Raw genomic sequence first — 60948 nt, 5'->3', positions numbered from 1 at the left:
ATTAGCTTATGCTTCAGTATATGATGCAAGGCCAGAAAACTCTGTTAGTTCAGTAAGCCATGGTTAAATTAATAATGGGTGAACACATACTTTCCAAGTAGATAGGAGCAGGATATAGAATTCAACATTGCAGTAATATCCTTATTTTTACAGAACCCTTCCCTTTTGTGATCATACTTATAATCAGAAACAAGTTGCAGCTTTTATTTTGTTACCTCCTCACACCAGGCTTCTGGGCCTTGGCCCTAAGGAAAAGTAATCAAAATGCAAGATAGAAAATGTGCTTCAGGTCTCTGAAATGAAGGCCACATTCACCAGAGAGGAAGGTGCAAACTTAAGGCAGATCTTTCTGTAAAGGATAGCCAGTTCCCCGCATCAACTGATCAGAGCTATAAGCCCATTCTTTGTCTATTTACTCCAAATTAAATCCCATTACATCCAGTGGTGGACTCTTTTGTGCATCGCCGAACATAACAGAAACTTCCGTGAAATAGGAAGTAACTATGACAGTAAGACGACATCAGGGCTGCCGAATCGGTTCGTCGTGTAGGAGGCGGGGGATAGATTTGTGATTTGTTATTTGGACTAATGAAGAAGGGCGTGGGACGAGAAAGCAAAGCACTGCAGAATAACGGCTAGGAGGAAAACTTCCCTTCTGCTTGCCTGCTAGAAGACATGGTGCAAACTCCTGCTGCTATAAATAGAACAGACTTGGACCTCTCTCGTAGGATTGGGACTGACTTTTGACGGAAGCGGCCTGAGAGCGCCTTTTCCCTCCGAGCGGCCGCTAAGGAAGCACGAGAATTCTCCTGCTCCACCTTAAGTCGCCAAGTGTAGGGAAGCTACGGGAGGCAACAGCGCCTCCTTAAGCGGCTGCGGGTCCCGCTCGGGCGGTGTTGGAGGCGGCGGCGCGTGCGGCTGGGGGAAGGGGAGGGAGGAGCTCGCGCTGCCCGGACCAGCCCGCGCGCCGCCGCTTCCAGCAAGCAGCAGCGCCTGCCGGGTGGAGGGTCCAGTTCGCGCCGTGCGGACAAGGACTGAGGCCAAGGCGGAGCGGCGCACGGGGGCAGCAAAGCCCCGGGGGAGGCGGCAACACCATGGCCGGCCCCCCGCCGCCGCCCCCGGGCCAGGAGGCGCCGCGCTACCAAGAGTGGATCTTAGACACCATCGACTCGCTGCGCTCGCGCAAGGCGCGCCCGGACCTGGAGCGCATCTGCCGCATGGTGCGCCGGCGGCACGGCCCGGAGCCGGAGCGCACCCGCGCCGAGCTGGAAAAGCTCATCCAGCAACGCGCCGTGCTCCGAGTCAGCTACAAGGGAAGCATCTCGTACCGCAACGCTGCGCGGGTCCAGCCTCCCCGGCGAGGTGGAGCGCCCGCCGCCAGTCCGGCGGCCCCGCAGCGGCCGGCCCGCACTTCCCCGCCCAGCGCTCCCGCCGCCACCGCGACGCCCCGGTCCTCCCAGCGTGCTGCGCCTCGCGCAGAGCCAGTCGCGCCGCCGCCGCCTCCGCCGCCGCCGCCGCCTCGTCGGACCGGACGGGAGCGACCGCCGCCACCCGCAGCCCAGGAGGAATCCTCCCCCGTTAGTCTGCGAGAGATTGTGCGCTACTTGGGCGGGGACGGCGCCGCGCCGGGGGGCGGCCGAGTGACTCGAGGCCGAGCACAGGGGCTGCTTCAGGAGGAGAGGCTGGAGAGAACCCGCTTGGGTGGCGGCGGCGGCGGCGGCGGCGGCGGCGGCAGCAACAGCGTCGCTTTGCCCAGGGCGGAGAGAGGCGCGCAGGCCCGGGCCCCCAACGCCAGACCATACAGGAACAAGGTGAGGGGACGCCGGGGCGCGCTCTGGGGGATGGGTTGGCAGCAGAGGGTGGCGGCGGCTATGTCTGGCGTGGGGCGAAGGGAACGCACCGACTGAGAACAGGTGAGGCTCTCCAGGAAGGAAACGGACCGATTTGAGTGCGCGCGCAGGGGGTGCCCGAAGGCTGGGGGGGGGAGGGGCGCCAGCGGGCGACAGAAAGCAGCCAGTTTTGGGGCGGGTGGACGGCGCCCAGCTCCCAGATGTTGTCAGTGTGGGCTCTCGGGCAGGTGTGCGTGTGTCTGGAAGGAAGAGTTGAGGGCAGCACCCAATCAAATCGTGTTGCACTGGAGGGGGCGCTAGGATTGGTGCGTGGTTTTAAACGGGGCAATATTCCCCCGTACATTTCTGAAGTATTCCAGGAAGATCAGGAGAGACTCTGGCTGGTTTTTGCCCGCCGGAGAACTTGAAGGTCGACTCTGGGGGCGGTGGGGGGAGGTGGCGGACGAATTCTTCCAACATATGAGGGTCCTTTCTTATCTCACCTGTGTGTGGTCCTTCCATAACATTAGTTTACTGCCATTGGTGTGCATTGGGCCCAGAACAGCGCCCCCTTCTACCCCTACCCCAGTCGTACCAGGCTCCATATAAACACAGAACAAAGAGTCAGTTTGTGCTTGACCTAAAGAATTCAGTAACTTCCAATAAAGTCAAGAGGTGGTGGGAGCAGTAGTGAATGAATGCAAACATGGGTAAGCTAAAGGTGGGGAGGAAAATAACATGTGGTGTGGGTTGGGAAGGTAATCATCTCAGAAATGTTATCCAATTCAGGGAGTAACCTTGTAATTACCAAGGAGGGATTAATATTACAGTTTAGGAAAAAGACCCTACCCCCTTTTGGTTCTTTTTTATTTCTGCAACCTTTAATTGATGAGAATGATCCGGGACTTTCATAAAACCTGGCAGGTGGAAAGATAGAGGAGGTGGTGGTTTAGTAGCACTAAATTCTCTATGGATTAGAAGTTTCCTGCTCCTATTTCAAGGAGTTTTTGAGCACATTACCGGAACACTGGAGACCTTTAAGAAGTTTCTCATCCCAACCTCAGTCTCATTGCATCAACTGCCCTCAGAAGTACTGTAACTGGGTTTATACAAGTGAGGGAAACCGAGACAGGATGGACAAAGAGGCTGTCTGCCAAGATGGCTTGGAAACTGCTTGGGTTTGGGAATGTATTATCAAAAGTAACTAACAGTGCAATGATGTAAGTGTCTCAAAAGTATTTGTACTTGCTCCCAGGTGATAATTCATCCATAGGTAAAGCCCCAACTTGTCATGAGGATGCCAGATTAAAATTTTTGTTTGCTTGTTTGCTGTTCTCATTTACTCTCTGTGGTGTTAATAGAAGGCAGGGGAGGAGGTCAAAGGCGAAGAAGACGAGGACGAAGAAGAAGAAGAGGATGAAGTCTCCACTATGTCTGAAGGCTCAGAAGTGGCACAAGATTATGAGGCCAGCAATTACAGCAGACCTGGGACAGGCCAGGTGAATGGGGACTGTAAGGACAGCAAGCATGGTGGGAAAGAGATCCCACCTGGCAGTGCCGCCCCCAGAGACCTGCGCTCCCTAGAGGAAACATCTTTGAACAAAGGATTGGAGCATTCTCAGCATGAAGGAAGTGAGCAATGTCACACAAAGGCCTCTTGGCCTGGAGAAAGTGCCTGTCACCATCTGGGAGGCAACAAGAAAGATGGCAGTGCCTATCAGCAACCAGACAGAGCAGGTATGGATCAGACAGGAAGAAGTAGCAGAAGATGGGGAAGTAGTCAACTAAGCTTGGCTTTTCTGGGAAACCTAGTAGATACTAAGGCCAAAGATCTGAGATTGGGATCATTTAAGATGCTAATAACTCTGTTATGGATTAAATGGTATTTTATGTAATGCATACGTACATCATATGTCAGTGTACATGTGCAGATCTGCAATAAATATGGAGGTCATTATTTAATTCATTATTAGTAACTATGAATTGGAGTTCTAGAGTAGGTTGGAACTGGAGCTGGGGCAAGTGAAAGGCAGGAATATGGTTAGATGGCATTGGCTATCTTGGGAATTGAAACTGGATAATAGCATTTTTCATGGCTTTTAAAGGGCCCCAAACACAGTTCAGTCCAATTCCAGTTATATTGATACAGAACAAGACCTATTCCTGTTTGTTTCTCTCCTCTGCTTCTCCTCCAGTGTCACCAGCTGTTGCAGGGGCTGATCCCTCTGTGCCCTCATCTCCTGGGAGACCTGGCATCCAGGCAGATGGGAGACCATTCAGTTGTGTGTAAGTTTTGTGCAGAGATCATAAACTGTTTCTTCAATGATACCCAGTTTATTTATGATAAGGAAGAAGCATATGCATTTGAACCCCTCCTTCACTATTACCACTTGTCTCTAGATTCTAGAAAAAGAGCAGACAGGCTTTTCAGCCATGAGTGCAGGTTGAAGATATCTCAAGGAGCTTGAGGACCTTGCTCATCCCTCCCTTGCTGTGTACTTTTGTAATGGTCACTGCTACCATACACTGGCTGGTTTTAGTGGCAGCAGCCCCAGGCATGTTAACATGCCATGCCTTGGAAGGGGAAACTGTTGTTTGAGTAGAAGATGGCCTGAAGAGGAGGAAGACTATATAGACCTCTTCAGCTGTTTTCTCTGTGCTGGTTGCTAGAGGAAGTGAGTCTCCTCCGCCTTTTAGATTGCAAAACAAGGGTTGTGAGGTTGAAATATCCTAATTGGGGTTGTTTTGTATGTTATCCTTAAAGTGTCATGCCATTTTAGTGCCTCTTAATGGGCTGTTTGCTTCCAGATGTTGGGAGAGACTAACCTGGCTTCAGTTCTCTGCACTCTGGTTTAAACTGTTTTACTGACCTCTATACTGGACTGTCTTTGCTGTTCAGAAACAGCATTTAATGCGGAGTCCAGCTGCAAACTTAACAACCATGGCTGGATGTTACAATTGTATTTACACCTGTATTGTGCTAACTGTGCCTTACCTTTTAGATATCATCATAGCTAAGGACCAGAGTATTTGGCCATTCTGCCTCCATATGTGCTTAACTACACATTGCCTCCTGTGGGCATTGTTGATGTGAAATGGGAAGCTGTGAGCAAGGAGGGTCTCCTCAGTCATTCCCAGTTGTGGAACTTTGACCCCAGAGAGATTTGCCTTGCACCTGCTTTCAGCTTCAGGACAATAACTTTTTATATTCCCAATGTTTTTAAGGCTATTACATGTAGTTGTCTGTTCTGTGATGCTGTTACAAATTTCTGATGTGTGGTGTGTAATTTTCTTAATTTTTACAATTTATTTAACTTATAAACTCTTCTGACAATGTGATTGAAAAATAATATAAAATATATGTATTGAATTAAAGAATCCATATCTTATCCATATCTGCAATAAATGCTATAGGATGGATTTAGACACCTACAGAAAGAAGCTGCACAATTGACTTGGGATGAATTCTTTCTCCTCGCCATTTGGATCCATGAGTGTATGTGCATACCCATGCACAAACGGTATCTCTGTATCAATCTGGTGCTGGTGAGGAATCTCTGGCTTCTCCTGAGGGTGGAGAAGAAGCCATGCAGGGCCTCTCACCAATGTTTCACTTTCTCCCCCTCCTCCAGCTCAGTGAAAGAGAAGCCTTCTGACCCAGTGGAATGGACTGTCAGTGACGTGGTGGATTATTTTACAGAAGCTGGGTTTGCTGAGCAAGCATCGGCCTTTCAGGAGCAGGTGAGAACCTGGGGATCCTGAGAAGAGGGTTTGGGGGATTATGTTTAAGCTAAAGTGCTTGTGAAATGGGCCCTAAAAGTCTTGGCCTCTTATTTTTGGTGGAGAAAGTGCTGGAACCATGTCTGGAGTTTAGTTCCCACTTGATTGGGGGAAATTGCTTTAAAAATCTGGGTAAAACTACATCCAAACTGCAGTTGCCCTATGGCTTTCTTTCATGTAGTGATTCTGTTTCCTACCCTTGTGATTCTCAGTGCCATTCCAGCCTCCCAATGCTTCAAGTGAACTACCTGCTTAAAAGTAACTATATACTGCATGAACATTGGTTTATCTCAGTAACAATATATGTCTTATGTTTTATTAAAAAAACCTCTCCTTTTAAAAAATGGTAAAACTGAGGTCAGAAGGAGGTCCCTCATTGGATGGAGGCCCTGCTGTCACTGGTGATCCTCTTTTTCATGACTAGTTTTCCTTGAGCTCATGCTGGGACAAGATCCTGGGGCCCATCACTGAAACAGGATGAAGGTGCTTTCAGAGAGCTTCCCATCCTCTTTTGCACCTCCTGATGACTTCAGCCCCCTAGGGTCATGCTTCCTAATTCTTTGCTATGGCCTAGACATTCCATATTATTTCCTATGCTCTTTGTTTAGACAGCTTTTTGGTGGCTTCAAAAATATAAATTTCAATTTGCATAAAGACTTCGTATTTTCTGAGAGCTTTAGGTCTTACTTCTACTTAACATTTGGTTGCTGGGCAATTAATCCATTTTGATGCTTAGGAATCATACTGATGTCCATCTGAATTCCACAGCAAGAAGACAGCAAGACTGATGATTGAATTTTACTTCCACACTGGCAAAGCCTGCCAGCACACATGGGGTACCTGGTTACTTTAAGAGCGGAGGAATAGGATGGCCAACACTGAGAAACAGCTAGGAAGTGTATGAGTGATTGGGCCTGAGTCAGCTGCCTTACTTTATCTAGTGGTAGGCTGGCCAAGCCAGTGCAGTTGGATAAGTTATTTTTAATTTTGTTATAAACATGTTTGAAATTAGCAAGTGGATAAAATATGAATACAGATAGTCCTCATTTAGCAACTGTTTGCAATTATGACGGTGATGAAAAAGTAACTTTACGACCAATCCTTGCATTTATGATCTTTGCAGTTCTGTAAAGCAAAAGAAAGCTGAAGTAAGATAACAGGCACTGTTGTGGTTTCATTTAGTGACCACTTTGCTTAACAACTGAGTTGCTGGTCCCAGTTGTGGTCACTAAAGGAGGACTACCTGTATATTGAAGGAGTAGTTGCAGGTCGTATCTATTGCTAGAACACATTTTCATTTGTAGTCCTGTACTAAGCAGAGTGATGGACTAGATGGCTTATAAAGTCCCTTCCAACTTAGGCTGTCTGTGATTCTGTATTTCCTCCTCCTGGCCCACAAACCAGTGAGACAGATGCATATGCGTAGCGCATGTGTGTATGCATGCCTGTATGTGTATATATATATATATATATATATGCTTTAATGCTGTTTTAATCAACCAGACTTAGAACTCTGTTCCTGCTTCATAGAAAGGAAGAAAAAACCTCTTCCTGCCACTCTGCTGTGCCTAATACCACTATGTGCTGTTTTTGTGTCCACCCCTCCCCCTCCCTAGGAGATCGATGGAAAGTCTCTGCTGCTGATGCAGCGCACCGATGTGCTTACGGGCCTCTCCATTCGCCTGGGACCTGCCCTCAAGATCTATGAGTATCACATCAAGGTCCTCCAGCAGTGCCACTTCGAAGAAGAGGAAAGTGACTCCTTCATGGGCTGAGGAGAACGGGCAAAGCCAGTGAGGGGAGGGGGAGAACGGGGTCTCTGCCAGCACTACTGTCTCAGCCATTTCAACCTCCCTCTGCCTCTGTGAAAGCAAGACAAGGTGGTGGGGGGATGGCAACGGCTTTGACCGTGTCTGGTGAGAGGAGGGAGGCAGAAATGGTGACCCAGCTTTTGTGGCCTCTCTGTCCCAGTTACCTGGTGATCCAGAAGCCTGAGGTTAGAGGGCTCCAAGCTCACTTTCTTCTCCCATCTTGTCTGTCTTACCTGACCCCAAGCTTTTCACTCACCATGGTGCATTGTCTGTTTGGGGGAAAGATGAGGCAATGTGGTTTTGCTCCTTTTCCTAATCTCACCTTAGCTGAAATAATTTATGCTTCAGCACCCAAACTGCTTCTCCCTCCCGTCTCCCCAACGGTAGCATTTGATAGCCCCAACCGCCCCTCCCTTGTTGCTGTGACCGGCAAGAAAGAGCTTGCTGGAGGTGTCAGGAGGTTTTAATCAAATAGCTTTTTATTCTCTTTTCTGTTCAGGTAGCCTTTTCTTCCAATTTTCATGGTTGTCGCCCAGAGTCAACTGCTTTTTATTATTTTTTCTTCCCCATTTTTTAAAAATATAAATATTTAAACCGAAAAAAACCACGATTTAGTATTCCCAGATATGTTAGCCCTCTAGAAAGGGCAATAGAACAGCTGAAATGACTGTATGTTTAAAGGGCAAAAGTGTGTGAGAGGGTTCCAAGTTTTGGGTTCTGCTCTAGGGAGAAGTGTCATCTGGTAATCAGGTTTTGGAAAGAAGAAAGCTGGTGGAGGTAGATTATATTCTGTCTAGTCCATAGATGGAAATAGACCTTCAGGGTTCCACCTCAATTTTCAGTATTGTAATCCGTGGGCATAAATGCGCGGTAACCTTTACATAATCACCAAAAATAAATGTAGGATTTATAGATGGGCTCTTTCCAGTGGGCAGAGTTATAACTGTATGCGTGTGTGTGCGTGTGTGTGTATTTTCACTAGCAGTGAGTGTTCTTATCTAGGGACTATAGTGGATCTTACCACCAGTGTTAATTAATGCTTTGGGGACATAGGAAAGGACAGGGAATTGAACCGGCCGGAGCTGTTTTTTCTCTTATCAGAACCCAGATGATGGCTTTCTTGTCCTTAGTATTGGCCTCCTCCTGTTTAAGCAGGCTAACCCCCAAAAGATAGCAATGGCAAGAGGAGAGTGTACAACACTAAGAATTATTCTTGGCAAACTTGTAAAATCAGTTGATGGAGGGGTGCTGGTGGGTGCATTATAGAACATTTCAGATTCTTGGTGGCTTTGAAGACACACTGTACTTAATGTTGGCTAGGAAACATCTGTTTTTTGCATTAAAAACAATGGGAACTTTATAGAGGATGCAGACAACTCTTTGGAATAGGGTCTTAAGACCATATACAGAACATCATTTCCTAGCACTCCTCCTTGGAGAATCATGAAAGATCACTTCAAAACTGATCTAAATTACGAATGTAAAGGGGATCTTACTGCGCATGAGAGTAAGTGGGAAAGTTTTATATCTGCTCTGTTCAGTTGTGCCCTAGGAACAGAAAACTACATAACTGCAAAGAGAGAAAAGGAGACTTCCATTTGCATACCAAGAAGAATGCAGATACGAGCACACTGAATTTTATGTTCTCAACATTTTCTTTGGACCCATGAGGGCTAGAAACTTATTGTTTGAACTTTGAAAGCAGAGGTTCTTGATGTTGTAGCACAGAAGTGCCTCAGGGGCTTAATACTGGCTGCACATTGCTCTCTATTGCACTAGGCCCTATTATTTTGTCCAGAGCTGGGAATAAAAAAACAAGATTCTTAAGTTCTAACAAGTCTTACCCCTTGTATTTTGTTTATTAGAAACTTGCTGTGCAAGAAGTAATACGCAATGCAGTGTAGGAAACAGAGTGGGTGACCCAGCAGCAGCTGGGGTGGCTTTTGGTCCTGCTCACTTCTTTTGGTAATAGATGTGGAGCTCTTTTGGTTCACTCTTCCTCATTCCAGACCAAATGAAAGGGGATGGCATTAATCTGCAGTAGGTAAACTGAAAAAAATGAAATGTATAGCTGGCCTGCTGTAGTGATCTGAAAGCTCAGTGAGGCCAAGATAGAATGAGAATTGTACTGGTGTGTCTTAAAAAGTTTAAGGAGCAGTTCAAGGTATAACTTCGCAATGAAAGACTAACAAGCTGATAGTAGCTTTGTGTAGATGCATACATGAATTTTTCTCAGTCCTACTTAAGAATACATAAATATACATGATTATCACATACTGTTTACAACTTAAAAAAAAAAAGATACCTGCATGATGACGTTGTTGTTTCATCATGTGCCCAGATCATAATGTAAAAAATCTTGAAAAATGTGAAGAGAGAGTAGGCTTGACCAAAGATTTGTTGCTGAATTGTGAGTTGGGCATGTGCTGATTTATTCACACCTCATTAAATCCACTTTTTCCACACACGAATTTACCTTATGATGTATGCAAATCTTCATCGTAATGCCTTTGAAGGCATAGTAAGCACCAGTAGCAAAATTTTAATTTTTGAGCGTATCTGCTCAAAAGCCTGGGTAGGTTCCTCTACCACATTGGATAAGTCTCAGGTCAACACAATTGCACCCAAGCTATTTTAAGTCTAGTTTGGGTGTAATGCTGAAAGAAGAATTTGGGGAGTGGTGGTAGGATCGTGGCAATCGTAGATATGTGCATTCTGGCTCTCTGTCCTGGTTGAATGTAACTACTCATTAAAGTGAAACCATGATGTCCTCCAAGCTCACATTCCTACACAAAAGAAAAGCGGATAGTGGATCTTCAGGAACATGAGCCTAACAAGCTGTGCACTTGAGCTTAAGATCAATTTCTGAATAAGCTATTCCATGTGCAAGTAACAGTAGGAGCTGGGACTGCCTGACTTTAGGACCATCCTCCACCTTCCGCATTTTCACCCCAAACTAATCCTTAGATTCAGTAGAATTTATTCCCATATGAGTAGATGCAGGTCCATTCTGTAAATTGATTTATCTCTTGGTTATCTGGATGTTCCCTCCTATCAAGTGTGCACCTTTGGTTCCATCTCTCTAAGAAACCCATTTTTAAAAAACACCACTCTTTCTGGCGATTAAAAAAAAGGTGTGCTGGATGTTAATTATGGGTATCTACAGAAATTCAGCTGCTAGGGCAGAAAGTGTATAAATATAGAACTGGCAGAAGTTATCCCAATTAATATAATAGTGTATTTACTTTTTATTTTAGCAAGAATACTTTGTTTGGATATTCAGTAGTTGGGGGATCTATGAGATGTCCCTGCAGTATGCTATGCCTTGTTACAGAAACAGTAAGGTAGCCAACTTGATCAAAGAGTTGCAGTCTTTTTTTCTGTTGGAAAAGTGAAAGCATTGCAACTGTTTTTATTGAGGTGGGGAAGGACAAAAATTGTTAATTCTATCAGAGATGGAAAAAGTGGGCATTTCCCTCTCATATTACTCAGGGGCATCTAATTGTAGTGATACACAGTAGATACTGTACAAAACACTTTACCATATGCTACAATGAGTTGGTGGAATTTTCTCTCCTAAAACGTGTGTCTTTAGAGAGACTAGGCCTCTCCCTCGTTGTTAGCCCCATGATAACTTTAAAGGAATTCCAAACTCAGAAGAATACTTCTCATTACCAGATGTTGGGGGAGGGTGGGAGGATTGCCTTGCAGCATTTGTCTGCAGAAAATAGGATGCTGAAATGGGCATACTTTTGATATGAGCCAGAACTCTATTATGTTCCTTTTCAGGAGTATATTTTTCAGTGTGGACAATAATAGGGTTGATGCCATCTCTTGCAAAGATGATTTACAATAAAACCAAGCAATTCTGTACCTCCAAAGATACAGTCCACTTCAAACATAAGAATAATTCAATTTGTCTATCTGCCTGGTCCTCCAGGCTTTCAACTTACATTGCATACCTGTTAAGCTTCCAGAGGAGATCAGCTTCGGGTGTAGGGTTGTGCTTCCATCCGGCTTGGGAAATTGCCTTCTACCCTTGCGTTTGAACAGTACTTTGGGCAATATGACTCCTTGCTGGAGCAGAATAGCTAAACTTTTTGGTTATATAATTATTAGTGTCTTACACAGGAAGATTCAGTTTTTAAGCAGCTATAGATGGCAGCGATCTTCCTTAATAGAGCCTGACTTGGACTTCATGGACTAAAGATAAATCTAGTCTTCCCAAACTAAGCTTTCTGTGTATCTCACCTCAGAATTAACAGTGCCCAATCTTGGTTTTAGGGGGGCAGTGGGGGGAGGGAAGGAATGGAAAAACATGGTACAACTTCCCTTTTGTAGTATGGAGGGCTTTTCTCTTGAGAATATCAATTTTCTAAAAGGCTATGTAATAAGCATGCACAGTGTATTACATACTTTAGAGAATACATTTTGGGGATAGAGTAGGAAATTAGTAGAACATGCACCTAAATACCACCAGTTGTATGATTCACTGTAGCAAAAATGGTATTGCTTAGCCCATGTGCAGAAGGCTGCAAACTATTCTAGGTCCCCAGGCAAAGGTTTACTACAATACCGTTTAGCTTGGGAAAGTAAAGATCGCATAGCAGAGTCAATACTGTCCATTCCTCCTGCAGTACAAGATGCTCATCCTATATTAGCAGGCTGAGGATGAGATGCTGTATCAAATTTAGCGTATTTAGTATAAACTTTTAAATTTGCCTTTACACTCTTGTTACGGGCTAATCCCAGTGAAAGAATTAGAACTATCTCAGCTACTTCTGCTCTGCAAGTGACAACTGCTATCCTTTTGTTACGATTATACAGCAGCTTAAGTAAAAAAAAAGAGGCTAGAGAGAGAGAGATTACCCCCAAAGATGACTGATTCTAAAAGTCTATGTGACAATGAGTACCTAGGATTGGCAATTCAGATTGTTAACTTCTTCAGGCCTACCTAGAATTTTTATCAATTTAAAGCAAAGTTACAGCCATGGCAAAAGGAGCTTAGCCATTTGGTTTTCTACACAGAACCAGTCCCTGTATATTGTAACAAGATTCTGGTTCAGCAGCAAAATGTTAGTCTGAGGAATGGCATCTCAAGAGTTAGCCAAGCAACTATCTGCCTTGTTTAGGTAGGACCAAGAGGCCCTGAGCCTTAGGAATGTAACCAATTTTGCACTGCATTCTGAATGTTAAAAACCAAACAATTTTCAAAGAGGGACAACAGAATAACCTCAAATTCATTTTTATTTTTTTTTTAAAAATCTACTAATGATTTATCACAAACAATTTGCTACTTTACAAAAAAAGGTGCACACGTCAATACTTTGTTACAGATAATAAGGCTCTGTACCAACATTAACTATTGGAGCTATACTGTACTTCAAGTGATTTGGGAAGGCAGGTATAGGAAGATGGCAGTTACCGAGATGAATGTTTTTAACATGTTTACGTTATGGAAAAAAGCTTCAGTGTTCAGGAGGGACAGAAGGAGTGTTGCAACAGAAGATTGGCTTAATGAGTACTACTTTTAAATATGGCAATTAGAAAAAGCTCTCTCACAATGTTTTTTCTGGTAGTAGGTTAAAAAGGCAGCCTAACTTTTAGATAGTCATCTCTGCTCTAATTTTAGGCAATTTAATATAGACTCTCAAAGGTGCATATTTGGTAACAACAAAAAATAAAATTATGGCAGGGCTGGAGGGAACCAGTCAGCAGTTGCTGTCATATGATGGAACCAGTTTATCTAATCACACTGCTGAGCACCATCCCATAGCTGCAGTGTAGTTTCATCCCACTCTTGCTAGCAAGTGCCAGAGCAAAACTAGCAGGGTTGCATTACCAAACTATGACTCTCTAGATGCCACTGAACAATGTCTAGTGTTAAAACAGTTACACATATGGTTGCTTGGAACTGTAATTCACAACCTACAGTTGTGCCAGAAGTTTCTCATCCTACCACTGCATTGGCCCACAATCAAGTCAGGAAAGCCCCTAAGCATGACACACGTACACCTGTACTCGGCCAGGCACAACCACTGGCACAAAGAAAAAATGGCAGTTATCTACTGCTATGTCAGCATGGAGGCTTGGGCTAGCACAGAAGTACGAACCTGTTGCATCAAAACAAAACTTGGTCCCTGCATTTTCCAAACTTTTCCACTTCAGATAGCAAAAATTGCACCTTTGAAGAGAATTCCCAAGCAGATTCTTTAGAAGACTATTCTTACCTATTCTTGTTCAGGATGCTAAAGTACATCTCCTTTCAAGTTTAAGGCCTCTTCCAGCCACTGTATAGGTTGCATGTATTGCTGAGTAGTGCATAGAAGTAGACAAGAGGTGTACACTGACCACATTCTAAACAGTAGATACACCACTCATTCAAAAGCACCGAGATGACCTCATTTGCAATTTCTCTTCCACACTGGCTACATTCATAAAACCCACTTAAGTTGCTTTTTGAATTAAGCCATGTTCTTGTACTAAACATACTGTGCAAATCTAGGCTGCTTGATAATTTACAAATTCATCTGTTAGGTGTCTACCTAAGTGTATTGTATGGACATAGCCTTTGAGGTGCTACTTCCTAGATAGCTTCTCAAGGTAAAACACCTTTTCCCAAGAGTAAGAAATTTGGTTTTGAAAGTTTGCTATGACAAAAGTCAAATATTAGCAGGCTTGCAACCAATGATGGCTTTCTGTAAGGAGGTGTCAGGGCCACTAGCATCTTCTGTTACTGATAGCCTTCACTAACGAAGAACAACATTGCTGTACTTATCAAAACATGCGGGAGGGGTGTGTTTTTATCATATTTGACAGATAGTGATATCAATAATTGGCACAATCACATGTTAAGACTGAGTAAAGATGGGCCTTACCCTCTGAAAATAAATTTATTCCCTGGAAGTCCCAAACATGAAGGGTTGGTCACTCCACTGAACCAAAAACAATTCAAGGGCCAGCTTGCATGGGAAAAAAGTAATCATGGCTCATAAGTGCTGAACTATAGGAAGGATGCATTAGCATTCATGCCATTAGCTGCTGAAGAGGGAGGGAGAGCAGTATCTCCAGTCAGCTAATAGTTGACCCTTCCTGGAGATTAATAGAAACACTTGGATCAAAAATAGTGGTACACCCCAAAAATGCCTTCCAAAGAGATTAACTCGGGAGTGGGGAGGGGGAGAAATAATCAGTGGAAGGTTTCTACTTCTACCACAGTCCAGTCTCCATGGGGAGATGACATGTCCTCTGGGGAGAAGCTTGTCACTGAAGTGATGCTGGCCCGGGATTCTTCCAAAGGGGAGATCAGTTCTGTCCATCTGCCAATCTCTGCTTCGCTGCTCATTGCCCCCTTCCCACCGAGAGCCCCAGGAGGTGCTTCTGCTGGGAAGAGCAGTGCTCGGCTGATAAGCTGCTGTACGACTGTGGCCTGGATGTTTCCTAGGTGAAGAGCCTGTTCTCGGGAGGTGGTGCGCAAGCAGCGACTCCCATCCTCTTCATCTGGGCCAGGCGTTTCAGCACCACTTTCTACTTCATAGATAGTGGAGAGGATCTCTGATGGACCTGGTTCCCAGGGGAAGGGCAAGCCAGCCCCACTGTCACCTACAAATAGGGCAAGGAGCTCGGGTTGGAAAGGATGGCCCTCAGGATGGGTGGTGGGCACAACAGACAGAAGGGAAGTGACAGACAAGAACAAAAAAGAGGAGCGGAAAGAGGCTAGGTTTTTAAAGGAAAAAAATGAGATTTCTCAGATTTGCAAGAAACATTCCAGTGCGGTTACAGCTCCAATGCTTGGCTTATAAATGCTGTGTTCCCAACTAATTAATTTTAAAATGGGTTCAGAGATTGTATTGGGCCCATCTACAGTACTAGACAATTTTAGCATGCTTGTATACTGCTAGTTGGCTCCACTGGCCACTTCTTCCACACATGAGAACTGCTAGGGCTGACTTTTTGGAAGCCCTGTAGACTGAGGTTTTTAAAAAAATATCAGCAACTCTCTGCTTCCTGAGCAGCTTCCCTCCTAGTAACTGCTCACATCAACGACCTCAAACTTTCTGAGAGTCAGAGAGATGCAAGAGCTCTTAGGAGTGATTTAAATTTCATTTTATCAGAATCTGCTTTAATTCATCCATAGATTGCTTGGTTATAGTTTCAATCAACCAGCAGTAATGGAGCAAGGAGAAGCTGAAGGACATGAGAATTTAAATTGCTTCTTGGATCCTATTACTCTATTAGCAAACCAAGATTATTTATCTAATTATGAATACTAAAGCAGCTACCAAAGCTGAATCATTTTTGAATCCAGGAATCTTTCAGCATACAAACATGCTAAGACAGGAAATTGCAAAGTGAGTTTTCCCCAATGGCCTTCCTGCTATTTCAATACACCTATGGCTTGAAAAGATCTAGAAGCAATCCATCTCCTGCAGAATACTTCTGATCACTTCTTACTTTTCAAGACTGAAATTTCATTAAAGCAAATCTGCCTTGGTTAGTTAGCAAGGAGCTTTTAAGCTAACCAACCCCTTGCTCTTTCTAGGAAACCAGAGTATCCCTAACCAATGGCTGTCTAGCCTTCCTTTCTTGCTGTGGAAAGGTTTTTCCTAATACTCAATAAAAAATCTACAATCCTGTAAGCCTATTAGACCTAGCCCTGATTTCTAGTGTGTAGACAGTAAGACTGTGCTCTCTATGGCTGGGTTCACATGTTATCCTGGCTTCAGTATGGTTTGTTCGGCTTTGGCTTAGTATGTTAATGAACCCACCGAATGCTAGGATCTTTGACCAATCACAGCAATGTGTGGATCTGGCCTGCATGATTCCTGTTCCCTAGAGAGGAGAGGCAGGTTCAGACTGCAGTACAACTTACATCAGATTAGTTGGGAGCCCCATAAAAGCATCTGCCAGGCCAAGCATTTCAGGGGACTCTAACACCATGCTGCTGAATCCCTGCTCTGCCCTCTAATGTCCTCAGAGCCTGTTGGCCCAGGCATGGCCCAATGCACCAAAGGATGCAAAATCCCATGGCATGAAGAGATTGCAAAAGGCACCCTTGCCAAAGGATTATTAAAGAAGGCATCCCCAAGAGCTCATGACTGCTGAACAGGATGAGGACCTTGGGGTATTCTGGTGGATCATTTTTTCCTGATACGTTCTAAACAAATCTGGTTTGCTTCTCCCATATGCCAGCCATGTTATATGTTCTAAACAAATCTGGTTTGCTTCTCCCATATGCCAGCCATGTTTGTCCAGTTCACATATAGCAAACCCCATGATTTCTGTTTGCATTCTAGAAGCTATTTGTTATTTCTGTTCCTATACCCACAACACCCTAGTGGGATCTCAGAAGCCAATCATTACAGCCGTATTTATTTGGCACCCCTCTTTCCAAGATAAAAACTGCAAGTGGTATGGATGGGTGGGGTGGAGAAGACAGATTCCCTGGAAAAACAATACAGGCCAGGTCAGATAGACAAAGTGATGCTTTATTTTACATATCCAAAGGCTAAGAAGTTTTTTCCCACCATCACCACCACCACTAAGAAAAACACTAAAATATACACAACTTTCCCAAAAGAAGTCTGCAGGAGGTTGAAAGAAAAGATCTTAACACACACAAAAACAAGAAAATGCCCATTTGGCTAAAGACACAGATGGAACAGATACACATGGAGGGAGGAAGCCATCTCCATTCCCTATAGGGTACTATTGCACATCGACATACCACAGGTTGGCCCATCTGACAGAGACAGGGCAGGATCCTCTATACATTACCTGCAGCCAGACTATGAGCAGCAGTGAAAGGCTGGGATAATTCTTCTTCATGCCCTCCAGTCTTCAAGGGAGCTGGGGTGAGGTGCAAGTGTTGCTCCCAATCCATGGGAATCTTGCCGCACGTCTCTTTCGGGAGCTGCTCCTTACTGCCCTCTGTGGAATGCTCTTCACTCTCCAGGGAAGAGAGGCCCGGGCTTTTGCCACAGCTATCAGTTGAATGGAGGTGAAAGGCACCAAAAACATCACATGAAGCTGCAGAGTTGGTCGAGGCTGGGGTTTCTGTGCCAGCATCACCAGAAACTGGTTCATCAGACTCCTCTACTGAATGGGGCAAAGGGGGCTTGGTTGGGGGAGGTGATGTCAAGAGGCATACTGTTTTGGGGAAGCCTGATTCCTTCAGAAGATCTGCATCCAGTTCAGCTTCCTCCTCGGAGGATACAGTGGGCTCAGTAGGTGGATCTCCAAGGACTTCATCTGCTGGTAGGGTCTCTGCCTCATCATCTCCCTTCTCCATATGGATGCCCATATCAAGTTCACCAGGGAGGTCCTCCAAAGGACTCAGGAGCTGATGACAAGTCTGTTCCAGTTTCTCATCTGATTTAGACTCAACTCCAGAGCTACTGTCATACTCCCGCAGCTCCTCAGGTGTGCTGGTTTCACTACTGCTCTTACCTGCCAGATCAGGCCCGCTTAATGTGCTGGATTTGGAAGATGAGCCTCCTTTCTCTGGGGAGAGAGCTTTCAGCCCTGTACTACTTAGCAGCAACTCTGGCATTTCAGTCAACTGAGTGGGGGGTTCTTGTAACAACTCCAGGCTCTTCAAGGGCAGGCTCTGAGGTTTGTGCACTGAGAGTTGAGCAGTACCACTATTTGGTGAGATCTCCCCTGAAGGATGAAGCAAGAAGTCTGGAGTTTCACACTGGGTGACCTCTTCTTGCTTCATGTTACTCATACATTCTTCTGGAATTACTGCATCATCCTCAAGATCTCCAATGGTGGGATATTCATCTAAGTTGCTAGACTGATCATCATGGCCTGCAGAAGGCTCTCCAGTCAATTCTGTAGGAATTGAGGTTGCAGCCACAAACACAGGGAGACGGGTTTGGTACTGAGCAACTGTTCCCATAATTAAATGTTCTGCTACTTGCAGAACTTCCATTAACTCTTCATCTTCAGCATGAATAGGTGCACAATGCACACCCTCCATCTGCTGAGAAGTGACTACCTTCTGTGTAAGCTCATGATCTTCAGTTGCAAGATCTAGGGGGCTCTTCAGTCGTCCATTTCCTACCTCCAAAGATACCACTTCCTTCTGCAGTTCTTCTTCTGGGTTCTGACCCAAATTCAATACCCTGTTCACTATTTCCAACTCATTCCTGCAATCGTGGCCAGCTCCTAGAGATTCTGTTACAGTTTTCAAGGTAAGATCAACCTGGCTAGCTGAGAGAGACTGCTCTGCTGAAAGACTGTGCTCTTCCTGTGCCTCTGCTAGGACTAGCTTTATGGTTTGAGTTTCTTCAAGCAACTCAGCCTCTAAAGTCAAGGACTCAGAAGAAGGAGACCTCTCTAGCATAGGAATGGACTCATTTATTGAAATCTGGGAATCCTCAGTGGGAAGGGATGTTGCTGAAGTATGGTGTATGTCAACACAAGACTTCTCAGCATTGTGCAAGAAATGGGGCTGCTCAATAGTCATTAAAGCATCAAAATGAGATGCTTGTTTTCTGAGATGCTCGGAATCCATGCCTCTTCCATGCCATAAGGTTTCTGCTGGAGAAGTTTGGTGAGAGAGCTCCAGCTGAATGGGAGGAGATGTCTCACAAGGGAGTGCTGGCTCCAAATTGTGTGTTTGATCACCACTATCAGAATGCAGCTCTAGGACTTCAAGAGCGGGCAAGTGAGGCATCTCATTAGGAGAGGATATATTCATATCTTGTGGTTCAGAGCAGACCAAAGGTGCTTCAAAGAGTGCTGGAGACAGCCCTTCTAAAGCATTAATGCTTGTCTGTTCAGCTCTGCCCTCTTCTTTTGAGCCTCTTGGTTCCACTTGCTTTATCCCTACTACTGTTATACAACAGTTTGCAGTCTCTTGGGAGAGTAGCTGGTCAACAGTCTCTTCCTCTGTTGTAGATTCCAGCTTTTCTAGAAGCTTTGTATCCTTGATGGAAGTGCTTTCTCCTTCTTTGATGGTTTTCTTGCAATTTCCTTCCTTGGCACTTGTCTTCTGAAGCTTCTTTTTGGGGGTCACCTGCTCACGACTGGAAACAGTGTCTTTCTTCAGAAGCTTCTTGCCTGAATTCTCCCCCAGAGGCAGAAGCTTGGGAGAAGAGGCAAAGGCTTTGGGGGGAGTGGCCAGATGGAGACTCCCACCAGCTGCCTTGGCAGGAGTTTGGGGCTTACTGGGGTCTGAAAACTTCTTTGCTGGAAACCTGCTGTTCATAGGTGTAGTAACATTCCTCTCTCCAAGATTTTGCTCAGTTTGTGATTTGGAGGCTGAGTGTTTGGGATGCTTGAAGACAGGTGGCATCTTCACAGAGGAACTGGAGCTTGAAACCTTGGCCTTTAGAGCTCTGGAAGCATCTGGAATAATAAAAGACACCTTACATATTTGTTTGGACTGGAAAAGCTAACATGTAATCTGTGCAAAATACCTGAAGGTCCTCTAGCATCCAAAGGCCCATTTCTCAGTACAGCTACCCTTCTGCTTTAAGGCTCATATTCCCTGGCAATTGAACATGATCTTCCATGTAATACCCCCAGTGACTGATACAGTTCCAAGCATCATAAAAATAATATAGTAGTGCTTAAGGCTTTAGTGGGCATTTGTCCTTTACTCAATGGGCTTATTGCTGTTGCAACCTTTCCTTCCTTGTATTTGGCAGACCCCAAGCCTGTTTTGGAATAAGCTACAATGTTAAAAGTATCTAATGCTTAGTGCAGACTTCCCTAATCATTCCAGATGTGGAATATTAAATATTCCAGTCACTGTGGCTTTTGCTGGCCAATTGTTATGGGAGTTGGAGTTCAGCACAATCAATTCAGATGTCCCTCCCATAACAATTGGCCAGCAAAAGCCACTATGACTAGAAATTATGGCAGCGAAGTAAAAAACATGGGAAGGCACCAGGTTACAGAAAGCTGATGAAATGGAAATGCAGGTCTAATTCTCTAAGGGGTGGAAGAGTCCTGCCAAGAACTCACTATGTGTGCTTAGTCAAGTTACCCTTTGCAGCCTTGATACTCCACCTGCAATGTAGATAATTCTGACTGATCTTAAAGAGTAATGATCCTTGAATTATAAAAACGCTCTATGCTTTGAAATCCAAAAACACTGTAAAAATGTTGGAAAACATCTACATGAAGATCGGCCTCTAGCCTTATTACTCCCAGTTATATGCATTATCTAACATTCCTGTGAAATATGGCCTTTCCAATTTAGACACTGCAAAGTTCAGCTTTTGGTAAGGCAGATGGGGCGTTTGTGTCATGACAACGGACTACATACCTCTCTGTGCTGCCAGAGTGTTTTTCTGCTGCTGTGTTGGTCTAGCCTGACCAGCAGGTGGAGCTGTTTGCTTAGGTTTGCCCACACTCTTATCATTTGTAGCAATTTTGTTTAAAGAGGATGAAGCTGAATTCTTAGACCCTGGCAACCAAGTCCTGAAACAGAGAGCAAAAGATTATGCACAGGAGAAAACCTTGTCCAAATCCTTTAGAAAACAGAGAGGGCAGATTTGTCCCTGCAATCTATTGCCTCAATACAAATGCACTTGAAGTCTTCATCAGTTCAGAGTCTATGAGCCAAGTTTGTCCTGACTCTACCAGCATCCAACACTTGCAGTAAAGAGAAAAGGGACTATAGTTTAAAAAAAAAACTACAGAGATCTCAGCCATTAGATCAAGAACCAGACAGGATGTTTCCATTTGGGTTAATGGCTTGAAATGTATTCCTTCTAGCTACCTACCTACCTCTTGTACCTGAAGGCATCTTCCAGTATTCAAACTGGGGCAGGGAAAAAAATCACAAAGAGCAATGGTTTCCTCCAAATATTATCTTCAGTATCGCAACAGGAGCCATTTCAGATTCCCTTTTGAGGGTCTAGCCTGCATTCCTTTACTGTTCACTTAGCACCTCCTCCTTCCAATTTTTGCTGAGACTAAGCATGTGAGATTACAGCAATATAATCAGACTGCATATTCAATTATCTTTAATTTGCAACACATCAAATTTCAGACTGTCTGATCTCTGCCTAAACTTTTGCTTCCAACTGCATCTCTGATTTGGTTAGAGACTGGCATGTAAGACTTGACTGAGATACCACTTTCACATTACCACCTCAGTTGTATATGACCAGCACAGCTCCAAACACAATTCAGGAGATGATTTAATCCAGCCTTTCCCAGCCTGATACCCTCTAGATGTGTTAATTATAACTCCTGTTGACCATATTGGCTGGGAATTCTAAGTCGTAGTTAAACATTGCTGGAGGACATCAAGTTGCAAGGCGGCTGGATTAGCTAATCTGATGTGCTTCCCTAAGGAATTTGAACATGACAAAAATCACATATTCCTTCTTTATCAGAATGACTAATGCTCCAGCCACTAGGAGGCTAAATACTGTACCAGTGAGTGAGTGTTTAGCCATTTATTTATTTATTTCATTTGTATCTCACTTTAATCCAATTAAGAACTCACAGTGATGTACAGATATACACATATACAATTAAAACTTTCACAGTAAAGAAAAAAACATAATGGAAAAACAACCAGAAAATAACAATAACTGGTGTCGGTCCCCAAATGTTTTATGAAAAAGCTGTTTTAAGCTGTTTGTAGAAGGCTGTTAGAGAGGGAGCTAATCTAATTCCAACCAGGATGCCATCTCAAAGGGCTGGTGCTGCCACTGAGAAGCAGTGCCTACTGACCCCAGCCCCGCTCACCACCCAAAAGTAGGGAATCACAAGCTACTCCTCCCTGAAAGAGTGTGTAGTTGGGCCATTCTAGCTGAACAATGCACTCCTGAAGGTAATCTGGTGCCAAGCCATAGAAAACTGTATGAGTTAAAATCAGCACTGTAAATTGCACTTGGAAGCTTACTAGTAGTCAATGCAGGGCCCATAGCGCATGCGTAATGTGCACCCAATGCCAGTTATTAGTAAATGCGTGATCTGCTGCACTTTGGACCACTTGAAGCTTTTGTGTAGTTTTAGAGATAGCCCAAAGTAGAGCATGTTGCAGTAGTTGAGATGGGTAGTGATAAGGGCATGAGCCACTGTACTGAGATCCTTTATCCCAGGTAGGGCTGCAACTGGTGCATCAGCCAAAGCTGTGCAAAGGTGCCCTGGCCTTTCCCTCTCCTCTCAGCAAGAGTCCAGGAGGACCCCAAGTCACAAACCTGCTCCTTGAAAGGTAACCCTTCCCTATCACTGAAGCAAACAAAGAGCCCTAATGGACAAACAGCAACTCTGCCTTGCCTGAGTTGCCTGTTTGTCTGATGCACACACTCAGAGTTTTCAGGCATCAGGGAGGACTTCAACAGTATCTCCAGCATGGTCTGAGGTTGTAATGGGTATCATCAACATGATGAAGACATTGAACCCTGAGCTGTTAAATGATCTCCTCTAGGAGCTTCATGCAGATAGTAAGGAATGAAAGAGAGACCCCCGTGGCATTCCTCAAAGGGGCGACCACTGGGCCAGCATCTCCTTCCCCCACCAACCTGGAACCATATGCTGAGGAAGGAGTGGAAGCACTGCAGCACAGTGCCCCCATTCCCTACTCCACGCAAATAATCTAGCAGTCAATGGTACTGAATGCTGCTGAGAGGTCTAAGAGGATCAGGACATACACATTCCCCCATCCGGGACCCCAAAAAGGTAATCCACTAGAGCAACCAATACCACCTCCATCCTATGTCCAGGCTGAATTCTGATTGGAAAGGATCCAGATAATCCATTTCCTCTGGCACAGTAATTCATAGTGGTACCCCCTCCCCAAATAGGGAAGGTTGGACTGGGCAGCAGCGAACACCTCTGGATCCAAAGAAGTCCTCTTATGGAGGGGGCACACCTCAACCTCTTTCAAGGCTGCTGGCAACCCCCCGCCCCATAATGATGTTGACCGCCTCCTAGATCCAAGTAAGCATCTCTTCCCCAGTCACTCAGATGCAGGAAGGGCAAGGATCCAGCCCCCAAGTGGCAGAAGATATCCCCTAGAAGGCATCCTGTCCACTTTATTGTCACAGGCCAAAAGGAGTCCCAGCTAACATGGCAAGACAACATAATCCAAAAGGGTGATTGTCAATTTCATTTGGACTGGGATGTGGCTAATCATGGCTAAGAGATTATAGAAATTTCCTCTATATCTACATTACAACTGCTTTGAGGTAAAACAAGGGCTATCATCTGTCCTTCTATGTGTGTTGAGCCTGAGATTACCTGGGATAACCCTATGATTGCCATGACCTCCTGGGCACAGAGGTTGATGTTCCTCAGCACCAACAGCTGAAAGTAGTCTCCATCATGAGCCTGACACCAGATCCAGGAGTCCAGGGAAGGATCCTGGTGGGCAGCCTAAATCATAGGCATTCACACCCCACTATCTGAGGAGCAGTGACCCCAGTCACACAGAAGATCAACACTACCCTTCTACTCCAGCCACGGCCCCAAAATCCACCAAGGCAGATTTCAGATAGGGTGACATTGCTGCCTTCGCCCAACCACATCTTGGTTATTTACCAGGTGTGCCTGCTTGTCCACCACCAAGTCAGAAATGGAAGTGGACTTGTTACAGACAGGCAATGCCAGACTTGGCATTGACCAACAGCACCTTGAGGCCAGGAACACCAATACTCTAGCCACCTAGGCCCCAGGACAGAAGTGGAGGTCACCACCAAACTGGAGGCCTCCCTTCCACTGTAACAGCTCATTCAGTACTTTTATCCATGGATTGTATGTATGTTCCTCATTAGATGTACAGAAATTGCATCAGTTGTAGTATGGAATAGTATACTATAGTATAGTACACTTGTATATTAGACAGTTAAGCTATTTGTCTTGTTATAGAGGCATTCCTTAGCTTTAGCTCCAATAAGCTGGCAGCCCTCCATTCTACTAGTATGACTCTTCTTTTATTTATTTATTTATTTATTTTCACATTTCTATTACCGCCCATCTCCCCCCCAAAGGGGGACTCTTCTTATACTACAGATCTAAATACACTTGTGTACTGTTTGCGATGTTTTTTTCTTTCTTTTTAATTGAATTGGGGTCATATCAAATTGCTTTGATGTCAGAGAGAGAGTGGTGAAATGGACAGAGTGCCAGACTGGGACCGCAAAGACCCAGGCTCAAATCTAGATACAGACATTACACTCAAGTGTTGTAAGCAAGACGCTCTCTCAATCAAACCTATCCCACTGTTTTAATAGGATGCACGTGCATGCATTCCATATATGCAGCCTGACCAGTCTGAGAAATATATTAATGTACAACAACTGCTCCCACCATAATTTCACAGCAATTCCCTCTGTCAAGGCACTGCTTTATACCTCAAAAACCTGGCATTTCTGAACAAATCAGCACACACATACAGAGAAAGAGCATTTAAAATCCCAACTCCTTGACTGGTACATCTGGAACAGGTACCAAAAGCTGATACCTGGAAGGTTTAGTCTGCTCAACTCTCCTGGGCTTTGTCGAAGGCATCTTTGATGCTGATGGAAGAAAAAAAAAAGCAACAGCTTAACAATTATCTGACAAATTGCAATGAATGCATGCAAGAGTTATCTGTTGAAGGTAGGACAAGGGGAGATTTCTTTTTCAGGATTAAACAGTATGTCATGGCTTTCAGAGAATCATCAGAGACAAATACAGAAGGTGTAGCATCCTGAGAACTCAGCCTTAAGGCTACCATAAGTAACGCTGGAACACTGCTTGCCTGGTTACAAGTTATGAAAGGCCATCCCAATATCTATGGATTTAGGAGAAGAGAGCCTGCCAATCATCCACACAGTTCCTACATTCTTCTCAACGGCCAGTAGTATTAGATGGCTCTCAATGCAGAATTTAGATTTTTTTCTGAATAAAAGAATAAATCAGTAAGGTCAGAACATGTACGTATTTAGTACACTTAAAAAAGCAGGACTAAAACCATCCTCAAAGATGCCGAAAATGCAGGAAGGAACCGAGTCCAGGATTAATTACTCCATGCTGAAAAACAGGCAAAGCATACCTAATGCTATGGGCTGTGTGGTCACCTTTGTGGGTTTTTGGTGCACCTCCTTCTCCAGAGCCACCTTTTCTGAAGTCTTCAGTCCACTTGGCCAGCAGTCTCCTTCTCCCTTTTTCACCGTCACTCTAGCAGATGAGGTGGCCACGCTACTTGTCTTGGGTGCCGGCTGCTTGGGCTGCAGCCCGTCCGACTTCCTGGCTGTTCCGTCACCAAGCGTTCTGGAAGCCCCACAAGGAACTGAAGGAGGACAAGTGGCAGGGACTGCCGGCTGCTTCCTGTTGGGAACCTTGTTTGCTGGCTGAGAGGTCTTGCTGGCCTTCTGCTTGGGAGTGGGGGGACAGGCAGCTGGCACTCTCTTCCTAGCAGTTACCACACCATTGGCCTGCGAAACTGAGGCTCCACTAGCAGCTCTCCCACCGTCATCCATCTTCACCTTCACAGGCCCCTAGGTGTCCCTCTGAATGGCTTGGCAGGTTGCAGTTCTCACTTCGGTTCTGAAAAAGAGGAGCACTGCCAAGGTGACACAAGCCATAGCTATTGCTGGGCCCCTGAGAAGACACAGCAGAGGCTGCAACTCTGAGTAGTCCAGCCCCTGCTTACTGACGGTGGAAGATGCAAACAGGGCTGCAGTTAGCACTGACAAAATACACAAGGAAATCAGAATATGCTATCATCTGTTCACTGACACTCTCCTTACTTTATTGTCACAGGCTTTTACAACAGTATTCATCACTACAGTAACATCCAGGGTATCACAAAACTCACCTTCTAGGGAGGCCACGTCAGGGCAACGATGACTTTCACCTTGTACAGACCAGTTATTAAGCAGTCTGCCAGGAGCTATGTTCCAAAAAATAGATGGATTCAGGAAAAGTTCAGTTGAAAAGACAATTTAAGTAATATTCATACACACACCCCATCAATTCATTTTTTTCTACACCATACTCACACTTCCACTCTCTGCTAAGCAATCCCAGTATTACTGCCCATAAAAGGAAAATCCCCAAAGAAATCTTTAAACTCAGTTCCTTACTGCACAGATGTCACTAGTTGAAGCCACACATAATGAGAAGCCATGAAGTTTTTGAGCTGATTTTTTTTTTTTTGCGGTACTACATGGCAGGTAAAGGTAAAGGTTTCCCTTGACATTAAGTCCAGTCGTGTCCGACTCTAGGGGGCGGTGCTCATCTCCGTTTCAAAGCCGAAGAGCCGGCGTTTGTCCGTAGACAGTTCCGTGGTCATGTAGTCGGCATGACTACATGGAACACTGTTACCTGCCCGCTGAAGCGGTACCTATTAATCTACTCACATTGGCATGTTTTCTAACTGCTAGGTTGGCAGGAGCTGGGACTAGCAACGCGAGCTCACCCCGTCACGCGGATTCGAACCACCGACCTTCCGATCGGCAAGCTCAGCAGCTCAGCAGTTTAACCCGCAGCGCCACCACGTCCCTTATGGTACATGGTACAACTTGTTTAATCATATTTTCCATAAATCATGAATGCAACGTGCAAATCTAGCCAGTGAACAATGCATTACTGAAGCAGAACGGACTACGAAAAAGAATATCTTAAATTGGCTTGATATTGTCTTTCCAGCCACTAGAACATTTTAAGGCTGCTTTTCCCATCTGATGTCCCACGGGGCAATGCTTCTTGCCGTGGCAAAAGAAAAGCCAGAACCTAGACTAGTGTTTCTCAACCTTGGCAACTTTAAGCTGTGTGGACTTCAACTCCCACAATCGCCAACCAGCATGTGCTGGCTGGGGAATTCTGGGAGTTGAAGTCCACACAGCTTAAAGTTGCCAAGGTTGAGAAACACTGACCCAGACTATCTACCCACCGATTTTTCCAATCTGATTACACACCGATCAATATGCATCAGTGCTTTTTGTGGTAACAAGAAGAAAGAAGAAAAGCTCCTATTTCCCATTCACAATCTCCTTTGTGCCCTCCATCACCAACACTGGAGAATCTGGAAGGGCCAAAGCTGCTGATTCAGAAAGCCAATTGCTCCGGCCCCCCTCCACTCATGTTTGTACACAGGACATCTGGGTGGATGGGCAGCCATACCCTTTTCTTTTCCTTCTTGCTGTTGCACCCTCTCCTTGTTTAGCGACCTCAATCTGTTCCTTAAATTGGAAGCAAAATGGTTGCTAAGTGAACACATGACTGAGAGACAGAGAGAGAGGGTGCGAAGATCACTGGTTGCTGCCAATTCATTCAGGTAAAGTTCTCGTGCAGCTATACCAGTGTTACTTCCACTTTGGTGCGCATTGCTTCAGGTGCAGGAATTTGGTGTGAATGGCCACTAAATGAGGTAGCTGCTCAATGAGGAGTTCAGGCTGCAGCAAAGGAAAGGAGAGTGCTGGGTATCTTGCTTTTTGGTGCTACACTGGGAGGCTGCCCACTGTCCACTTAGCAATTCTGGAGGGCATCCCTCAGGCTGTTATGTTGTGCACCCTTGCGCTACAAATCAGTTAGGACAATGCTACATTAGCTGAACAGGTGGCAACTTTCGGTGGGGACATGTTCCCTAGATTACAGCTGATCCTACTTATGCTCCGTAGCATCTCTGATAATACATGAATTGTGTATCTGTGAAACAAGGCAGGAACATCACTGATTACAGCAATAATGAGAGCCAGCAGCCATTAGATTCAGGCTACCTTGAATGCAGGAAGGAGTCCAAAGGCCACAGCAAAGCAGCTTGCCACCAACAGCACACGCACGTACACTGCTTGGACCAACTACTATTCATACACCAACAGAAGCATCCCTGCAAACTGACAATAATACATCGCATTTATATCCCATCTTTCCATTCCATACAAAGCACTCCAGGTGGGAGTTTAGCAGAACAAGTTTCTCTACTAGCCTTTGATCCACTTCTTTTGCCACCTGGCCTCTTGAAGGAAGGCAGGTTAGAAGTTACTTAGTAAATAAATAAATACCTCAGTTTTGAGTAAATACAGCACCATGGCTCCTCTTAAAGGCTCCAAGCCCTTCCGCAGAACCACAATGAATTTGAGGGCAGAGTACACAGTCTCGCCATCTCATCTGAAAGTGGCATTAGATGGAAAATGGTCTGCCTTGAAATTTGAAGTAGTTCACATCATCACATTGTTTGATATTGGATGCAAGACGAATTTGCTCTTTCACCAAACCCTGTTTCCGACTTCCCCCAAGAGTGAACTTTGGGTTTGGTTCCAAAAGCAGTGAAAAGCAGCTGGGAAAGCCTAAGGTATGCAGTGACAAGCAATAGAGGTTCCCTGCCCCACTCCTATTCTTACCAAGACATCAGGCAAGCAGTTACAGGTAGTCCTCACTTAACAACTATTCATTTAGTGATGGTTCAGACTTACAACGGTGCTGAAAAAATGACATACAAGTCCTCACAACTGTTGCAGTGTCCCTGCAATCACATGAGCACAATTTGGGCGCTTGGCAACTGGTTCACATTTTTGACCGTCACAGTGTCCCATGGTCATGATTACCATTTTCGACCTTGCCAGCTGGCTTCTGGCAAGCAAAATCAATGGGGAACCATGTAATTCACTTAATAACCATGTGGTTCACTTAATACCCGCAGCGATTCACTTAACGATTATCACAAAAGGTCATAAAATCAGATTGGATTTGCTTAATTACTGCTTCACTTAGCAACCAAAATTCCAGTCCCAATTGTGGTCTTTAAGCGAGGACTACCTGTATTTGGTTTGTGAGGATACAATAGATGAAGCTGCAGTTATCACATGCTCATGGAATGTTAGGGTTGGAAGAGACCTTGGGGATCACCTTTATCCCACGCGGCCCCCCACCCAATGCAGAAATAGACCTCCCCAAAAGAAGGTCATCCAGCCCTTGCTGAAACACCCTCCCAAGGTAATCTCTTCCATTGCTGAACAATTTAGGAAGTTCTTCTTGATGTCCAACCAAAATCTATTCCCATATCATTTGAATCATTCTTCTGTGTTCTGTCTTCTGGAGCCACCTTGCCTGTCCCATATTCTATATAACTGCCATTCAGATTGGATACCTCTACTTACCCTGCCATCCTGTACCGTGCTTGGATTTTCCTACCTAAATGTAAGACTTTGCATTTGCATTGTATGACACAGGACCTGGATACTGAGAGGGCCGCTTCTCTCCAGTCATTTGTCTGCCCAGTGCATTCCAGCAGAGTGGGTGTCCACTGGAGTTGGGCAGCCAATTAATTTAAATAAATAAATGTGTCTCTACTGAAATTAATTTTGTGGGTCTTGTCCAATGTTCCACTGCACAAGATCTTGTTCAGTCTTGAAACTGTCCTCCAAGGACTTTGCTTCCCCCTAATTTTTGTGTCATCTGCAAATACAATAATCCAATTTTTAAACCCTCATATAAATAATGAACATGTTCAACAGCACGGGGCCTAAAACAGAGCCCTGTGGTATGCCACCCAGTACTTCCTTTGATGTATAACCTGTTCAACCAGCTCTAGTATCTATTAAATGGTAACATGGTCCAGCTCACATTCTGTCATCTTCTCTACTATCCCATGAGAAATTCTGTTGAATATCGTTGTCTAGTTCTACCAGAATATCTCTGGCCCATTATCCTAGTAAAATGTTTTTCGAGAAGAATAAAAAGGGTTTCTAGCAACCAACATATAATCCAGTAGTTGCCATGCCAAACCAAGTACCCAAATTCAGCCTGGCATCCAAAGGGCAACACATTGCATTTAGACTAACGCATCCAATGCAGCCCCAGGAGAACTGCATCATCCTTGGTTTTGTTTTTTTTATTTTTCCTTTACTCCCATCTCAGTGATCAGCCTCATGATCTCAGCAGCCTGTGTACACAAGCACTTTAAGATAATTCATAGCAACTGTAAGTACACAAGAAGAGAAGACCTCCTGAACCTTGTGCTCTCTAGAGGTGTTGGGACTGCACCTTCCACTGTTCCCAGCCAGTCTGGCTACTTATATAGAGAGGGTGGGCCAGGACTGAAGCAAGCTGCTATATAAGAAGGGGTCTGCAAATGTACCAGGGACTGAAGAAACCAGGTACATAATTGGAAGACAACAACTTAAGGAAGTTCACACGATCGTCGTCTCGGTGTACAGAATGTACATGCAAGAGTTAGAGAACATCACAAGGAAATGCAATTTTAATTAATACAATAAAGGAAGCTTTTTACCCTTATAGTAAACCAGGGTCACAAGATACAATTCAGATAATTCCCTTTAACTGATCAAGGAAGCATTTTATTCCTCTGTGCCCAGCTACTCAATGCCATGAAGGAGCCAAGCAACCGAGTCTCCACTTGCTTTTCTTCAGTGCCTCTACTAAAGAGTCAGCTGAATCATCTCATCCATTCATTTGGTTCTTGCAGTGGCAACAACTCCCAAGCCTTAGCATTGGCTTTTGGGTGGGGAGGGGGAACCGATGCAAAATGGAGCCAACAAAAGGATTGTTTAGTGCAATCAGAGTGCATTTTATGAGATCTCTCTCTGCAACACCATTTCCTTATACTTAAATCACACTCAATAGAAATACCTTTACGTGACCTCCTTGAGATATACTTTACAACCTTCCCCATCTGCTATTGCCAAACATTTCCAGCTGGAAACCATTTTCTCCTTTCTGCCACTATCTAGAATTGATTTTGTTTGAACACTTTGCCTCTTTTGTATCACCCATCTCTTTGGTTTCATCACAGCCTTTTTTATCCATGGAGCCCTTAGTATTCTCTGAGCTTGGTTGTTTGCTTGTAGACATTTCATTACTTCACTAAGTGATATAATCAGTGCTAGTGAGCGTGGGGTTTTGCTCCCTGTTTAGATACAGTAGCTTGCCCTGCCAGTGTTGGTGGGGGTGCAGTTTTCTCCTTGGTAGTTCCTCAATTAGGGTATTATTTTCTGCTTAATTGTTTGTCTGGTGTTAATCCCTGCTTAACTGGGTGTTGGCTGCTGGGAGTGAGATGTGTTCTGGTCTTTTTGTATCCTTCTTAGCTTTCTTATTGTCTCTTTTGAATGGTGTGTAAATATGGTTTATTTCTATGTGTCTACTGATTTGGCTGATGTGTCTGAATGCCAAGCTTCCAGGAATTCCCTAGTATTTTTGGATTTGGCTTGGTTTAGGATGCTCAGAGTTTCCCAGTTGAAAGTATGGTTGAGTCTGTCCATGTGTTGTGAGATTAAGGAGTTTTCATTGTGTCTTCTGACTGCTAGTTGGTGTTTGTGGATGCACTCTGCTAGTCTTCTGCCTGTCTGTCCTACATAGTGGCTGTTGCAGTCCTTACACTGTATGTTGTAGGTAACTCCTGTTTTTCTTCTTGGGCTACTGGGTCTTTTTAGTAAACTTAAAAGATAAACTGGGGTTACAACAGACAAACAATCAAGCAGGAAAAAATACCCCAATCAAGGAACTAAGGAGACAAACCATCAAGAAGACAAGCAGAAAACAATACCCTAATTGAGGAACTACCAAGGAGAAAACCACACTCCCACCAACACTGGCAGGACAAGTTACTGTATATAAACAGAGAGCAAACCTCACTCTCTTTTAGCGCTGATGTTACCTAGTCAGGTAATGAAAGGTCTGCAAGCAAACAACCAAGCTCAGAGAGCACCAAGGACTCCACAGTTCAATCCCGAGCTACAGATATTCTCTTTGATTGGTACCGTTTTTATCCTTCATTCTATTCTTTTTGTAACAAAGTTAGGGCAGCTTTTCCAAACGCAGTGCCCTCTAGAAGTGCCAGCTGGGAAGGATGAGATTTATAGTTTAACACAGAAGCATCCTATTTTTAAAATCCATCCATCTTAACCCCAAGTTTTTTCTTCTTTGGAATAGCTCACATTGGCCCTTAAGCACCATTTTAAGAGCTGCTAATTCATCAAGAACCTCATTTTACTTCAGTTCTACACAGCATGTCACATTGTTGTTGATGCTATAGCTTATTCCAACTCGGAAGAGTAGGAACTCTTTATTTTTAATAGAAAATGTTCACATATCCCCAACTTTAGGGGCAATTTTAAGACTAGAAGGGCCTTTATATCTTTCTCTCCCAGAAGTGAACAATCCCTTTGTTCAGTGGAAGCTGCAAGAGCCCATGTGAAGATAAGAGAGAATTAAGTGGCTGCTGGTGAGTAAGCAAATGAAGAACAATTTAGCTCAGCTTGTATTTGACTGTGGGAATACATTCTCATTTTTAAAAAACGAGATTTACCCAATAAAAAGAAGAGAAAAACAACTCTTCTCTCCAACAAAGCAGCATAGGGTGAGGCTGCCGCCCATTACCACCACAGACCCCTCCCTTAACAAAGAAAAGGGACCGGCGACCGCGCCTCTGACCTACTCTCAATGGAGACTTCTAGAGCTGGGAACCGTTCCCGTCGTCGGGTACAGTTTTATGTCTTCGCCCAGAGTCTTTCAGCGCCCATCCCCTTACAGCACTTACAGTCTGAATTCCGTTTCTAAAAATACCCCAGATCAATCCATCCAACGAAACAGGCACACATGCAAATGGCAAACAGACAACCATCCTTTAAGTTCAGCAGGGTAGCAATCAGGCAGGCAAAGGCGGGGGGGAAACTGATGCGGCTAAAACGCGATTCTTTTTCCGAACAAGGTAACCAAAAGGAAGAGTCCGTGCCCTGAAAAGACTCCGGATCCATTTCCTGAATTTCCTTTCGGCCGGAAGAAAAAGAACCCATTCAAAAACTGCCCAGCTTAACAAAGCCAGCCGGCCCAACCAAGCACGGCGCGCGGTTCGTTCTCTCGCTGCACCTGCCAGCGAGCTGCTCCCGGCGCGCGGCGTCCGCCGCCTGGTTCCCTCCCCCACGCCACCCGTCCCCTGCCTTCCAGAAGCGACCCCCAGCAGCGCCAAGCCGTCGGGGAGGGAGGGAGAGAGCCATCCAGCGTCCCTCCGCCCCGCTGCTTGCAGCTCCCCGCGCGCCGGCCGGGAACCGCCTCGTCAGCCCAGTTGCTCCGGCGCCGTCCCCCAGCCCGGCGCATGCTGACGGCTGTTACCTCGCTTGCGTTGCGCCGGGCAGCCGAGCCAGCCGTTCTTCCAGCGCCGAGCGAGCGAACTCCGGACCGGCTTTGTCTGCTGGAACACCGGCCTGTGCCCCTGCTGCTGCCGGCGGGCGCTTGCACTGGGCGTGTGTAGGACGAGCGCAGCGCCACCACCACAAAGTAGGCATTGGGCGAGGATGGGCGGGGGAACCAGAAATGCCCATCTCAGTTACCTGGCCAGCCAATGGCAGTGCTGGTTGGTATTTGGAAGGAATGATGTCACTCACGCGAAGAGGCTGGAGCTGAGCTGATCGATTGTCTCGGGCTGCAAGAGGCAGCTATTGTACCCCTCGCCCCACCCCCAGCTAATGTGGCAGCTGGTTAATAGATCAATTCAGCCGGGAAAAAGGGAAGGGGAAAAGGGAGGGAGTGCATTAACCCTTTCGCTGCCGCAGTGCTGTTAGCCGACCTTCTAATCTAGAAAATACGTCTGATTCATGCAGCCATGAACATCACGGCAGTCTGAGGCTGGGAGTGTGAACAGGATTCCCTGCAAAGGAAAGGCGGCGAGCGGGGTGGAGTCCCTGTTTCACGAGTCCCAAGGTTAACTGGCTGGCCTCAGTGGACTAAACTGGATCCCCACGCCCTGCAAGGGTAGAGCCGCGTGGGGAGGTTCCACTTTTCCGGAGAGGGAGTTGAGGCTTGACCACATAGCTCATCTAATAGGCCACAAGGCGTCCTAGGTGAATCCATATCCATGCCCTCAGGATGTGCGCACGTGCATCACTCGTAAGCTTTGCTTTTCTAGTATTTATCCAAGCTAATTCTCTAATTAAAAATTCCATCATAAGAGATGTCCAAAACATCTCTCACCCCACAGGCATTCCATGTAAACCACAAGTAATGTTATAATTACATTTATGGGCCTTACTACAATCCTGTGTCTGCATAACCTATGCAGTAGTATTGAAGTAGTATTGAATTTAGTGTGATTATGATTTGACTGGCCATGTGCCCTCAAGTTGTTGTTGATTCTTAGCGACCACATAGATTTTCTCCATGACTATTTGTCCCAGCTTGGTCTTTCAGGTCTTCCAAAAGTGGTGATTATGAAAGATTGCATAAATTTAATTGGTAAAACACTGACTTGGAACAATGGTATTCTATCCAGCTGAAGTGCAAACTTTAGCTTTCAACAACCTTAGTCTTTAATAGGAATTCTATCAAAGAATCCGGGAGCCCAGCTGTACTTATTTTCATAAGTCGATGCTCTGCTGCTCAAAATGATGAAAGAAAAATGTTGTGACTATTTCACTGTCCTTCAGAAGGAGAGCTGTGTTGTCTTCCACTTCCCTCCACCATACCATTGCTGTATTTAAAAAAAAAATCACCCAAGTTAGAAATCCATGGTGAAGCAATAACCTCAAAGTAACCATTTTAATCAATCTAGAGGTTTTGTCTAGAGGTTTTTTTTTTGGTAAGTAAAAAGTCTCATTTAAAACTCAGCTCTTGGTGACTTTGTGAATGTGATGACCGTACCATTTTCTTGGCAACAAAAGAAATTTTCTTGGCAACAAAAGAAATGGTTCACCATTGCCTTCTTCCAAGTACTTTTTTCCCCCAACTTCCAAGTCTAGGCCCTGACTCTGATTCATGGTGGTCTCCCATCCAGGTACTACCCACCTCAGCCCTGCTGTTCTGAGGTAGCCAAATTTGGCTAACGGCTGCCGTCTGTTGTGACTTTGCTTTTAAAGACAAAGGTAAAATACTAATAATCTACCGCTGCTCTTCTAAAATGGCAAGTATGTTTACTTACTCATTTATAGAATTCTTCACCCCTGAACTTATTCATGTTCTCCCAGTGGACTTTCCAAGGCGTTTTCACTGACTTCAAGTGGGCTGTCAAAGCCAAACTGGAATTTCATCAAGAGATTTAATACTGTTTCTCAAAGATTGCACAGGATATGGTTAATTATATGAACAATGCCAAAAGGAATGATACTCAGTACCTGTTTTGTAAATGTTAATAGGTTATTTTTACTTATTTACTATATTACCTGTGTTTCATTTCTCACTGATCTCTCTGCTTGCTTTTGTTTTTCCTACTGAAGAAGGAATAGGAAAAAAAAGTTCTTGGAACTTTTTGAAATCGTAAAATGAGAAAACGTTTATACAAGAGAGAAGGGAACATTTGAATGAGCAGAAAAAGAGGCAGGTATGAAACCAAAAGATAACAGAAAATATATAGAAAAACTGTTGACAGAATATGAGTAAAATGAGATATCTTTGCAAAAACCAGGGAGCTAAGATTGTTCTCTTCCTTTAAGGTTAACAGAAAGGAAGACATATTAAATTGAAGCTCTTCCCCATAACTGATATTTCTTCCACCCAGCCTAAACATTACAATAGCCCCCCCTCCTTATTTCTCCCTAGAAAATATTCTGATCTTTCTATTTATGTTTGTTGTTATGGTAAAATAGAGTTAATGAAGGTATCTCCAAAAAATGGCTGCTTAAAAATGGCTGCTTCCCATTGTTTGGAAGAAGGTCCAAAACATGAACCAAATTATATCAATACATTAGTATATCTGACTGTCATTCAACCTTATCTAAAAAACCTCTCAACTCTTGGAGCCTGTTGGAGGAAGAGAATCATTGAGACATTGCCTCTACAAGGGTCAGCAAAGAATTAACAATTCCAGTACTCTAGGATAGGTAGCAATGTCTCAGGAACTAAACCCCAGGAATTCTGTTATTATAATAGGATATAAACAGATTTGTTCTATGCTATAACTGCTATTATAATAAAGAGAAGTAAGAGTGGTTAAGGGAAGAAACTGAATGATCTGCATGGAAAGTCAGGACAAAGAAAGTTGGGGCCCCTGTGGTATGATAGGAGAAGCTGCCTACTAAAACAGAGAGAAAGTTTTGCTGAAAGCTTTTTGTTTGCTTTATTCTCTTGATGATTCTTGGGGCAGTTTTGACAGCAGCAAAATAGTTTCCACAGTTCAGGTGATACCATTAACACTCTTAACCAAACCTCAGTCCTAGAGCGAATACTTACAGAGCTGTAAGGCTTTTCTGAATGATCACTGAGATCTACACCCAATATCATAATTATAGTTTCACTAAAGAACTCAGCGAAGGAATAGTATTTAGATACCTGGATTATAGAGTGAAAATCCTTGGTAATCTGCTATTCAGCTGAACCCAGAACTTTTCTCATTGGGACTAATGGATAGACAATTAGAAAAGAGTTATCAAAGGTTCTTTTTATACATGATAACTGCTGCAAGATTATTATATGCACAAAAAATGGAAAGACTCTGAAATACCCACAATGGAGGAATGGCTGGTAAAGATGACAGAATTAGCAGAGATGGTAAAATTGATTTGCTTGAAAAGTACAATAACATTTATTAGTGACTGGAACGCCTTATGGACTTTTTGCTAAAACAAGAAAAAAATGAACTTGTGATTTATAGATTTCATTATTAGGAAGGGGAGACTATAGAAAGAAGAAAATTATGTTGTAACCTAAGAGAGGGTAAAATATAAATATACTTGGAAACTACTTCTTTATAACTTTTCCTTTCCCTTCTCTATTTCTTTCTTTGCACTTTTTTTACTTACTTATTACTTCTCCTTACTTTCCTTGCTTTTTTCTTTCAAAATTTATAGTTTTTATTTTAAAAAATTACATATATGTTTGTGTGTGTGTGTGAGAAAATCCTTGGTAAACATGTAAGTTTCAACTTTTTATTTTTGAGCATGTAGAAGATGATCATTTATGCTGCCTTTCCCAATCACTTCCTAACCCAGGAAGAAAGTAAAGGAAAAATTAGATTTTTTTTCACAATACATAAATATTTACCCATGTAAACATTTGCTGTTTATGCATATTGGTTTCTTTATTGCATTTATTATGTAGAATTGCTCCGCAATTATCTTCACAACATCTCTTTGAAGGAAATGTCCCATCACCCAGCGTCTATGTCATGAGTACTGATGGCAAGCAGGAGGGGGCCTCTATCCAGGGGGGAAAATGCATGCGTAGTACTGAGGAATTAAGCAGCCATTCAAAGAGACACAGATCAGACCCACCTTAACTTTTGGGGTTTATCTGTCTGGGTTTTTCCCACGCTTCTTCAGTTTGTTAGGATTTTCTGTCTAATGTAGCAGTAATAAAACACTAGGGATCTATTCCTTGTCTCAGCGTGGTTCCTGACTGTTAGGACATCAATCCTAACAAACTCCCTACTTCCATTGAAAGAGGGAGGAACAAAAAAAAAAAAAGGAAGAGACATTTGGGAAAATGTCTTTGGAAAACCAGGAAATTCGGCAAGCCATCCAACAACTCGCAGCAGCCCTGCAACCACACCAACAACAAGTAGATCTCCAGATCAACACATTACAAGCAGCAATGCTACAGCAGTTACAACAACCAGCTCTGATTAACCCACAACCAGTGCCAGCAGCAGCAGCAGCAGCTCTGCCAGTAGTCTTGAGATCTCAGGTCAGTCTACCAGAGAAGTTTGGAGGAGAAGCAGGACAGTTGAGAACCTTTCTCACACAGTGCACAATGTTTTTCGACAGCAGACCGGCAGAGTTTCCCACAGACAGAACCAGAGTCACCTTCATTATAAGTCTGCTAAAGGGCCCAGCAGCCAAATGGGCTATTCCCATGGTGGAGAACAACGACCCAATTCTCAATGACTACCAGAATTTTCTGGCAGGGTTCCAAGCACACTTTGACGACCCGATCAGAGAGGTCACTGCCAGCCGGGAAATTCGGAAGCTCAAGCAAGGCAACAAGAGGGTGGGAATTTACATTGCTGATTTCAAGCTGTTAGCAGGAGATCTGGACTGGAATGAGAGTGCCTTGAAAGACCAATTCAAGCAGGGGCTGGATGAAGAAATTAAAAATGAAGTAGTGCGCCAGGGAACACCAGCTACCCTAGAAGGTTTATATCAATTGTCTGTGGTCGTAGACGCCAGGCTAGAAGAGCTCAGACAGATGCAGCCGGGGAGAAATGGGCCTCAGAGCGCTTCCAGGATTTCCAGCTCTCTCCGCAGCATCTCTTTACTCAGGACCATAGGAGCCGATGCAGATCGGGGTGAGCAGGAGGCTTATTTTCGAGGCTGAGAGACAGAGAAGGAGAGAGAGAGCCCTCTGTTTCTACTGCGGAGTCCAGGGGCACAAGGTGAGAGCTTGCCCAGCGAGAAGCCAAGCAAATTCTGTAGGAGCCCCAGGGCAAGCAGCAGAACCAAGAGCCGCCTCCACCTCGACTTCCAACCAGGGAAACTCCGTCGGTCTCCCTCCACAGAGCTCAGCAGGGAGACCATCAATCAATTAAGAAGGGCTCATTCCGAGGATTCCAGGCAATCCTTTTACTACTTACCAGTCATAATGCACGTAAACCCAGAGCACCAGGTCAAGCTAGAGGCCCTCATGGATTCCAGAGCTTCCACCAATTTTATTGATGTACAGACTGTACAAGACCTCAACATCTCGACCATAGAATTGCCACATGAGACCATTGACGGCCAGCCCCTCAAGGCAGGGCCGATTAGAAGTTTCACAGAACCTTTGCAACTAACAACGGGAGACCACACTGAGTGGATCCAACTTCATGTTACGGCATCACTTAATGTGCCTATAGTCCTGGGCACACCTTGGCTGAAGATCCACAACCCATTGTTGAACTGGACTACGGGAGCAATTTCCTTCCCAGCTAAGGAATGCCAGCACCACAAGATTCAAGCCGCTCTTCTCTCTCCAGCAACCAATGCAGTCACGGAAGCAGGGGGGGTCCAGTTGCCAGCCAAGTATGCAGATTTCGCAGACGTTTTCAGCGAACAAGAGGCCATAGCACTACCCCCCCATAGGGACTGTGATTGCACCATTGAGTTGATACCAGGAGCCAAGATTCCAGCAAGGAAACAATATCCCATGTCCCCCAAGGAACTAGCCACCTTAAACGATTACTTGGATTCTAATCTCCAAAAGGGTTTCATCCAACCATCTACTTCCCCAGCGTCTGCTCCTACCTTCTTCATACCAAAGAAGCCTGACCTGTTGGCACCGGCAAACCAGGAGGCACCCATGAGAGTGGTGCATGATTTCAGTTCCCTCAATAAACTCACGATAAAAGAAAATTATCCCTTGCCGCTAATATCTGATCTGCTGGATCGCTTACAGAAAGCACGCATTTTTACTAGGTTGGACCTCAGGAATGTGTACAATCTGATCCGGATGAAAGAGGGGCATGAATATCTGCCTTTGATACCAGGTTTGGTAAATTTGAGTACCTTGTTTTGCCCTTTGGCTTGTCTAATGCAGGAGCCATATTTTCCTGATTTATGAATCAAATTTTCTCTGATTTACTAGATAAGTATCTGGTCATTTATCTAGATGACATATTAATATTCTCTGAGGAGGCTACAACTCATGTAACCCATGTACGTAATGTCTTACAAAGACTGAGAGAGAACAAGCTGTTCGCCAAGCTAGAGAAGTGTGCCTTCGATTTAACTGAATTACATTTCCTGGGCTATAAAATATCAACAGAAGGCATATCCATGGATCCTTCTAAGGTCCAGGCAATTCTCTCTTGGCAACCCCCCCAAAATGTGAAAGAGGTACAAAAATTTCTAGGGTTCTGCAATTTTTACAGGAGATCCATAAATAAATTTAGTGACAGGGCTAAACCCCTCACACAGCTTTTGAAGAAAGGATCAAAATTCATTTGGGGGGAGAGGGAGCAAGCAGCCTTCCAAGAATTTAAGCAACTCTTTGCATCCCAGCCGCTTTTGAAGCATCCTGATCCCACAAAGCAATTCATAATGCATTCAGATGCTTCAGATTTTGCTATTGCTGCTGTTTTATTGCAATATACTAACAAAACAGAGAATACATTGCTACCTTGTGCATTTTTCTCCCGCATGCTCTAACCAGCAGAGAGAAACTATGATGTTTTTAACAAGGAGTTGCTAGCAATTAAAGCAGCATTCCAAGAGTGGAGGCACTGGCTAGAAGGTGCAACCTTTCCTGTGAAAGTTTGCACTGATCACAAGAATTTACAGCTTCTACAAAATACCATATCCCTCACCCCACGCCAAATCAGATGGAGCCAGTTTTTCTCCCGTTTCAATTTTGTTATTTCTTATGTTCCCGGGGTGCAGAACTGTTTGGCAGATGCCCTGTCTCGATCCATTCAGGCAACACCCACCACTCACCAGGAGGTACAGGCTACTATATTACAACCTCACAACTTTCAGCAGTCTATGAGGGGGAACCAGACAGAGATTTTAGCAGCAGGCAGACAAGCAGAGGACCTATTTACAAGAGTCAGAGCTCAGCAGCAACAGGACCTGTATGCCAGGGCCAGGATGGATGACCTCCAGAGGGGCCCCGCAAGACACTGCCTCCCCATTTAATGTGGAGGCAGGAATCCTCTGGCATAGTGGGCGATTATAGATTCCCTCCTCATTGAGGGAAGAAGTAGTGAGACTTTGCCATGACCATCAAACGGCAGGCCACGGAGGTGTTTTCAAAACTCTCCATAGAGCTCTGAGAGACTACTGGTGGCCTAAGATGACTGCAGACATAAAGGGTTACTTTGCTTCTTGCCATACCTGTAGGCGAGCCAAGCCTCTCCCAGGAAAGCCTACAGGACTCTTGCAACCCCTACCCACCCCCAGTAGGCCTTGGGATACAATTTCCATGGATTTCATCACTGATTGACCCCCGGTCCAGGGGCTGACTTCCATACTAGTGGTGGTGGACCTTTTCACTAAAATGGCACATTTTATTCCTTGCAAGGGCCTCCCATCTGCACAAGCCACAGCGCAATTGTTTATGGACCATGTTTTTAGGTATAGAGGCATGATAAATCACTTGGTGAGTGACAGAGGCCCTCAGTTCACTTCCAGGTTCTGGAGGGCCCCTTTCCAGTCATTAGGGGTCCAGATCCACCTATCATCATCACATCATCCGGCTAGTAACGGGCAAGCTGAGAAAATTAACCAATGGTTACAGCAGTATCTCAGATGTTACACCACTTATCAGCAAGACAATTGGCCAGCCCTGCTCCCCATGGCAGAATTTACTTATAACAACTCTGTGCAATCCTCTACCAAGATGTCTCCTTTCCAAGCACTCTACAGGGTTAACCCTCGGGTGTTGCCCACCTCCTCCCAGCAGGGAGCTGTTCCAGCCGCGACTGATTTTTTTAAAGAGCAACAAGCCGCACAGGAGTTGTTAAAGGAGCAGCTAAACAGGGCAAAGAGTGCTTATAAGAGAGCTGCAGATGCTCACAGAAAAGAGGGGCCAGCAATTGCAGTAGGAGACAAAGTGTGGCTCTCTACCAAGTTTTTGACCTCTACCAGGCCCTCCAAGAAGTTGGACTCTAAGTTTGTGGGCCCTTTCACTGTGGTATAGCAGATAAATCCAGTTGCTTATCGCTTAAAGCTGCCAGCATCCATGAAAATCCATCCAGGCTTTCACAGAGCCTTGCTAGCCAAAGACCCTCCCCCAAATACCTTACGATCGCAAATGCCCCCCCCTCCAGTAATTGTGGATGGGGAGGAGGAATACTAAGTCGAGGAAATTCTGGACTCTAGGAGGAGGGGAAGGGGCATCCAATATTTAATACACTGGAAAGGGTACCCTGAGGAAGAGCACACATGGGAAAATGCCAGAGATGTGCATGCACCAACGCTGGTTCAACGATTCCATCAGCTTTTCCCTCGCAAACCCAAGCCTCGCACTCTACCAGAGATTCCTCACTTGACTGAGCAAGCAGAGGAATCCCAAGCAGAGGAGTTCGTAAGTTGGCAACCTCCACCCCCTCCAGAGCCTCTGAGGCCAGAGCGAGAGGAAGAGGGGGAGCTGCAGCGCTCCACCTTGCATTTCCCAAGGGGGAGGGGGGAAGAATCTTCTAATTATTTAGCTATTTTCCAGCAGCAGCCACCTGGTCCAGAAGCGTTATCAGACCTGGAGAGCAGCACTGATTCATCCTTGGAGGAGTTTTCCTTTGAAGAATTTCCATCGTTGCCCAGTTCCCATGGGAGCTTGGAAGGAGAGATGGACTCTTATCAGACCTCTGGAAGGGAGGGGGCTGAAATGGAATGTGAATCTGGAGGGGAGGGTGATGTCATGAGTACTGATGGCGAGCAGGAGGGGGGCCCTATCCAGGGGGGAAAACGCATGCGTAGTACTGAGGAGTTAAGCAGCCATTCAAAGAGACACAGATCAGACCCGCCTTGACTTTTGGGGTTTATCTGTCTGGGTTTTTCCCACGCTTCTTCAGTTTGTTAGGATTTTCTGTCTAATGTAGCAGTAATAAAGCACTAGAGATCTATTCCTTGTCTCAGCGTGGTTCCTGACTGTTAGGACAGTCTATCTTCATCCAGCAGTTTAACCATTATACTAAAAGAACAATGAGGGACAAAAAAAACATTGATCCATTAAGATTTTATCAGAAAATAATCCTGTTAAAATGAGTTTTTTTTAAAAAAAAAGTAGATGTTGGGCTGTAACTCAACTCATCCCTATGTTTTTATCATGCTGACTAGAATTGACAGGAGCTGGATTCAACAATATTTGGTGGACCATGTCTTTCCCAGCCTAGTCTTTTCAGATTAATTTTCCAAGATTGGGGAAAGATTAAACTCTCAAAGAATCCTGGCAATTGTAATATGGCGGGGATTGTATACAGCTGGTATTAGCAGTGTTGGGTGGGGGAGGGAATCTTGAATCCCACAGATTTATGCCTTTGATCTGACTTCTAAAACTTAATTGCTTTATCAAAACCCCTCCATATGTAATCAGATAAATCCCAGATTGAATCCTTAATCCAACCTTCGTGTCCCCTTACTTTGGCCAGTGATAAGAATCCTCTTTCCCAGGGTATGGAAATTGCAAGGTCCTGTAGTCATGAACACAACCCATAGCAACCTTCAAGCCAAAGCCAAAGTCAAAACATTTGGAAATGCCCACCACATTTTTTGCCTCACATTCAAGCCATCTGTGCCTGTTGGTTATTTGTGCCTTCAAAGGATTTATGTTTTAAGCACCAGAGCTTAAACAAGAGATGTCTAAATGTACTGAAAAGTTGCATATGTATTCCAGGGCTTAACATGTGTACACTATATATGGCCAATGCTACTCCAGATGTAAAGATACCATTTACAGTACTTGTTTGTGGTAGGGGGGAATGACCCAGTTTATACATCCCCTTTCCCTTCCTTCCTTGCCTTCTACCCAATTATGTGTTCAGTGTCTTGTGGTAACAGCTCTCTCATGTCTTCCTCTAATAACCATTATACTGCTAGTAAGGAAAATCAAAAAATTAAAATCAAAAAATCAACATCTGCTTCTACTTACCAGTTGGCTTCACTAATTTATATTTATGGAACAGAGTGTTTCAGAGTGATGGAATGGAAGGAAATGACATTTGGAAATGTAAGCTCAATTTTCAGTACTTGGTATTGTATACAATCATCCTAAATCAGAAGAGATGTTTCAATCTGAGAAAGGCTACAGAGATTATACAAGCATATCTAGCAAAGCAGTTGGCTACTGCTACTCTAAGTGCACTTGTGTATTATTGAAAGGCTGAAGTTTCAAGTACATTCTGCTGCCAGAAACCGGGAAAATGATCTACACTTCTATATTCTGTTGTTGTTTTTTTCCTTAGTGTTTTATTTCCCAATGGAGGCACCAAATTAGGCTGCAGTTGCAGGCCAAAACAAAGATAATTTAGTGGAGTGAAACAGTATAATTATTTTAGACCAGAATTGTCATCAGTATAAATCTAGTACTCACCCTCTGGCAATAGAAGTGGGTCTAAAAGCAAAAGGCCTTGATCTTACACTCTAAAAATTGTATTTCAGGCAGCCAGCACAAAGACTGACCCTTAGATGGCAATAACACTTCAACTGTATAACAAATTAACCCAGGAAAATCTCTTTCTAGATCTTGAATACTTTGTTGTTATAGCTGTGTTTTCAGAAAGAGACCGTACAGCAACCTTCCCTAAGTTTCGGATCGATATGGTGTAAAGATTAAGATATTGGACTAGGGCTGTGGAAACCCAGGTTCAAGTCTACCCTCAGCCATGGAAACTTTGGGCCAGTTATTCTCTCAATCCAACCTACTTTCTTGGGCTGTGGTGGAAGTACAATGAAAGGAAAACCCTGCATAAGCCACTTTTTTGCTTCTGGAGAAAAAGCAGGTGGTAGTGGTGGTGGTGATGGTGATGATGATGATGATGATAATGATAACAACAATGGGCACTGTAGTCTCCATCTAGTTGAGGGAGCCTTATTGCGCATATCCCCAGAGCCTGAAGTCATGAAATGTTAAGATCTGATATCTTGGCAAAGATTCCCATTCCTTACATATCTCAAATAAAAATTTCCAATTAAGATTTTTTCCTAACTTTAGTTAGGAAACAGTATTGTATGACCCACTGTTTAAAATGACTCACAATATCTTGAAGCAACACTTTATCAGGGACTTTCTGAAAGTTTAAACTGGCAACTCTAAGACACAGGACATTACTGTCTTGTCAGGTAAACTCACCCAGTTTACAGAGGGACCAAACCCCAGGCAATTTTTTTTCCCTTTTTTAGACATTTGAAAACTATTACCTACAACTTTTGTCCTTTTTTTGTTTTAAAGCCCTAACCTCATCAGTATGATTTAACAGCATGCTTTTCATAGCTTGCATTCTAAATTCTTCTGTTTTGCACATTTATCTGAATATTTCCCTATAAGAGAACACTTGTCATGATTCACCATTGTAAGCCACCCAGAATTTGTACAAGTAGGCGACTGTAGCAATGGAAATGATAAATGAATAGTTTTTATATATTCTATTTATAAATAAATAATGAATGAATGATTGAACACATGCTTTGCATGCAGAAATTCTCAGATTCAATCCCTGACATCTCCAAGAAGGATTGAAAAAAATAAATAAATCCAGGTTTGAAACCTTCAAGATCTCTGCCATCATTGAGAACAATATTGGGCTATTTTATTTAATTTTATCTTAAACATTTTATTTAAAGCAGCAATCCATATTCATATTTTCAGAATTAATAAAAGAACAGCCCTGTTTAATCTGTCTGGGGCCCATCTTAGTGGCCATGCAGATGTAATTGGTGGGGGGGGGGGCTCACACTGGGGGAGACACAGCCTTCTGCTGCTGTTGCTTTCCTGAAACCTGGAGGTAACACTGAGCTTTTTAGACTAATAGCCAGTGATAGACTGACCTCCATGAATGTAATAAATATATGAAAATGTATTAAATGTTAGGTTGACCTATTGCTATTATCTTCTAATCCCCTTTCTTTAAATGCAAGTCTTAATGGCCTCCTAAGTGTAACCTTATTCTGTCTCCCAGTCAGTAATTACATTTTGCTAACATATTCATCTGGGATCTACTACAGCAATATCATATAGAATAATTATGTGTGTGTGTGTGTGTGTGCTATTGTAGTGTGGTGCACTGATACTTAATGTTGTATATGGTAGATTTTTATTGTTTTCATAGCAGCATTTCTATTGGTTAAAACCAACTGCTGTTGAATGATTTCAGACCTCCCACATTCAGTTTTATTTATATTGGGTATGTATATGCCACATCTTCCTCACAGCCCTTGACAAATGTTAAATTGCATTGGATTAAGCCAATCATCCACGGACCAAGCTGTGTTACCTGTGACTACTGGTCTGTGTTCCACTAGTGCTGGTCCTTCTAATCTCTGGCTAACTAGGTCAGCACAACACATTCTGTTCCGGTGTTGAGCATGCTGAAAGCACGATATTATATTTATTACGCACACACACATTGACTGAATGTGCCCGTTTTTAAAAGATAAGGCTACAGAGGTTAATGTAACTGGCTGCTAGTAATGATGTACAGTATATAAATGCAACGGCACACACTATTGTTAGTATCTCGTGAAATCCTTTCATTGTTTCCTTAGAAATAGGGACGGTGGGCCTAATTTAGTGGGAGGTATCTGTGTGCGCATCTGTGCATCCTGCTAAGGACACAGCAGTACCTACCTGCAGAAATGCGGCAAAATGAGCCCCACAAAACCAAGCAAAGGGAGGGCTGATCTAAAAAAACCTGAACCTGCGTCCTTGAAGCAAAGGCATTTAAACCTGATTTCCAAAACTCCACAGAAGGTTTGGCTGAGCACTCTGCAAGATTGCCTTTGAATGTTCCGATTCATGAGGAATGCTTTACTTGGTAATACTCACCAGCAGGTTTGTTTGTTTCAAATGGGCATTGCTCAACAATTATGCCAGTACCTTTTACTGCTGTGCTCCCGGATGCTGCGGGATGGCTCAGTTGATTATTCAGCATCAAATGATGTTTCTGTAAAATAAGGGGGTCTGAGGAGTTCATGCTCTGCCTCAACATATTCAGAAGTACCTTACTGCTCTCAGTTTTCTTCTTCAAGGGGCCATATATCTTCCACCAAAGGGCGGGGGGGGGGGAGGGAGGGATATGACAATGCACAGAATTATAGCCACATTATCTTCATTGAAATGAAAGACCAGCATAGCTTTGAATAAAATATATTTAAAAATAGCAGAAGCATTCCAAATAAGGCCAGGTCCTGCCTGTTCCCTTACAGCTTTGGGAGAAAGAGTCCAAAGTATCACTCCAATACAAGTAGCATAGCAATGCTCATAGCACAGCTCAAGAATAGTCAGCCACTTTTACTGTAACCATCTCTAAAGTCATTTTGACAGAGTTGCAGATTCAAAGGCGATGGTTCCAAGAATCAAAAGCATGTTGGTGCCCTCCAAGTGGCTCTCAATTTTTCCTTCATTTGAAGCCCTACAATGAAAGCTTTTGCGGACTGCCACGTAAGCCAGAGATCAGCCATGTGGTGCCTGCACTCAACAAGGCATGTGACCTCCCCACACACAGTGTCCATGGGATCCCTAAATCAAATAAAAATTAGTTTTAATCTTAAAATAAAAGGCCGAAATAAAGAACGTCAAAATCTCAGGTGATTGTCAGCAAGAACACAACCCTTTCATAAGGTTTTGTAATCTCACTGGATTTGGGCTGTGTGTATATATTTGTGTGTGCCCCTTACAGCCCATCCTGGAGGAACCCTGTGGGCAAACAGTGGTCCCTGGACCACAGATTGGGAAACACTGATGGTTCCACAATCCCTTGCCACTGTTCATGTTGACTCAGGTTGATGGTGATTACAACTGAATACATTTAGGGGGCACCAGATGCCTACAACTGATCAAGATAAATCAAAGTCCATAAGATATACCCACTCCATTGTCTATCTCTGGCAGAAGACTGTTTCGGAAGTGTTACATCAAGCCCATTTTGAATGTCAGCTCTTTTGAAAGCAGCAGACTGTTTCTCTGCTGCAGAGCTTTCTATCAAGCAGGAAGGGTCACAAAACAGAGAATAAAATGACAAACACTAAACTATTCACTCTAGAAGCTCTAAGATTAAGATCGGAAGCATGAAGTCAAAGCTTCACGTAAAGAAGGCAATGCACAGAGGGCTTCATTATGAAGCTAAATAGCCATCACTCCAATCTAGTATTGAAGTTTTCTTTATGCAAAACAAACAAAACAAAAAGTCCATAAATAAAATCATCTTCAGAGCAAAGAGTACTTTGCTACACACATAAATATATATATATATATATATATATATTTTCCAACTGCCCCAGAATGACTTCACTCCCTCCTAACACTGTGTCCTGTTCTTTTGACCATTCCTTTTGCTGTTCACCAGGAACAGAATGGGAGCAGGATGCTTTTTTTTTTTTAAGTGCTTTTGTAAAGGGTGTTCTTTGGCTCAATCATTGGCTGGAGAATGGAGGGTATCCCAGATGCTGCTTTTTATAAATCTCTGCTGCTGCAGCCCAAAACACACAATTCTTTTGTGCAACTATCATCTTTGGACAAACTTTTTAAACTTGCTCAGCAGAGGTTAAAGTGGGAAGAGTACACATAAGGAACAACTCTTCTTTCAACTCCACTTTAAGCTATTTAAAAACATCTGTTTATTCTGCCCATAAAGTACTTCCATTTTTCCTCTATTCGAAACCTCTCTCCATGAATGTGAAGCTTAAAAGCTAGGCTGGCAACAACGGTCTGGTAACCTAATGGAGCGCAAACGAGAGAAAGAAAAACTAGAGAAAGAGATTGGAGGCAGACCGTGGAGGTGTAGTGTCCTTATGCAGATTTCCCTTCCTGCTGGGTCATTGGATGTGGCTCCTTCCGGGAAACATCTTGCCATTAGGGGGCACTGTGTGCAGGCAGTAAGGCAGCCTTTGGATGTAAAGGTGGGCAAACTAGCAAGCAAGTTTCAAACTGAAGGAGGGGGAAGCAAATAGAGGAGTAGAAGTGAACAATGTTGATAAGGGAGAGGAAGATCCAGCTAGCCTTTCTTTCTGGCCACTTGGTCAGAAAAATCACAGGAGGGTTGGGGGTGGGGGGAATACATACTTCGTTGTCTGAACTTTGTCTCACGTCTCCTTCTAATTCCTTATTCATTAGGCTGCTTTCAGGTGGTATTGCCAGATCCCAAACTCATCATCAGAATTATAGCTCTTTTGAGAAACAACAACTTACTCCAGTATAGTTGCTCCTTATCTAACTTAAAATGTACTATGTTTTTTTTCCACGTTCTGGGATCTTGAAGTGTCAAAACTGCCCATGTTGGGATTTGGCAACCTGAACCAGAGCCCTCCAGCTACCAATAGTGCATAACGCTGTGCTGCTTCTTCTTTTCCAGCATGAAGGCCGTGGAATTCAAAAAATCAGAAGTCTTTGTTTGAGTCTTCCACTGGTACAGTAAGGCTCAGTTCCAGCCTGAGCCTGGCTGGACTGAATAGTCTGTTCCCAGGCACTGGATATCCATACTCCCAACATAGCCCAATGCATTCTCCAAATACTGAAGGGTTAGGCCATTTCCAAATGCCATATTGTCTTCCGGATTTGCATTCGGAGGAGCAGAGCAACTACAGCATGCCTTAGCTTCACGGATCAAGCTGGGGGCCTTGGTGATCCAAAGTAATTGGGAAGATCTGTCAGCTCACCAGCCACCAGCAGAGAACTCGGCATGCTCTATCATTCCAGGAATTTGTGAATGTCCCCATTCAGCTGATACTGGGGGCCCATAGCATCTTCACTCAGCAGTGGGCAGTGAGCTGCCCCACACTGGCAAGTATGGATCATCATGACATTCTTGGTAAAAGTGCTTCCATCAGAACAACGGAAGGGTACGTTTAGCGTACGAGTACGCAGGGGTACACAGCAGCGGCCATCCAGGCAGGCCCCACAGAAATTTGGCTGGTAACGGCGTGGGCTCTTGCAACCAGCATAACTGAATCTCACTGGCTCTTGCACTTTGTGTGTCCTCAGACAATTCTTGCCTTTCTAAAAAAAATGGAAAGGAAAGCCTTTAATGCTACACATATAGTCGTCCCTGGGCCCCAGGGTGCTATGAATTAGTACAGCTTTCCTCAGTGTGGTGTACTGGGACAACCCGGCCTAAACGTCCCACTAGCATGGGCAGTAGAATTCTGGAGTTGTTGTCCCAAATATCCCTGGAGAAGATCAAGCCATAGAACACTTAATTAGGGTGACCAAAGCGAGAACCACAGATCAGCATGTAGTTAGGGAACGCTGACTCCTTTCCATACATTAGACACCTCATCCCTTACCCAGAATCTCTCCAATACCTGGCTGCAAGAAACCCACACTTGTTTATTTCGTAATACCTACGCGCCCATTCTGATTTCCAGAAACTGGGCTCTAACTGTAAGCCTCTCTTCCCCGTTTGGACTGCGGCTCCTGTCAGCTCCACACAGCATGGTCTGTGGTTAGGCTCAATGGGGAAGGCTGCCGTAACCAACATTCTTTGGGTTCTGCAATCTCACCTTCAGCTTCAAAAAATCAGGCTGCCCACAGGGCCTGATCTGACACAACCGGGTTTCTTTGATCAGCTTGCATTGGGGATTGTTGCTGTTGATGCGGGTGGAGATGCCAAAACCGCAGCTGTTAGAGCACGGTGACCAGTGTGTGGTCTGAGCCAAGCATTTGTGCTCCTGCTTTGTAACCTGATCCCGGAAGAATGGTCTCCACCCTGGGGAGAGAGGGAAAGCCTCATTACTTCACTGTCCCAAGGACCCCCAGGGTGTGATGAGCAAAACCACATCCCAGCAACTGCACATGACTGCAAGCAACAAGATGCTGTTGATGGACCAGCAGTGGGCAGCCATTAGCGCGCCGCTGGTGCGTGGCTCAGAGGCCGGGCACTTTCTGAAACAGAGCGTTGAATTATTTAGATGCTCAGATTTATCCAGCAATGCTCTTCTTATGCTGAGAAGAGCCTCTGTGGCAGTCCTGCTATTCAAAATGGGAATTGCATGAAGTGGTCAAAGCAAACCATGTACCATGGAGGAAATATAGAAAAGATGGTTATAGCAGGGAAAACCAAAGGAAGAGGAAGAAAGAGAATAAATATGAGCTGTGAGGTTTAGATACCAACTTTGCTGTGTTTGAAACTTTGGTGACTGAGCAATGTATCAAGTCAGCAGGGCCCACCTGGTATCTGCAGAACACGCCTTCCTCTCCCTCACCCGTGTAAGGTTAAGATCATCTGAGGACATTCCTTGCCTCCATTTTGCCATGGAAAGTTAAACAAGAGGCAGGGCTGTCTCTCACAGCCATGTGGTTTCCTCCTGTCCTTGAAGCTCTATTGACATAAATTGTGCTGCCCTACCACCTATCTTTACCATGCCTCGGCAACAAGGATGGGCAGTGTTGCTGCCCTCACACAACTTTTAACGCAGGGTAGTTTCAGGGCAGTGATTGGTGGATTCCTTGCCAGCCTTTCCAGAAGGAAAACTGGCCACCAATCAATATCCTGAACATGTGGCTAGGTGGGGCTGATAAATCAAGCCTTAATTTTTATCATTTACTGTACTACGTGCTTCTTCTGACAGACCTGTCAAACTTGCCAGAGATCCACAATCCTCTGAAAAACCTGCAATGATCCAAATAGCCTCTAGATGGCAGCATCTATAAAACCATTTCATAGTCCTGTCATAGAAAATATATCTACCTCAAACAATCTGTGCCCTCTTCACCCAAAAAGTCTGCCAGAGAGATCAGAAGAGCTCACTGGACATGCAGACACCTGAACCAGAAAGATCTCAATGCTACCATTTAACAATATAACAATATATGCTACCAATTGTTAGATTGTTTGTCTCTAGATCTTCTTTTTTTATTTTCTTCCTCTGAAGCCAATTTCCCCTGCATATCATTTTTGATCAGGCAAAGCACCTTTTCTCCCTCCCACCTCCCATTCCTTGAGGGCATGTTTGTCTCTTAGCCTTTTCCTATTTTACAATCTTCCCAGCACACACACACAACACACACACACACACACACAGAGTACATTCATACCAAATAGCAAGATCCCTGGCTGACAGATCTATCAGTCTCCTGGGAGTCTGATATTCCAATATAAAGATAAAAAGACCAGGTTGCAGCCAAATACTCATGGAGGCACAGTGCCCAACAACTGGATGGGGAGAGGTGTTCCTGCAGCAGACTTGCTGGGCCAATTGGAATTGAGCAGAGAGTGTCCCTGACCATGTCATCCCCAGGCAAGTCTGCATGGGAAGTTTTGCTTTGGGAGAGGAAACTCTACTTCCAAACTGAACAACAAAGGGTGGGTCTGGGCTGCCTCAGTAGTGGGCTGGGGATGAGATGGAGGCAATGCCAAGAGGACATGTCCCACAAATACAGTCAACCATCTTTGTGCTGTGGCAAGCAGGATGTGAGAATGAACCCACAGAATTATCTTACAATCCCCTTGCAATCATCTGAGAACTTGAGGAGTACAGTTGCCCTATGGAAATCAGGTGCAAACACCTCACATGGATGCAGTGCTTTCTGACCTCACCCTCACTCATGTTTAGTAGAAATAGCAGCTGGAAACCAAAGCAAATGCAAATGAAGAATCACATTTCGTGACCTCGAGGAGCATCAGATTTAGATCACCGAAGGGCAACAGGCTACTGCCATTCTTACCCTTATTTTTGTTTAGTGTCCCCACCCTACTTAGAATCAGCTCCCAGCACAGGGCTAGCTTTTCATCTCTTGCTGTTGGAACAAAACTGTTTTTAAGCTCAGCTGGTTATATTCTATGCACATCTTCTCAAAGCACAAATTTTTTGAAAGTGCACAGATACAACAAAAACAGAGGAATCGCAAGACTCAGCCGCAACCAGAAAATTTAATGGACAAGTTTAGGAGGCCGCCTTTGGCCAAAACCTGGCAGCAGGAATCCTTATACTAATTTCACATTCAGTCACATTATCATTACATTGCTGTGGTTTTCCATGTATCACCCCTGAAAACCTAAATCTGAGTAAGACATAGGCCTAAAAAGTCCTACTACAGTTAGACATTATGAATTAGGTATCCCCAAAAACTACTATAAGAAAAGTAAGCTTGTTCTGAAGCAGTAACACCATGCAAATAGCCTGTGACATTCCAGCCTTAAAAAGTTGATGACTAATGGATATTCTGGTTAGGTACACTGCACTGGTTGTTCCTTCAAGAGAATATCCCTGACAGATGCAACTTTGTGGCTTATAGCTACCCCTCTCTAGATCTTTGAAACAATTATAAATTGCAAAGTCCTCTCTCCCTATGATTCCTTTCCAACTTTACCGAGATTAATATTTCTTTCAGTTGAACACTAGAAGTGCTTAGAGCCCCTAACTGAACTCACCCACTTATACTGGTGGGGCTTGAATTACACCCTACACTTTGCCAAGTCTCTCCCTTCTGCTCACTCACCTGGCAGGTTTTTCCAGTGCCCACCTTTGCCCACATGGATGAGTTCATTGCTACTGGCATCTCCATTTAAGTTGTACTCAAAGGTGACACCTCCATACTTCTTGGGTCCTTTACTACAAACAAACTTCTTGCAGCATTGACCAGGTACTTTAAGGAGCCGGGGACTGGGACAGCCTAGTGAGGCCAGAGGCAGCTCCAGTGGGCAGAGTGGCTGGCAACCCACCGCCCCATCAAGGCAAGTGCACTGATGTTTGCAGCTAGGCTGAAAATTCTCTCCATTTTGGTAGATACGGCCGTTGTATTCGCAGGTCCGACCTTCTTGCTTTGCTAAGGAAGGGAAAAAAAAATGTCATTCCAATTTACTAGTTGTGTGTTTAAAGGCATAATCATATATAACTTACACATTTATAAGAAAGGATCCTGCTAGAAGCTACAGATCATATGAGCTACAAGGTATAGTGTCGGGGCAAACTACCACTATCATGCCACCCAAGATCCCTTACCAGATAGTTTTTTATTAATCAATTTTCAAACAAGCATACATAAGGTCCTTTGAAATAACTGCAAAAGGAAGTCTTAATCATTCTGAACTTCAGCACAAAATCCTCCCAGCCTATATCTAATTAGGATTTGACCTTTATGGTAACCAAAGAGCACTGATTGCACAACAGATCTCAAAAAATACCAAGGTATTGAGAAGACTTCAAGGTCACTTCCCACTGGTCTGCTCTAATATACAACTTCGGTTCAAGCTGGGAGTGGTCCTCATCAAAACATAACCCAAAGCCTCAGAGTTAGATTATGCAGAAGTGAAAAACTCAGCAAGCCCATTGGCTACCAGCATCAGAAGTGAGAGAAAAATATTTATCTGGAGAACCGGGTTTTTAGGGGCCATGTCAACAAGAGGCGAGTGTTCTGAGCTTTAAATAGACATGTGAAAACAGGATGTGAAAAGCACACATAGGCTAGGATCAGGTTGCAGTGGCTTGGGACAGGGCTGCAGGGCCTTCTGCTAGAGGGTCTGGCAAGAAGAATTCTAGCATAAAAGGATGTCTTCTCCTTCTTACTCTGCAACTATTTGTCTTCTTTTTACTTGTTCTTTATGTGCTTATAAGCTTTCACTTATTCGTTATATATTTTTCCATTGTGTGTATCAACTTATGGGCTTCCCTAAATTATCTAGATCACCTGGAGGACACAGTTATTAAAGCAAGTCTGCTCATACGTGTACATCCTAGCTACGGAAATACCTTGTGACAAAATTTCATCGGCTCTGCCTGCTAAGGAGCAAACCTCCTTCAGTTATTTCATCTGGTTTTCTGAGTGCATTCTTTCTCACTTCCATTTTCACTTCTGCATGCTTATCAACCAAAAATGTCTCTTATCTCAGATCTCTGGATTTACATCATTGCCCCCATCTCTTTGTCTACTTCTCTACTATTGAACACAGAAGTTACTAGGCGCTATCAAGGTGCCATACTTGCCAGCAATCTGGAAGAAGCTGGGATAAGACACTGTGTTTTTGAAACTTGCACCAGTTATCTGCATCAGCTCTGAATGGTCTCCCTATCTTCAATAACTCCCCTAACTTCTCTGAAAAATACCACTGGGGTATGGAGACCAGTTCAACTCTGATTTATATGCCAATGACCCAGATGAACAAAACTGCCTTCTGTTAAACCACTGGACCATCTAGCCAAAACTGTCTACACAGACTGACGGGCAGTGGTTCTCCAAGCCTTCTGCCAGTGGCCCACCCTACTGGAGACAGTGTATCAGCTACCTCCTGTGACCTTTTGCATGCAAAGATTGTGCCCTACCAAATCTGCCACAAAACAATGAATGACTGCATCTTTCTAGGGCAGGTGGATCTGGAACCATTCCCTGCTTCCCATATAAAATGCTGCTGCCTTGTGAAGCTAATATGGCAATTTATCTGCTGTTCAGTACCTCAACCACTTTTCAGTGCTTCATCACCTGGGAACTTCACTGGGGTGAATACAATGTTATGAACCAGAATCATTTATAGCTTCACTGCAAATTCTTAATTATTGACATATTGTAATAGGACAAACATGCAGAAGTCCCTTTATAAACGCTTACAAAATTGTTTTAAAGGAGGAATTTGATGTTTTTTTTAATTTGCTAAAAATAACCCACTGATACTTCTCTCCATTTTCAGCAGTAGACTTCTAGAAATACAACAGTGGAACTCCAACCTTGCATCATTCAGACATGCTTTGGGATGACAACTTCCAGACCCCTCTTCAAGCATGGCACTGTCCATGATGGCTGGGAACGGAGGAAACTGTAATCCATCCCATCTAGAGGCACCAGATTAGGAAGGGCTCCTCCAGCTCCGGTTATATGCTTGCTAAGGACATAGCATTGTAGAGACTCTGCACCTCTTACCCCAACAGATGCCCCGATTCGCTAAGGGGTCAGCCCCAAAATTGCACTCCAGGCCTTTATGAGGATCGCAGGGCGACAACTTGTCACAGTCCTCGTTGAGCTGGCGGGCGCACACTTGGCAGCAGCCACAATCGTCCAAAACCAAGCTGACGCCGGGGGGGCAGCGAAGGGGTCTCGTGGCGCAGCGGCATGGGGAAGGGCAGCGGCACGCGACCTGCACAAGAGAGACAGCGGCCCGGAACGGCAGTTCTTTCGGCCGCCCTCGGGGAAGCCGTCCAACTAACCAACCACCAACCTCCAGTTCGGAACAGAAGCACGAAGCCCCTTCCTGTGCTTGACTCTTCAGGAGCGAATGGTTTCGCCTTTCCGCCCGTTGCTTCTCCCCCCCCCCCACACACTTTAAAGGCGACACCGAAATGGTTTCCTAGATGGCGCTGCGTGCCGTGCAGACCTGGCATTCTCTCCCCACCGCCTCCAACCGTCCCAAGCTCTCCATCCCACCGACCTCGCAGGAATAAAATTCCTGAGACGATCAGAGAGTCCGCCGCGGAGACCCCGGAGGCCAAGCGACCAGCAGCTATGGGTGGGAATCGCTAGAGCCGGAAAATGAAACCGCTCCGAACCCTCGAGGGGGCGGTTCTATTCCTGAACTTGCCCGGCCTGGAGCTGCCGGATTTAGACAGGCGGCAAGGTTTGGCCGGGTCCCCTCCTGGGGTATTACGAAGCATCCAGAAAGTGCCCGGACGCCAAGCCGAATTCGGTGGCCAGATGAAGCCGGAACACGAATAGACGTACAGCCATCCCGTCACCTGGTTGTAACCCTAACCCTAATCCCCCGGCTGGGAAAGTCAGCGCTGGGGGCTAAGCAGGCTAGAAGCTGCTATTGGGAGTTCGGGGAGAATTTGATCCAACTCCATCATGGTTTCTGCTGATTGACGGCAAGTCACTGCTTGCTGTCATGTTGTCAATAACGTCGCACCCCCAATTCACTTATCGAAGCAGAGGAAAAAGGGCTCGTCTAGCTAGGACTACTCACCAGAGAGAAACACAGCAGGAAAGCAACGCGGGTCAGGGCAGCCAGTCTCATTACCGTTCGATGAGAAAAGACGCTAGGAAGGGGGGCGACTATTGCTGAAGGAGAGAAACAAAAACACCAGGGAAGCGAACTCCCGAGGGATCGGGATGAGACAGAATTGAGAGTTGCTCCAAAATTGTCTCCCGGATTCCTTGTCTCAAGACAGTGGCACACCCGCTTTTGCGCAACTTTCAGTACCTACAAAGCTATTCCGTTCTTTCTGTATTTATATTTTCCCCGGGTCCCTCCCACCTACCGGGCTGGGAGCCAATAGGAACCTCCTGTCGGCCAATGGCAACGGTGGCGCACTTCCAAACATTCCAGGGGAGGGACTTTGGAAAGGTAGGAGGGGCCGCATGAATAGAGTCATTCATAAAATTAGAAGGCCAGTGCATTCCGAGGCGATGTGAGCTTAGCCTCGCGCGGGGCAGGATGTTCCGCTAGCAGAGAAGCGCTTTTTATGCAGACTGTTGGATAAGGTTCTTACTCCCATGGGGCACATCGCTGCATAGGCAACCCAGTGTGAGGAGCAGCCACAAACATTCCTGACATGCAAAAAAACAAATTAGGCAGAAGAAAAACATCATGGAAGAAGGAAAATAAACGGAAGGAGGCCAATATTCCCTTTACCAGAGCGAACCTCTGTTCTGACTCGAAGGTAGATCAAAGGCTCACGGAACCGGGGACATCAAATGCTTGAGATTACTATGGAGAATCCGAATGTGACTACGCCTGTGATATTCTTTGCAGTTTTTGTGAGAGTGCACAAGTCTGAAGTCAGACTGAATTTATACTACTGAATCTGGCTTGATCTTATGCTGTTAATACTAAATGCACGTAGACGGTATCAGAGAGAATGAAGGCCAACATCGCTAAACCGCAGTTGTTAGGAAGAGGAGAGGATTGGCATCTATTCTGCCCTCAGCTCTTTGGAGGGAGGAGGGGAGAAATAATATCGTGAGAGTTACCTGGATGCTGTGGTTCAATTTATCTACTTTCATTTTTTATGAAGCCACATGACGATCTCGGGGGCCCTGTCTCAAATGTTCCCCATGTGCTGAGGGGTGAAGGGCCTTCCAGTGGTTACCCCCTCCCTGCTCACCTTTGGAATTCTGAAATATGGTCTGTTGATCAGGGTTATCTTTGCTGTTTTCATGTCTGTTGTTTAACAACAGACAGAATTGTTTTGTTCTTTATTGCATTTGTGTGTGTATATATATAGCTCTTTTATTGTACGTTACCTAAGATGCTTGATTGTAAGATGACTAATAAGTCTCTAAACTAAAAAAATAAAACCATAAACTAATTTAAAAGCAACCTTTGCCACATCCATAGAAGGTATAATGAGTTTACTACAACAATTTCTCAGAAGGAAATAAAGGAAGACACAATATTCCATTACCTGCAAACCTTTAAAAAAAATTGTTTAAAAAAAACTTAGATTTATTGGTTATACAGAGTAGCTGACTGGGCGAACAATTGGCACAGTCATGAGAGTTATTCCTAGCTCCAATCATCTCACAATACAATTTTCCCCCATCCACCCACCCATATTGACCTGTCTTTCCATATACCCAGAAAGGGGTATCCATTAATATCTTTGCAAAGGGCAGGCTAGAATTAGAATGACAAAAGTGCCTGCCCTCAGGACCTCAGCTGAGCCCTGCAGAGGCCTGGGTTGGGTGGGTCTGAATTTTGTCCTTTTGTGAGCTAGGTCCAGTCCTTTCTCAACCAAAGATGGGTCCTGCTTCCAAGTATCACAACAGCACAAAGACTGTGCCAATGCTGAGCCTCTCTGTTAGCTGAATGCTGGACTGAGGGTGGATATGATAGCATTCTTCAAATAGCTGAAAGAGTGTTGCAAAGAAGGTCAAGACCTCTGATCTATCATTCCAGAATGGAGGACATGGAAGAATGGCTTTAAGTTAAGCTACAGGAAGGCAGAATCCAACTGAATGTTAGAAAAAGCTTCCTAACTGTAAGAGCAGTTGAACAGGGGAAGCAATTAGCCAGAGAAGTAGAAATCCTCACTCCCCTACAAGTAGAGGCTGCACAGCCATTGGGTTTGCTGTAATTTGGATCCTTGCTTGAGCAAGGGTAGGGCTTGATGGCCCCTTTGAACTCTATGATTCTGTGCAGGGAGCCCAATCTTTCCCTAAAGCTTTGGGGACTGGTTTAAACATGTATGTTGTATAATTCCTTGTCACTTGATGACTCAATGCTAAATGGTGCATAATGAAATGTATTAGTTTACTTACACTAAGAAGCATATTTTTGTTATCTTGCAACAAATGTTTGGTGCTTACAAGTATTGTTTCCTCCTCTGACTTCTTATAATCTATGCACAGCTGAGCAACTGTTGCCTAATCTTCTGTAACATGCTAAACCAACATCTCACAAACATGCAGGTTAGCAAAACAACATGATGTTAGAATCCTACAAATCACTTTCAGCTTGGCTCACACTGCTTATGTCTTTCAAAGAAAAAGAAGAGACTATTATAACATGCACCTGAGAAGACAAAAAGAAGACCATCAGAAATCCAGCACTGCCTAGTTTGGACAGCTCCTCCCAGCTGCCATGCCTGTTGTGTTGGGCAAATTATAATAGTGAGGGTTAATGGAGGTGGGTAGACTCTGCCTTGTGCCACACCTGTGGAACTGAAATGGTTTCTAAAGTCTGAAGAGATTCTGTTTCATAGTATGTCTCAAATTCTGTTCTGGATAAGCAAGTTGCAAAAGCCATTTCAAGCTAAAATAAATGTATACAAATGTATATGTTCTATGGATCATACTTTTTTCCTGACCTTCTGTTCCTAGACATTTCTGCCAGGCTACTCTGATTTCATGGAATTACCCTGCATCCACTTAAGGAGCAAGCTCCAAGGCAACTCTCTGGGGCATATTTATTTATTTTATAAATTTATTCACTGCCCATCTCTCCCCTACAAAGAGGGGAGAGCATGGACATGCTCTCCCTTGCCTGAACTTTCACAAGCATTGCCTTTTGCCTGCAGTAATTTATCCTATTAAATACTCTTCCTTTCCTGACAACTTTGATTTTGCCCCAGGATACTCTTTGTTTCTGCTTTTCTTGGGTCCCCCAGCCCTTGGAACAGGGCTTTGCAGAATTGACCTTCTTTTATCAAACATATGCCTTCTTCTTACATTTCTAGGATAAAGGAGGTTGACTTTGTAGACAGAATTTTCAGTATTTCATTTTTTAACATGTTTGCATTCCAAGTGATAAAAGGTCTTCTGCTAATAAACCTGTCATTCCCAATTCTATACGCTAGCCTACAGCTTGAATTTAATGGGAGTTTACTCTTGGGCAAGTGAGATAAGATTGACACCTCTGAATGGAAATTATTTTTATCCTGAGCTCAATGATTCACTGTATTAATACGGGTGAATAATATATCTTTTGGTTTTTATATATGGAATATTTGTTGAGGGTGAAAAGAAAAGTGTCAATGTCTAAAAATTAATTATTTGTTAAAACTCATCAGAGGGACATGGAGGAGTCGATGGTCCTTTCTGTGAATGTTTGAGTTGTATGCAGAACTGGCCAAAAGGTGAGCACAGTTGCTAAGAACTTCCTGCTTGACTTCTTGGATTTGTCCTAAGCTTTCCAGTTTAAAAAAGCATCTCCTTGATCAGGCAGTGGAAAGAAACCTAACAGTAATACCCAATGGATATTTCTGAAAGACTTACGTAAGTATCTTTCAGAAACAGTTAATTAAACTTCCTGTTGCATCATGAACATGAAGATTCCTGAAGAGATTATCCTGCAATGATTTTGATAACTCACTCCCACACTGGCAAATATTTGCATTTGCCTTTCCATCGGCTCTGGATATATATGTTTAATGTTTTACTAAATGGTCTGATGTTGCTCTGGGAGAAAGAGAAAACATCTGCCCCCGTTATGCATTAGGTTAAAATGACTTCTCCAGTATTTGCATGGGAAAAGAATTAAATTTATAAAACATAAAATGCAGTACCTTTGGAGAGTAGAGAGGATAATCATTTCAGAAAGAGGTGAGAAGGCATTTTGGTATCATTTATGATATCACTGTACATCCCTTATAGCCAGATGATGCATTCTTCAGTTGTTATACCATGAGTGATGCTAATGG

The 60948-nt window shown here is 44.3% G+C and overlaps 3 protein-coding genes across 3 annotated transcripts; 1 reads left to right on the top strand and 2 right to left on the bottom strand.

Moving 5' to 3' along the window:
* The first annotated feature begins 915 nt into the window (after positions 1-915).
* SAMD1 (sterile alpha motif domain containing 1) lies at positions 916-8778 on the top strand. The gene is made up of 5 exons (XM_063292512.1): positions 916-1811; positions 3191-3566; positions 4025-4115; positions 5462-5570; positions 7226-8778. The coding sequence occupies exons 1-5, from the start codon at positions 1095-1097 to the stop codon at positions 7382-7384; spliced, it is 1452 nt and encodes a 483-aa protein (XP_063148582.1). The 5' UTR covers positions 916-1094; the 3' UTR covers positions 7385-8778.
* Positions 8779-13840: 5062 nt separating this feature from the next.
* PRR36 (proline rich 36) lies at positions 13841-25857 on the bottom strand. The gene is made up of 5 exons (XM_063292511.1): positions 25431-25857; positions 24858-24912; positions 20703-20857; positions 17198-19777; positions 13841-15022 (listed from the first exon to the last, which is right to left on the bottom strand). Exons 1-5 carry the CDS (start codon positions 25855-25857, stop codon positions 14610-14612), a joined length of 3630 nt encoding a protein of 1209 aa, XP_063148581.1. The 3' UTR covers positions 13841-14609.
* A 22947-nt stretch (positions 25858-48804) lies between these two features.
* Positions 48805-56963, bottom strand: LOC134489694 (CCN family member 1-like). The gene is made up of 5 exons (XM_063292513.1): positions 56772-56963; positions 55736-55949; positions 53324-53650; positions 50386-50591; positions 48805-49882 (listed from the first exon to the last, which is right to left on the bottom strand). Exons 1-5 carry the CDS (start codon positions 56820-56822, stop codon positions 49574-49576), a joined length of 1107 nt encoding a protein of 368 aa, XP_063148583.1. The 5' UTR covers positions 56823-56963; the 3' UTR covers positions 48805-49573.
* Positions 56964-60948: the final 3985 nt, after the last annotated feature.

This window comes from Candoia aspera, chromosome 2 (genome assembly GCF_035149785.1).
Source record: "Candoia aspera isolate rCanAsp1 chromosome 2, rCanAsp1.hap2, whole genome shotgun sequence".
Taxonomy (NCBI): Eukaryota; Metazoa; Chordata; class Lepidosauria; order Squamata; family Boidae; genus Candoia; species Candoia aspera.
Note: the sequence above shows the minus strand (reverse complement) of the source record. Positions and strands in the feature narration are given on the sequence as shown.

What these genes read in the sequence shown, in the direction of transcription:
- PRR36 (XM_063292511.1), bottom strand. Translation starts at nt 25,857, where the DNA reads ATGGATGACGGTGGGAGAGCTGCTAGTGGAGCCTCAGTTTCGCAGGCC. An exon ending in GAGCAGACTAAACCTTCCAG is followed by an intron (nt 20,858 to 24,857) that starts GTATCAGCTTTT and finishes TCTCTGTTTCAG; the next exon opens with GACTTGGTTGCCAGGGTCTA. An exon ending in TGCTCATAGTCTGGCTGCAG is followed by an intron (nt 15,023 to 17,197) that starts GTAATGTATAGA and finishes CCCTATTTGTAG; the next exon opens with GTGACAGTGGGGCTGGCTTG.
- SAMD1 (XM_063292512.1), top strand. Translation starts at nt 1,095, where the DNA reads ATGGCCGGCCCCCCGCCGCCGCCCCCGGGCCAGGAGGCGCCGCGCTAC. An exon ending in CCAGACCATACAGGAACAAG is followed by an intron (nt 1,812 to 3,190) that starts GTGAGGGGACGC and finishes TGGTGTTAATAG; the next exon opens with AAGGCAGGGGAGGAGGTCAA. An exon ending in TCAGCAACCAGACAGAGCAG is followed by an intron (nt 3,567 to 4,024) that starts GTATGGATCAGA and finishes CTTCTCCTCCAG; the next exon opens with TGTCACCAGCTGTTGCAGGG.
- LOC134489694 (XM_063292513.1), bottom strand. Translation starts at nt 56,822, where the DNA reads ATGAGACTGGCTGCCCTGACCCGCGTTGCTTTCCTGCTGTGTTTCTCT. An exon ending in GAATCGGGGCATCTGTTGGG is followed by an intron (nt 53,651 to 55,735) that starts GTAAGAGGTGCA and finishes TCCCTTCCTTAG; the next exon opens with CAAAGCAAGAAGGTCGGACC. An exon ending in CTGATTTTTTGAAGCTGAAG is followed by an intron (nt 49,883 to 50,385) that starts GTGAGATTGCAG and finishes CATTTTTTTTAG; the next exon opens with AAAGGCAAGAATTGTCTGAG.